The 72,089-nt window shown below is 42.0% G+C and overlaps 2 protein-coding genes across 2 annotated transcripts in view; both read right to left on the minus strand.

Moving 5' to 3' along the window:
* Window positions 1-11,895: 11,895 nt before the first annotated feature.
* CPZ (carboxypeptidase Z) lies at window positions 11,896-55,270 on the minus strand. The gene is made up of 11 exons (XM_005229807.4): window positions 54,985-55,270; window positions 42,910-42,933; window positions 40,206-40,580; window positions 39,200-39,412; window positions 36,878-37,074; window positions 35,752-35,913; window positions 27,893-28,051; window positions 23,780-23,915; window positions 22,570-22,709; window positions 19,779-19,878; window positions 11,896-17,997 (listed from the first exon to the last, which is right to left on the minus strand). Exons 3-11 carry the CDS (start codon window positions 40,525-40,527, stop codon window positions 17,642-17,644), a joined length of 1,785 nt encoding a protein of 594 aa, XP_005229864.2. The 5' UTR covers window positions 40,528-40,580; window positions 42,910-42,933; window positions 54,985-55,270; the 3' UTR covers window positions 11,896-17,641.
* Window positions 55,271-71,388: 16,118 nt separating this feature from the next.
* The window catches only part of GPR78 (G protein-coupled receptor 78), a 7,527-nt gene continuing 6,826 nt past the window's right edge, over window positions 71,389-72,089 (minus strand). The window contains exon 3 of the mRNA XM_005229806.3: window positions 71,389-72,089. This exon is cut by the window's right edge and continues 1,535 nt beyond it. The gene's annotated coding sequence lies outside the window, so the exon portion shown is untranslated.

A 72,089-nucleotide genomic window follows, 5' to 3' on the forward strand; every position in this document is an offset into this window, starting at 1 on the left:
TTGGTGAAATTAATTTTCAAAGGAGGCCACAAATAAACTGGCAGTGGTTCTGCTCAGGGTTGTATTAAGAATAACTGTTCTGACATTCTCTGATGATGAATTTCACATAGCAATCACAGGCAAGCTCTAAAATTGTTGCAAATTTTACCAGTATGAAAGGACATCCCAGTACTCCAAAAATTTGGTACTTACTTATTTAGAAAGCTAGCTGCCTTGCAGTGACCGTCAATTTTATTGTACAAATCAATTTGTCTCCACTGATGGAAAATAATTGCAAAGCAAACAAATTATCCATGCTACATTGAACCCTATTCACTCCGGGGACGCTGAGCTTACAGCTTGAGAAGATTTTCCTCTGCCTGTCTCAGAAATAGAGCTTGCTATAAAAAAATACCCCAACAAAACACACAAAAAAAATCATACTGCTCTTACTCTTACTGCTGCTGGAGAACTGCAGTATATTAATTTTGCATCTGTCTAGGCATTAAGATGCCATTACATGGAACTTTTCTGAGTACATTCAAACCCATGTCTGTGATATGGCTTTATATACTAAATTTTTAGTACAAAGAGCACTGTTGTTGAAAGTGAAGGATTTGGAAGCTGCTGAAGGCTTACAAAGTCACTTAGAATCTTATGTTAAAGCACAGTCCAGCGGATTTTTATATAGGCCAATATCCACAGAGGGATTTAAACTCCAGAATAGACTGTACAGTTGGAGTGCATTTACTTAAATTTCACTCCTCAAAACCACCACCCTCTTTTCATCTTCCACTGGAAACATCTATGTTCTGTCAACACACCTAATGCCCCAGTAGTTCTGCTCTTGCAAACCTCCCAAAACACCTCCACTCAGGGTGCAGTTCTGGCTGCCCTTCTTGGAAGATGGGGAATATCAGCTTGGACTCTGCAAAGTGTTGGTGCAGGTGTCATTTCCCAGCAAACATCTATCAGTAACTCCGGTTCCCCAGTAAAGGTAGACAGCCCCTGCAGCTGGTCCCAGCTGGACAGCCCTTACTTGAGCAATGCCATGCTCCTTCTTTCTCCCTCTGGGTTAACAAATATTTAAGTACTTTGGTGAAAAGTAGAACAAACAACTCCTCCTCAGGAAGACTGTCAGACATAGGTCTCATCCACTCCTTCATGTCTCTATGAAGCCGCTCCAAGGAGAAGGTAACCTCCAAGGTGGTGGGTCCAGCCAGTTCCTGAGAGGTTGAGATGAGGCCAACACCAAATCCCAGTACAACTTTGAAAAAAGAGGGACCTAACTTTATGGAAAGGTCTGCTTGTAATCCCTAAAGAGACAGAAGCACTTAATCCATCTGGGGAAGCTGCAGGAAGAAATACTTCATGCTTTCAGCACTCCCTAAGGAGATAGGAAACTCCATGATTAAAACTTTGTTGCCTTTGGGAATCAAGGTCGTAGTATCTACAGATCACAAATGCCAGCTCACAGTCCTAACTGCAGATGTCCAGCTTCAGACCTTCAGTCTGTACAGGTTTTTTTCTTTAAATTCAGTGAGTAGAGAGCTCAGTGACAGGCCCTGCAGAGCTGTCCAATATCCAGTGGAAACAATTTTTTTACATATATATTTTTTTGTTGTTTTGCTTTTACTTCCATCTGCCTAGATTTCAGATTTTGAAATAATTCCTCATTTTCTGATTCCAGCTCTGTTGGGCTATTTATTTATAAACAACATTCAGTGGTATGGCAGAAAAAAGCCCCTAGGTACTTGCATTGTTTTTTGATATCAGAAGATTTTAAAAGAATAGTATCACTTGCCTATTTTGAAAGAAAAATGAGTGCTATTTAAGCAGGACTGCTACTTTCCAGTCTCTCCCAAAGAGCACCTAGGTGGTAACTTCTTGTCCCAGTAAAAGGAGCTCTGAGGCTACATTTCATTCCAAATGTAACTATTTCATTTCACTGCCTCAGCATTTCAAATGGAGTTGCCACCTGGAAAGAGATGCGGTAGTAAGCCACATTTTTTCCCGAAGATGACATTGAATGCAGTGTTTGATGAAATACATCCCACATAGCTTCTTTTTTTTAAAGGTGGGGTTTCTAAGAAATGAGTTCTGTGGTATCATTCTAAGTGAATATTAAAGCCTACGGGATTGTCTGTTTTTCTTTATCATTTAGCGGAAAATTTTAGCGAAATTTATCAACTTGTATTGATATAAATTTGTCAGGGGTAGATTGGAAGAGATCTCAAATTTTCTAAATTGTGGAAATAGGCACTCATTATTAGAAAAAATATATATGTAAATTTACTTCTACTGAGGAAATAGTTATGGTAAAAGCCCTATTTCTTTTTGACACCATAAAACTTACATGAAAGCAAAGCCTTAGGAAAGTTCTAAATGCACAAAATGAGGCAGGGACTGGGGTAGAGCTTCCTTCTTAGGTGTCAAAGCCAACAAACTTTTAGACAAACAGCAGCAAGAAGCCAGACTTCCTCAGTTCCAATGCTCATCAACCACCTCAAGCTACTTACCAGACATGAAAGAAAAAAGAGAGGCCAAGAAGTCAGCGGAGGGAGTTACAAAATACTTGGTAGCATACAGCCTAAATTCTTTAACGACATTTTTAGTAAATGTTCTTGCTGCCAAATGCAGTTTGCTTCACCATCAGATCTGTCTCCATTAATAATGTGTAATTCCACTTCAAAACTATTCCTGTAAAGCACTTTCTTAATAGCAGACATCAGCTTTGTGCATTGCCACAGAAGTTAGTAGAACTTGCTTTTTGTGAATGTATGGAGTTCTTTATCTGAACATTTGCAATTTAAAACATCGCTAAGAACTATGAGAAGTCCCCACAGAAATCCATCCCAAGAGAGGCTAAAGTCAAATCACTCAGATGCATTTCTGTAGTCCTGACCTGGGAAGGACATTGCCCAATCTAGTCTATGATGCAAAAATACTTGAAACAAGGACAAATTTCTCATTAACCTCCTCTTCCCCCACTAAGCTCACATTCTTCACATCCACTTCATAATTTTTCGTGGAACCAGAAGAAAACCACGTATTTCCCCCATATGTTTCTGCTCAAACTCTAGTTGTGTTTGCAGAGAGGTTAACTTTCCAAATAAGAAGGGGCAAGAGTATAAGGTCCACATTTGTATAAGAAATAAGAAGGGACAAGAGTATAAGAAATCAGATGCTTGCAGGAGTAGAAGGTCTGAAAAAAATGGAAAGATTTTCAAGAATGCACTTTTCACGAGATTTCTAGGAGATCCGTCAACTGCTCCCCCAATAAAGTGAAATATTTTTGCATATCTTAATTATGTGTCATTTTATATCTGTTTTCTGCTAAATTTCTGTGAAGTTTTGGAAATTAATATCTGAGAGGAAAAAAAAAAACTAAAAAAAAGAGTGAGGAAAACAATAGACAAAAGGATTTGTTTCACCCACTCATTAACATCCCAGAAATGGTCTGTGAACCACATTTATTATCACTGTAGACTAATGCTAAATATTAGATATGTTAAATTAGAGTTTAAATATCATAGAATAAAACTTGGCTCCTACTGGGCATTTCAGAAGAATTTCTGTTTAAACATCAGATATTTATCTCTCTCTCTTTTTGCATCTCATTTATCTGCTAAACACTAAAACCATTAATTATGTGGTTATCATAGCATCATTATGTAAAAGGAACAAAGATGAGCACTAAACTCAATCATGTATAAAGTAAACAAACCACAACCAGGCAGATGGCACATTTGGGACCTGACTCTGCCCTGTGAAGTCATTTACTGTTTTAAAACTGAAAGAACAATGTCTGCACGGTCTTTGTCACTGGTTTAGCAAAATAATTTTAAAACTATCTTTTTGCTCAAACTGGTGCAACACTGCTTGCAATGGCCATGCTTCACAGGCTCTGTACATAAATTTATGGAGCATGGCTTTCAGATCTAAACTGATCTAACATTCAGGTAACTACTTTACCTGTAATATGTTTCCTCCCAATTCCCACCTGAAACTCTGAGGGATAAGGAAGCGCATTGCACTCATTTAATATTTCGTTAATTGCATTTTAAGTCAACGGTATAACCACACACTTCTACTGGGAGGACAAAAGGAAACGCTGTATTAAGGCAATACTGATGCATTTAAGCAGCATAAAATGTAGAAAAGGTCAAGGTGGGGCAAAGCTGGTGCAAGCAAATACATCCCTGGCAGTTAACTGCTGTGATTCAGCTACTGACAACTGCAGGAAGGGAATGGGGAAAAGGCCCTCCAATGCTCACTAAAACGTGCCAGTTGTCTGTTCTTTGGAGTCATCAGACTGCCTCGAGTCGTGTTTTGCCCCCTAGGCAATCATCACAATTAATTGGGCATGCAATCTATCATAGACTAATTAAGTGGTTTCTACTGCATTTATCACTGCTTGTAAAGTGAAGGAGCTCATTCTGGCTTTTTATTTGTATCACTGGCAAGGCAGTTTGAAGCACAGGAGTTCATCACTTCTAGATGGGTATTAGGTACCCAGTAACAGAACACCCTTGCACCCAGGAAGGAGTGGCAGCCCACCCCAGTGGTCTGGGGCAGATGTGTTTGCACAGATTACTATTAGGCTGGTTTCCGCAGGAAAAGACCTTGAAACACTGTGGGGTGTGGATCTGTGCATGTGCTCCTGTATTTGTAATTATCTCTACTCTCCACTGACTTTTGGCCAATTGCAAGCAAAACTTGAGAGACGGAGAAAGATGTCAAAACAAAGAAATCCAGCTAAGGCTTCCACTGAAAATGTGACTTTACAGTGAGTTTAGCCCTGCCTGGATATGTGGGATTTTCTTGGGAACTCTGCCTTGAGACACAAATTAATAAGACACCAGACAACCTTGGTTCTTGTGCTCATAGAGTTATGTGTACTTACCACTGCTCCTCTCTGCTGTTATAACATTCTGCTGCCACCAGAATATTTTCTTTGCTCATGCTGATCTAGGAGTCATTTTGCAGTCATTAAAGCAGCTGGCAATTTCAAAGGAAATCTTTGAATCAGACTCCATATTTACAGCTATGTCACTTTTAAAGACAAGACAGATCAGTGGTACCTATATAGCCATGGTGTGGTACGGTTGCTTCTGAAAGGTGTTTTTTCACCAGAAAGCTTTTGAGCAGAAGCTGTGCTGACTTATTCCCACTTACATTGCTAGTTAAGCCAAGAACATTCACATTTGGCTGCCCTTGCTGGTGCAACACATCCTACAACACTGAGCCAGTGTAGACATCCCAGTCTCCCCACCATTGTCTAAGGAAATAAGACCTGAGCCAACTCATTGGCCCACCACTCCAAGGTCAATGTTGATGTAGCCAGTCACACTTGAAAAGCTCCATGGAAGTGTGTATATTTTTTATTATTCCAGGGTTTAGCTTTGTGGAATTGTCCACAGAGGATTGAATTATATAAGGTGTTGAAGGATGGAAGAATTTGGATCTAAATGATAAGAAGAAAAAAATGTTCAGCATTATTTCTGTAATTGGCATAAGAAATCAATTTATTCTCCAGCAAGATAAGGCAGTTTAGCTACTTTATTCGATTATTAGGGCATGTTAGCAAATACTTCTTTGTCCTCATAATGACTGCTCCCTTTTGCCCCAAAGGGTTGTGTGGTCTCTTCTTTTAGTCTGCACACTGCAAGGTTGACTTTACACACAGAAAATCAAGATCACAAAGGCATTCCTCAACAAAGAGACATTTCCCATTTGGTCCTCAGCTCCTCATTGTATTTCCCATCCACTTAACCACAACGCTTATTTTTATAAACCAAACTGCCAGGAGCATGCTGCACCACCCTTTTGCATTTTTAACATGGATTAAATAGAAGGAAACCATCTTGTGTTACGCCAGTTTCAAATCTCTGCATTTACGTCCCTGTTCAAATATATTCTCAGTCATCTTTAAGGGTGGAGGATGCATTTAATGGTATAGCTCTGTTGCACACTATGTTCAGTGGTAATAAGTTACCTAAGTTACATTTAAGCCAAGTGCATGTGGGCACTGGAAATTGTCTAACCATAGCTGCATTGAGCTCTTCAAAGGTTTTTCCTCCCTCACTTTTTGACATGCCGCAAGTATCTTCCTTTTGCAGCAGAACAGGAGCTGAATGGATACTAGCAGCAGCAGGAGGAAAGCAGAAGAGTCCTTGATCTATACTCCACCTCGAGATATGTCCTTAAAGAAATATAAAACTTAAAGGTATCACACAGGCTAGTGTAGCCTGAAAAACTTTCTCACAGTCTAGGGGCCAACATGCAGTATCTGCTCCATGTCCACTCTTTGCCAAAATCCAATAGTCAATTCCTACAAAGAAAGCTTTCAAACTTACATTTGATGAGGGGCCAGTGGCCAGTTCCCACCAGAGGGATTTCTGCCTCACAGTTTCTGAAAGTTGTTCCTAGTCTCGACAGTGGGGCTTAGCTTTACTTAGGCAGTAAACTGCAACATCAGCTTAATAAAGCTAAGAGCATTAAAATGTCTGCAAACTATGGAAATCACTGCCTCAGAGTAGAATTGAAGCAAGGTACTTGGCAAGAGTTTAACATAATGGTTGACATTAAATAGCTCACGAAGTCATCCACGACTATATGATATGTTAAGGGGCTATTTTACAGGAGATACTGGGTTTTATACATCAGAACTTTATGCCTTTATATAAGCTCACAGGTTAAGATTTCCACCACTATCCATTACTGCATTTCTTCCCGTAATGAGGAATTTCTGAGAAATCCCTGAGAAGACAGGTCCGAATGTAGTGTATCATGTTGCTGTTGTTTCCCATCAATGAAGCAGGCAGCGGCTGAATGAGAGGAGGGTGGAGGGAAAAGAAGCAGGGAAAGCACTGTGCAGCAGTGTGAACCTGCCTGGGAACATATATACTGCAGGGGTGGTGCTCCTGGACAGCTAAAGATGTGGCAGCTATAACGCAGACATCGGGCTATCAAAGGCTCTGCCTTCTCTAGCTGGGTTTTAAATGCAAGATGACACAGCCACTGAAGTTTTTTGGATAAACAACATGAGCACTGACTGGACCAAGCCTTTCAGGGGAGGTAGTCAGAGGAAAATCCAATTTGTGAATCCCAGCAGAGACTGAAATAGGAACTGTACCCCTCAGCATGCCAAGACTGATGCTTTTGAGCAAGCTGACAAGTAGACATTTAATATTAATGTTAGAAGTAATCTAATCTGCATACTTTTGGTACACAAATTACAGTAGCTGAGCAAGGACTCTGAGATTCTAAAATTCGGACTTGTCCAATTCCTATGCCTCAAAGGAAATAGCCAGAAATGGGTTTTCATATGTCTTCTAAACAAACAGGACAAATGTTTTCTTAGTGATTTCAAATGACTGCAGTGATTTATTTGCTAGAGACAGACTGGTCTGCATTCAATTTTTTAAGTAAGTTTCTTCTTTCTCCATTCCTTTCTTAACATTAGTGAAAAAATAGAAAGTTTGTAAAAAAAAATAAATTGATTTCCTGGTTACCTATTGGAGGGAAGAAGTATTGCCTTGAGCATTGTGTTAGCCACACAACAATGTTGTTTTACTGCCATGTCTCTTTGTTTTGTTTGCTCCCTGGCAGCCCTAACCGCTAAACCTTTCTGCTGCTTTAACCTGCTCAGATCTCACGTTTGATTTCACTAGTAATTCTGTTACTGAAGGCTTGGATCTTGTGAATTCCCCAAGTTTGGTATTTTATATTAATAAAACCAGCAGAACTATCTAAATCAATTTTACTGTGTTAAATTTTGGCAGAAAGCTCACATATTTGTATTTTGGCCACATCAATACTTCATTCAATTTAGCTAATAAAAAATTAATGACGAAAAATACCTTAGGTTTAGCGACCCAGCTGCTTTTGAAGGCTTTATTATTTGCCTTGAAACAAAGCATATTTATCAAGTCTTCACAAATCAGAACCAATTTAAATAAAGGCAATATTAATTTTTTATTCCTAATGGATCAAAGGTATTTTTGATAGCAATACAAAATAGTAAGTAATATGTTATGTATATATTACACAAAAATACGCCTCCTTATACGTGTGCGTGCACTTGTGTGTGTATATGTACGTGTATGTGTGCATGTGTATAAATTAAGAGACGTTCCAAATGAACGTTCTAATTTTTGGAGTTGTGGTTTGTGACATTTTCAATTTAATAAATATAAAATCCCTTTTCCAGTCTAGCTTTTCATTTAGAGGATTGTCCATGTGGGTAAGGAAAAGAGTAGAACATGTTGTGTGTTAATAGAGGCTTGTGGCATTTCTTAAAGCCCAAGGAGAACTAGCATCATGGGCACAGGGCTGCAGGGACACCTGGGGTGTGCCAGCCCCACCTGGCAGCGCAGCATGAGGCCGTCCCAGAGCTGAGCCCCTGGCAAGAGGGTGTTTTTTTTGTTCAGTTGAGCACAGACACAACCATCTTGCTTTATTTGGTTCTCCCCAAAGTGCTGGTAACGTACCCCCTCAATTTAAGCATATTTGCTTGGGGAGTGTGGCTGAGGCTGTGTTCAGAGGCACTTTGCAGTGTTGGAACTGTGAACCAAATGCAGCCACACCACATAACGTTTGCCTGCATAACTCAGGCCATGCCTAAACTTGCTTATGTCCAGAAAAAAAACCTCCTTTAAAGGCAAAGGCTCCTTGGCCATGGCTTATCCCACCTGTCTGGGAAGGATTAGCCACCAGCCTCAGGGATCACTGCATGGAGGTGACAACTGGTGTGATCCAGACCAGCATTTCCTGCATTCCTCTCTACTGATCTGACTGTCTCAGCAGTGCATATGACTTCCACTTAGTCCAGCAAGAGTTTTCCTATGGATGCAGTCATATCAATCACAGAAAATTATTTTTAGTTCTTCTCTTAGGGAAGCAGCTCTGCTAGCCCTTGGGTTGGTTTCTTCATCCCCCAGGGGTGGTAGCTGTGCCAGCTGAAGTGCTCACCACCCTTCTGCCCTGTTCATACCACCCTGCCACCCAAAAATTCACCATGCCTCTGGTCTACTGATCACCTGCCCTGGCTTCATATGGTCAAAAAGAGGTAGCCTGGTTAACAATTCTGTGCCAACTTGATTCTTGTAAGAAAGGCTGATTAGAAGGGATGATAAACCCAGCCTTACTCATGTCTGATAATACTTACCTTTAGGTGGATTTACTTCATACTAGTTCCTGTGCAGACCAGTTTCTTAATTTCTCCTTGAAGTTTGTAGTATATTTATGATTAGACCAGGTATCACTTTCACTGGACTGTACAGGAGATAAATTCTCCAAGGCTGAATAGCATACATACCATCCAGTCCTCCAATACACAACTGTTGTTTTTAGAAGTCACCTTCTCCCTGGATTATATTCATGTGTAAAAATGTATTGCTTATATTCCTTTCTTTGTACATGTACATGATCTATCTCCCAGAGATTTACACCTTCTATAGGGTAAAGGCAGATTGATTTTTTAGTAGGTTTATGGACTATTTTATAACTACATTTGTGACTGACATTAAGGTTGACTGAGACATCCAAGGTATGACTTAACAATGTTCATTTGAATACTGGTTTATGTGGTTCAAATATATATTTAGCTGAAATATTATTACAGACATAAAATTCTACTTAATGTCAGTGTGAGATAACAGTACATTGCTTTCTACAATATATTGCTGCATATTGTCTGATTTTTATCTATGAAACTTTATTTTCTGATGACAAATGTTATCTTTATTCCTGTTAAAGATGAATAAAGCAGTGAACCCTGAAGCAATTTTTTATTAATCTAACTTAGATGGGTTTCACCAGTCTACTTATTGCTGATCATGTATTATTGCTATCAGCTGCATTGGCTGTTACATGTGTAGCTTTAATAGGAATTCTCATCTTAAAATGGATCACTGCTATTGCACCTAAACTAATACCACTGTGCAGCTGAGTAGAGCAAGCTATAGGATGTACCTGAATGAGGAATAAGCACAGGGCTGTTTCAGCTAGCCTACTAGTTGTTGATAGTCAAGCAAATGTTAATGGAAATACATGGTAGAAGAGCTGCCATTGCTTTCCATGTGGTTGAAGAAGCCAGGAAGCCAAGAGAACCCGGTCCTCATTCTATCATCACCTCCATGCACAGTGTTAAACAATCCCTTAGCTTTTTCAGCCTGTTTGCTGAAAGTACTGCCAGCAACTCCTTAGGAGACACCTCAGGGCTGCTTTTGTAGCTTCACAAGCAAACTTTGTCCTCCTCATTACAACATCTTTTATTTAAGGCCCTGATGTGTAGGGGAATTCAAAACCCATGTTAAATACCTGCTCACAATACAGAGGGCATGTCCCTTAGTGCAAAATTCACGGGGACATGCAGGCACGGTGTAGTGGGTTAACCCTTGCTGGCTGCCAAATGCTCATCATGCTGCTCTCTCACTCTGCCTTCTCAGCAAGGCAGGGAAAGAAAAATAAGATTAAAAAGTTTGTGGGGGAAGAAAAGGGCACCAGTTACTGTCATAGGCAAAATGGACTTGACTTGGGAAGGTTAATTTAATTTGTTGCCAATTAAAACCAGGGTAGGATAGTGGGAAAGAAAATCTAACCTAAAAACACTTTCCCCCACCCTCCTTCCCAGGCTCAGCTTCACTCCTGACTCTTCTACATTTTTCCTCCAAGCAGCGCAGGGGGACAGGGAATAGGGGGTTATGGTCAGTCCATAGCACTTCATCTCTGGTGTTCGTCTCCTCCTGCTATTCCTTTCCTCCAGCTTGGGGTCCCTCCCATGGGATACAGTCATTCAAAAACTGCTCCCCCATGGGGTACAGCTCATTAGGAACAGACTGCTCCAGTGTGGGTCACCCATGGGCCACAGGTCCTGCCAGGAGCCTGCTCCTGCATGGGCTCTCCACTGTGTTACAGCTTCCTTCAGAACATGTCCACCTGCTTTAACGGAGAATGCTCCATGGGTGGCAGGTGGGTCCCTGCTCCCCGTGGGCTCCATGGGCTGAGGGCACAGCCGGCCGCGCCGCGGCCTTCACTGCGGGCTGGGGGGGAACCTCTGCTCTGGCGCCTGGAGCCCCTCCGGCCCTGCCTGCACCCACCGGGTGTCTGCGGGGCTGCTGCTCGCACACCTGCTCACTCCTCTCACTCACAGCTGCTGTGCATTTTTTACCCTTTCTAATATCTTATCACAGACCCACCACCAGCATTGTTTGTTTGCAAGCAATCAGGAATAACATGAAAATTAACAAATATAGCTGCAGATGAGAAGCAGGAGCAGGAGCACTCCCCTGCGGTGCTGAGCAACCCCTCTTCGAAGACAACAGTGTAAAGGAAGCCCCTGGGTGTGGGGCAGCCACTGCCTTGCATGGGTACACAGTGCAGAGCCTGGCTTATCTGCTTGGGCTCAGCATCAGAAGGAAGAAAGAGGCAAAACTTAATTTGGGATGTCCACACAACACAGTGTGAAAGGATCATGATGGTTGCCCTGCTACAGCGCGGGCAGTGCTGTGCGTGCCAAGAGGCAAAGCTCAAACAGCCAAGCCTTCAAAGTTAGGCAGACATTTTGAGCCTTTACTTATTGAATTTCTGGGCCAAAAGTTATAATTATATTCTTAAAGTTTCTTCTAATTTACCCCTTAAAATATTCAAGGTTTACTTTCTAATTATTGCAACGCTGCTGGTATTTTTATACATGTAGCTGTAGGATAAATGGCGGTATTCAGCATATATTGCATAGCATGTATTACATTGAATAGTCTGAGACTGCTCAGTGAATTTTTAACAAGAAATTATCAGGTTTTGCATTATGGCAGGAGAGAAAACTTTCCTTAAAACAGTAAAACAAACCAAATACTGCAATTTAACATTTTAATCTGATTATTCAAAATAACAGTTATTAATTAGGTGGAAAAGAACAAGCCTGTTGTTCAAACACTACATGACAGTTCCTAAAAGGTAAAAAGCAGATATTAGAAAGATTTTCCTCAAAATGTAATGGGGTGCAATCTATAAAATTAAGTTTCTATCCTGCAGGAAACTGATATTTCAGAATTGTGCTTCTGTTTGAATCATGAAAAGCTAAATATCCTGACTTCATAAAAAAAGAATTCTCTACTGCCTTTTTCTTGCCCATGTCATTGAATCACTATTTTTTTAAATTAAAAAAAAAAAAAACACCTAAAAATGCTTAATCAGATCCAGCATAGAACAATGCCAATATTCATTTCATGAAAATAAAGAATATGTACCTTGTGGCAGAAAGAAAACTGCAAGAGATGCATGTGCATTGTATTACTGAGTATACAAAAACGTTTAAATTCCATTTTGAAAGAAGGAAAGTAAAAACAATATCAGCATCCACTATCACTATGCTTTTAACTCTACAGTTAGGAGATGATATAACCCTTTAGAGAAATATTTAAGTTCTAAATCTCTTTTCCCAACATGTAAAATAAACCTTGCTAACAAAGATTAGTTACAGATGATTTTTGTTTTTATTCTTGCCTCTTTTCAAAGTTAGGACCTGTATACTGAAGTTATAGATGCACTTAAAGATATGTATATATAAATTTATAGAAATATTTTAAAATTGCTACATCCCTTTCCGTAATCCAATTCTACACAGACACTGCAGAAGCAATCACCTGCCTAGAATTCCTGTATTTGTAAAAGTATTTATTTGCCTGCTCAGTGGTATGACAGCACCTTGCCAGCTGGCCTTATGTGCTATTAACATCCCCAAACAGGGTGGGAAAGTCATGTTATGCTTCCAAGCTCTGCCCATAAAGGCCATCTGGTTCAGTTCCAGTATTACAATGAGATGCTTCCTGATGGTGTGCTGCAGAGGAATTCAGCTCCTTCCCTTATATCACCATGGGCACAACACCACTAGTGTTTTTGTACCAGCGTGAAACTGGTGGCCCCTGGGAGCCAGGAGGAGCTGCCAAACTGGGGGGAAATCCCCTATTCATCACATACTCATTTAAGCAGCTTGGAGCCAGAAACAACACAGCCACCAAAAAGCCCCTACAAGAGAAGCCCTTCTTCCAGTGTCCCCCTGCCTGTGATGGAAGGCTGGAAGCAGCACACCTCTCCTCGCAGAGGTCTAGGTGTCCATAAGGAAGCTGATGTGAAGCCCTTTGGCAGCACGACTTGAGAGTACAGGATGTCAGAGAAGACAAATGTCAAATGGGATCTCTCCTCCGATATGCTGCAAAGACAAAGACAGCAGGGGAAGTATACTACAGCCGCCCATCCACTCCTTTTACATTGCGGGAGCTTCAAAAGATAGATCTTAAGCTGTGAAGGAAGGCAGTGTGGGAGTACCTCTGACAGGAGCTTTGTAAAAAGGGGTATCAGCTTCAGCTGACATTTCCATCCAAGCCACCTGAATGGCTCCGTTCCCTGTTGTTCCTTGTCTCCTGGAGGCTGAATCTTCAGTGCTTCTCTGCTGCGGGGCAGATGCCCACCCATCACAGAGATCTCCTAGTCTGTCTGCAGGCATCACTGTGGAGACATAGTCTTGTCTCACTTCAACGGCTGCTTTTGTAAGTGCTAAAGACATCTCTGACTTGTTTTTGAATTGTAGTGCAATACTAGAGGGATGGACACAAAGAAATGGCACTGGCTTGACAAACTCTGCTCGGCAGCTGGTTCGCAGAACTTCAAACAAGACTGCAATATTGTTTTGGAGTGCTTCCCTTGAGCTGCTAAACTAGGGCATGAAAGGAAGAACTGTATAAACACTATGAAAAATGATAGCAGGAAGGGCTTCCATTAGTCAGTGATTTTGACACTTAAAGTTTTGTTTTCAGGCAGTTAGCTTAAGACATCTCTCTCTTCTTTTCTATCTTTAGGAAAATAAAGATGCTCGTTCCTATATGTGGGTGGCCCAAGACTGGTACATCATTTTGTTACAGGAGATGAAGATGTCACCAGCTGCGAACTTTTCTGTCTTTGTCTATTACTGTTCTTTTTGCTCTAAAATGTTTTTATGAATGGAACAAGCAGAATCAAATCTTCTTTGATATAATTCATGCACACAGCTTGTGATTTGTCTCCTGATATTTTCTGTATGTGTTCTTGAATTTTTTCTGCCATATGAATGAAAGAATTAGCATGTATGACTTAAGCAGACCTTTCTCTTTGCTCTTTATGCTTGTAATGTTTTTAGTTAGATTTGCGTGCTTGAACTTGTTGGGAAGATTCATTGCTGGCAGAGCAATGAGGTCTGGACAGTTGGCAGATCAGAACGTTTATTGATGTGATTGCTTTGTGCAGAAAAAGTTTGGCTCCATGGTAGAGAAGATCCCCTCTGAAACAAATGTGGAGACTAGGAAATTAATTATTAAGGAGGATGTTACAAAAACATACATCAATACTGTTCAATATGTGGTTGGAAGGTAATTGAAAAAATTATGTAGACTCTGACTTAAAAGGAGAGGGAGTCTCATGAACACACACTATAATTCCTGACAGCACCGTCTGACTGCTGAACCTGTCATGCTCCAAAGTAGCACTGGAAAAAGGCCAAGCCCAGTCTGTAAGGCATGGTTTAAGCATGATGGAGACTGCCAGGGAACTTTGGTTGGTTTTCACTCTTTTCCTGTGTTACTTGTACTTCAGCTTAGGAGGGCATGTCTCACTAAAGCATTTCAATCCCTCTTCCTATTCAAAAAGTATTTAATATACTTCTAACTATATGTTCTGTTGAACTCTGCACATAAGTATCTTCCAGAGAGGTGCATGAGAGAGCTGATTGCTGTGTTCATTTTCATACATTAGTTACAGAGCTGCCTACAGTTGCTTGAACTTCACAACCACTTACAATCCTTCTAACTATATTACAGTTGTAGGATGGGTTGTTTAGTTGGGTTTTTTAAAGCAAAACTATCTATTAAACACACATTTCTTGATTTAAATAAATATTGAAGATTTATGTAACCTAATCCAGGATATAAATTCAAGCCAATACTTTCTCTCCCAGATAAATGGAGAACTGAATCTATATTAATCCCAAATAAAAATGGAAAGATGATGCTAAGTTTGGCTGCATTGTTATTTGGCTGTTTTTGACCAATCCTTCCTTCCTTCCTTTTTCCTTTCATTCCCTCCCTTTCTTCCCTTCCTTCCCTTTTTTCCCTTTCTTCCTTTTCTTTCTTTCTTACCTCAAGGCACCAATAAAGATGTCCTAAATCTAATTTAAACCAAAATGGATTTTTGAGAGCCACCCAGGGAGTTCTGGCAGTCTTTCCCACTTCCAAGGACCTGAAAACAGAAGATTTTATCTTGGGGAGGAAAAAAAAAGTAATTCCAAAAGACTAAGGCATACCTATTCCCAAGACCCTCATAGTTGTTTCAATGCATTTTAATACATCCCATCCATACAGGTGGTTGTGTGTGAATTAGCAGAAGTTTGATCTTAACTTTCTACTGGACACCTCTTTTTGCAGATGTGGTAGAAAGGCACAGGGAGGCTACTCTTGCTCTATCATACCGATTTCACATTAGTGGTATAGTAGTGTAGAATACTAGTTTTTCAAACTCTCTCAAACATAACACAGCTTTACAATTTTCCCTGCAAATCTTTCCCAAGTCTTGAATGCCATCTGCTATTTCAACTTGGGAATCCAGGAAAGAAATGGATTTCCTGTGCAGTCATCCTGTTTTGCATTTCAGTGGCCTTGGTTTTACTGTGATTACTTGCAAAAATTCTAAATAGCCCTGTAAGAATCTAGGAAATACTTACAGAAAACATCTTTCTAAGTGTGCAATACATTATGTGCATAAAAAGAGTAGCCAATAGCCAGCAACTTGGGATATTGTTCTTTTTTTGTTAGTTTTACCACTGTTTTCACAGGATGGTGGCTTTGAAAATAATGACCACAGAAAACAGTAGTAATACCTATTACTGGAAATAAAGACTGGAGGTGTATCTCTTGCTCACTTTAGCATATTTAGGATTCAGAGTTTCTTTAAGTTGGCAAGCCTGGGCAAGGAACACTTGTCCATGTGCATGCAGTACATTCACTCCCATATAATTACTTTTTGTTAATACTGTGAAACTGTTTTCTTTCATTTTTACAGTCTCCAGTCCTGCAGAGACTCAAACTCATGAATAACAGATTCCTAACTTCAATCAGATTACAAATGGGAATAAGGTCCTTAGGCATGTGTAGCATCTGGTTGCAGAATTAAGATCATTCATCTCTTGGGTCTCCTTAGGTGATTATAGCATGAGAGATGTGCACATGGACTATATAGGATTCATGCAATGTCGATTTCTTTACCTAAGATGAGCAAAAAAGTTTTTGAAATCAAAGGGCAATCCTGAAAGCTAATCCAGCAGCTCCTGCAGTAAGTACATCAGCTCCAAACCATCACCATATTCACACACTGTGGCATTTAAATGAGGAAACACTATTGGTTTATAGAGTTCATTATCCAGTTCAAGCTAAAAGGAAGTGTGGGCCTACGTGTTTGATCAAAATTAAGGATATTTTTTTGAGTCACCCTAAAAAATCATTACATCTGATGTCTGAGAAAGGACAGCATCTTGCAAGAACGCTATTCACCTAGCTTTACCCAACTGTCTTGAAAAGAAGTTTGTGATTTCTTTGGTGTCTATGTTTCATTAACAAGTATGTAGACTCAAAACAGTGTATGGCACTAACAATCTTAGTGTAATATGTCGTATTGTAACCTGAACTCTCAAATTATCTCATGTACTTTTCTATATCATAGGATGTGTGTACTTCCAGCGGTAAGAGTACTTTTCAGTATTTTGCTGAATTAGATGAAAAATCTACTTGCTTAACAGATTACAAACTGTTCAAATTATATTAATATTTAAACAACATAAAATTGGATATTCAAAGTCCTTGGAACAGAATTTGCTTTCCAAGAATTTTTCTTCATTTGATGGGCCTACTCACGGTGCAAAAGATTTCAAAGGAGGAAGGCTGTAAAGATTTAACACTTTTAATACATATGTCTTCAAAGGATAACTTCTGAAAATTTACTTAGGAAAATGTGTTATTATTGATACTGACCTGCCTATGAGCAGCCCATTCTACTGAACATGTTACTTATTTAGATGCATATTTATTTTCAGATTCCTAATATTTTTCTTTTTCTGTCCAAAATCAATGCTAAATCACATCATGGATTAAAAAATAATAATAATTGTGAGCTGTATTGCAAGAGTTACTGAACTGAACTTAGTATGCTAAAATAATGCAAAAGGAGGAAAGAAAAGAGTTTTCTAAATGTTTCTGAAAGTTGTTTTTAGTATATAGTCATTAATGTGCTAAGACATGTACAAAAATGCATTAAAGGATCAGGAATATTTTCCTGCAGGTACTTAGAATCTAATAAATAATGAATATGATGATTAACTACATGGGCAGAGCACAGAACATTACCAAGAAAAGAATGCTTAAAACCTGGCCTTTGAATGGATGTGCACCATTGTTTTTAATATATAAAACCACTTGAATATACTCAGTTGTGTATGAAGAGAAAATAAAAGAAGCGCGCTCAAATTAACATTATATTTTCAAACGAAACAGATTTAAATATTGCCAAAAGCAGCGAGGGTGCCTGGAGTTGGGTGGAAGGGCAGCAGAGTGAGGTGAGCAGAGGACCGTAATGCTCTTCAATGATGCTTGAGCAGCCACAGAGGTTTGTGCAGGTCTAGAGAACTGAAGTAAGACCACCACCAGGGCTTCTCCCTGCCTGGCGGTGATGCACCTCGAGCCTCGGGCTGCCCATGTTGGGCGTGAGGGTCAAAAAGTTCCAGTGGGTCGTATGGATCATACAGGTCTTCCATTGAGCGGCGAAGGAGCTTGTTGGGCCAAGCCTCAACGGGTCGCAATACAAAGTCGACTCGCCCAGCCCGTTTCATCTTGGCAGGAAGGGTGACCCTCTTCATCACCCGGCTGTATCCTGCCGCTTGGGCGCTGATTATGTATGTCCCTGGCGGCAGGAGTCGCCAGTAGTCTCCATCAGCAGCTTAGGGAAGGTAAAGGTACAACCAAACAAAGCTTAGTTTTTAGTTTTGCATCCTTTATAGTTACACCCTCACATACACGTGCATGCACAGGTAGAGCAAGCATTTAGGGGGCAGGTTTTGAAAGGATCTCAGATTTTGATTCAGATTTTGAAAAAAGCTCAGATGCAAACTCTTGAATGACAAAAAGGCTCTGGCTGTGGAAATCTGGGCTTTGGGAGCTAAGAGAGTAAAATTTACATGACATACACGAATGTCAATAACTGCTGTGCCTGTATCAGAGGGAAAGGAAGCTTTCCTTCATGCTAGTTTCCCAAGGGTGCAAGGAATAACTCCAAAGAAATCAAATGAATCCAAAACTATGTGAAATTTAAGAAAGTGAAAGCACAATCCAGGCTGCAATATAGCATGTCTAAGGAGCTAAGAAATCCTTCCTTTTATTATATTACATTATATTACATTCAATTACTTTGCAGACATTATAGCACATAAGACTATGGAGTTGGAGCTGCAGCTGGTATAAATTGCTATTAGTGTAAAATGGGTGTAAATTTCCTCCAGCTGAAGGTTACAGCCTGCAGGCAAAAGCAGGGAGTTTTAAAACAATATTAGTCTTCATTTCATATTTCCTTTATTTTGAATGGTAAGTTTCTTAGCTCAGTTAATGTTGCATTAATGCTATTTTCTGCTGGAATTTCTCAGTCTTTTTTAACACTGACATTAAAAAGACTTATTAATCATATGACATTCTTAACCCCACCTAACTCAAAACAAATACTCCTTTTTCCTTCAATGTAAACACATTTTTTATTTAATTCTTAATTCTTTAAATGTCCACTGCCAATGGAAAGCCATTGTCTGGGAAGAAGTTTGGAAAAGACCCTAATTCATGCCAGTCTTCCACCAGCCTCAAGAATCTTCATCATCTGCACCATTGTATCCCCTTTAATATAAGTTTTTTGAAAGCTGGAAAGCATCTATTACATTATAAACCATTCTGGCTTTCTCAGTTGATTCAACAATCATCGTTAGAGCAAAATGTTACCATTCACGTCTTCTTTTTTGCACTCCTATGGCCTACCTTGTTCTCACTGAAATCAATAATAAAATAAAAGCACTGATTTCAGTGGGAGCCTAAAAGCTCAGAACTTTATGACTGTGAAAATTAACAGTTGCAAATGCCTCAGTACGTGTTTACCGGCTGGTGACAGGTATAAAATGGACATAATTAAATGTTCTAGTTTTTTGTGTTTGATATAACTATTGTCCAAAAAAGCATATATTTATGCCTTTCTACATGAACAAAAAAAGTTGCAGGCCCTTTTTCAATCACTGAAGTTATTCCAATTGTTAAAGTTAGTGTGGATCCTATTCTAATGTCTACACTTCATGCTCACAAAACTTCAACTAATTTATTCTACCAGGGCTCTGCACCTCTGCATGCTGAGTTAAAGCCCCTGCACAGGGCTGTTGCTGTATTCCCCCAAACATGAAACATAAAGGTGGATTTCTGAATCTCTATGAAGGCACATTGGTTTTGAGGGACAGCAAACAATTCCAGGTGGAAGTTTTAATGCCAAGGACCATGTTATCTCAGAGACACGACAGACTCAACAGCCAGTTTGACATGTGTTCTTTCATGTTATTCTAGAAACAAACCTACATCTGAGTCTCCAACTCTCCATTAAGGTGCCATTTCTATCAAACACAACAAGACATCTGCAGGTTAAGCTCTTAGTGCTTTCACTCTGCCCCAGGAAACAGCTCAAACTAAAGATATTACCTGTGGTGACATCATGCTGGATGCCCCTGACTGAAATACGAGCATTTTTTATTGGGTTGCCAAACTTATCAGACACAATTCCTTTTATTCCCCGATGAACCTGGCAAAGCAAGCAAAGTTAGATGGAAGTCATTTATTACAGTACCACCTTCTCATCTTCTGCAAGAAAACCCCTGTAGAGAGGAAACAGCTGTCAAGAGGTTCAACCCATTATAGAGGCTCTTGGGTGCTATTGCCTGTTCACATGACATCCTCTATTTTGGGAGCTCCAAGAGGGCTGAGGGAAATGTATTTTGGGCCAGGTATGTGGCTCTGTATTGAGAGACCCTTCTCTGCACAGATCACTAGCACCTCATGATTGGAGCACAGTATTTAAAGACAGTTTCTAAATGTCTGCCCTACACCCAGAAGCACAAAGAAATGAAAAGTTAAGGCTTAAAAAACCCAATCTGATGCCCTACACACAACAAGAAGGCATTGCTTTAGCTACTTTGGACTCATCATCGCTCTGCTGCCTACACTTCACTACATGTCAGAATGTTATGGTAGCGGTGTGTATAATAACCCTTTTCCCTTCTCTACAAGCACAGAACTGAGGTGCTTGAGCTGATGAGAAATGTGCTTGCTGACAAGCTAAAGAGCAATGTGAATTCTGTCATACAAAGAGGTGCACAAACAGCTCACTCTATTTGAAGTTCAATAAAACAGAACAAAAGAGGAAAAAATCTAAGTATTTAAACATTAAACCTCTTCAGGTTCTTTTTATTGCAATCTTCCAAAATGAAAACATTTTCTATTGGAAACTCTATATGACCTTTTTAAATGAAAAGTAATTCCATTTTGATTTTTCTCTTGAACTGCTATGATCAACTTGAGCTGTTCTTTACTTCACTTCCACCCTTCTTTCTTTCTTTTCCTGTCATTTTCCCCTCCCCATTATGCTTTGTCACAAAAGAAGGATAAAAAAAAGAACAAATCATCAAAGCAATGGAAAAAGATATTTGCTTTTCTGTTGGAATATGGAAATGTTTAAAAAAGAAATATTTAACAATAAACAAATAAACATTAAAATATTCAACAGTAATTCTTAATACAAAGCTGGAAAAAAAAATCTAGTCTAGTGACAGCAGTTTTTATTTAAGGTGAGCTTTTTTTGTCACTGCTTTTCTTAAACAGCAGTTCTGTACTGAGGGGAGCTATTCACTGGAAGGTTTAGGAACAACTCAGGATAAGGGCTTGAAGACTGTCCCTTAAAAACTGTTATGATGAAGCACTGCAATTTGTTTTTCAGCATGGACTTGAGGATTTATCATATGGATAGCGGGTAAATCTGGTCAGAAGAGTCATCTCAGACCCAAATTTAATTTACAGTATAGACATACTCAAAGTAGTATGACCTCATCCAACTTCAATAATAATTTTGCAATTATAACATGATGGAATAAAAATGAAAAAATTGAAGTTTCTTTAACAATGTTGATTCGTTTTGATTTAGTAAATATACTATTTTTCATATTGCCTCAAGTCTGTGCCATGTAAGTTTGGGAGAGTGTTTTGGTATCACTTCTGACGAGGAGAAGAGATCAGCATTTATGGAAATGAATTCTACTTCTGCATGTTAAGCCAAGTAGGTTTGTAAACACACCAAACAGCCTGGTATATTTCAGAATAAGAAAAGTTTGAATTGGTTATGGCAGACTTAATCCTTATCAGGAGTAATTCAGTCATCCTTATCTAGAAAGTTGTTTGCTTACTGTCCTGCGTTTACTCAAAAAGCTTTTCCGGCACAGACTTCTACAGTATCTCACACTATAAAAATCTTTACATCTTGAAGACTTCAATTGCAATATATATGGATTTAACCCAGCTCCATTTGGATTCACTAAAACTCATTTTCATCAGACAGCTGTAAAAAGAAATGAGTTTGGTGGTCTGTACTGTAGACTTTATTGAATGATAATACTTACCACAAGGAGCAAGAGGTTGCTTAGAAGGGCCATAAAAACACTCCTAACAATTTTAAATTACTGCGTACTCTATCAAAATAAAGCATGACAGAAAGCTAATCTACTAATGGCTGAGAGAAAGATGAGCAACTTCTGTTTCTGTGTTCACTTACTTATTGTCAGTGAGGTATTTGTTTTTGCTGAGCTTAAACTTATTATTAAAAATGACTTTTAAATGGCATGTTTTAATGCTTACAGAAATTGTTGCTTTAGAAGACCAGGGTTCAGATCTTTTTTAGCTACTTTCACGAAGAAATCAAGCTGAAAAGTGTGGAAATGGCATTTCTAGCAAGATACTTCGAACCTCCCCATTTTAGCTGAACCTAAATCTCCTGTTGCTGAGGAGTAGGGTTTGGGCCAAAGACATGGAATATGGAAAGGGAAAAGTTCCAGGAAGCTCTCTGAAAAGTAGATCTTGTTGATCTATTCTTCAAGAGAAAGACTGGTTCATATTTTTCTGAATATGTGGGTTTTGTCTAGCATTACATTTTGGAGAGCTGATTTGTAATGTTGCACAACCTATTTAAAGACAATTCCCTTTTTCACTGTTTTCAAGGCCTTTAGAGTCCTCAAACTCCATCCTTTCTGTATGCAAACTTATATATGCAAACTATTATTTGTGTTTCCTGCTGGACACACTGAGGCACCAGGGCCCCTGGAGGACTATGATGATCGATTCAGTGCTATCTCGATAACTAACCAGGGAAACAGTAAAGAAATTAATTTTGACAAAGAATGGAGAAGAAAAGCCATAAACACAAAGGTCTGTGAAAGCAGAGCCGTACCATTTCCATGTAATTCAGAAGGGCATCTCTGTTTTCATGCCAGATTGTAAACAGTTCTTCCTCTAAAGGAAACTTCTCACATCCTACCTCCACGGTGACTTCAAAGCAATTTGTGTGAAGGTAATTAAAATCTGCCATACCTATAGGTTTAAAAAGAAAAAAAAGAGATCATGAACAAGCCATGTAACCCTTAACTGGAGCTTTGCTGTCACAGTCAGCTGAATGCAGTTCCTGTGGGTGTGTATTAATGTACCGTAAAGAATGTGCATGGCCAATACATAAGCAGTATTCAACAAATTCAGAATTCTACAGCTCATTTCAACTACAAGTTAATTAATGACAATGACAGTTTTTTCAGGCAAAAAATCATAATTTTAAATTATTATTCACCTGATCAAGAAGTAGCAATAGAAATATAAGGATTGGTTAATCATGGTAATTACATAATCGGCTGTATCAGAGGTGATTGCCAAGGGTCACCTCTAAAGAGATGACATTTTGCCATTATAATGTTCAAAACTGTTTCTGTACAAAAGGCATTGGATATAGTTTCCAGAAGAATGTAGGCCAAAGACATTTAAACCTAATTCTCACTCATGCCTCAAAGCTTTCCAAACGCCTAGTTTCAACATAATTATTTGGGGATCCAGCTGACTCCTATTTGAAAACACAACTGAAGCACCGCTGAAAATTTATGAACACTAATATTTCATCCATGCCAGTATTTCAGGAATCCTGACTAAAACTAAATACTATTATTGGGGAAATCAAATTAGCAACCTAAGCACAAATGAATGGGATGTTTGTCTCTGTAGCAGTTTCCCTGGAAAAGAGTTTATTTAAACAGACTGAAAAAGCAGCGCTTGCGTAGTCTGCAAGATGGATTCAAACTCATGCCACTAAGGAATGAGAGCATAGCACTGGCATTTATTTCTACATTTCAGATTTGAAAACTAGAACGGTATATGCAATAACAAATGTGACCCTTGTATAAATTGTTAACTTTCCTCAGGGAAATACATTCCATGGTATATGGACATAAATGTTACCAACATACATTTTACTACTTAAATCCCTTACAAGTTACGTTTTGCAGGGGTCTGACCTAAAGCAAGCTGGAATGAATAAAACTATTTCTTTCAAACCCTTGTGTCTCATAAAGGTCATATAGAGGTTTTACCTCACTTGATATGATGGTAAAGTGGTTTACCTCCAGTGAAGCTGTACCACTCAGCACCATTTATAATACCTCCGCGTCTTACAAAATTTCCACCGCAACGAAGTTCGGATCGGTCTGAGATGACTGGGTGTGCATCTGCATAGGCTTTAGCCAGCATTTTAAACATCTGTAACAAAAGAGTTTGGAATATATTTGCTTTTACAAATTGCAAACACTGTCATTGCTACTAGCAACTATTGCTGTTGCAAGCCCAGACAATGAGCCACCCTGTGTCCTTGAGGCTGATGGAGGGGGTGAACTTCCATGCAAGGATATTCTGCCAGGAAGTTTTCACTTGTCTTCTTCTCCAAGGTCCTTCTCTGCAATCCAATACATTTAGCCAAGACAACATTAAATACCAGTGGGTTTTGTGATACTTGGCTTCAACCTATCACCTAGGGCAGGAGTCGAGGGCTTGTTTGGTTGTACTTCAAGTCCCAGATTTTAAAGCTGAAATTAGCTCTCCCCGTTATGTTTTAGGTCTTGCTGTTTTTACCCTTTCAAAAATACCTACACCAGCTTCAGCCCAACCACGTTGGATGCTGCTGTTTAAAATAGACAGTATCAATTTGCTTTGTACTTATCACTCACACAGGACAGCCTGCCAGTTTGATCTCAATGACAGTTGCTTCTTTGTGGGGCAGAGATAATTTCTAAAAAAGCAAAGGATAGGATGTGGTGATGGAGGATGTCACCACTGATTTCCTAAGAGTGTTGATACTGATGAAGAGCAGAGGAGTCATCACCCAGAAAGGAAAAGTGACAGGTACATGTAGTGAAGACAGAAGAAACAGCAGTGATCTGCAGAAACCATTTATTTGAATCAGGTTCCTGCCATTTTTCTCCAATGTTTATTCCAACTTTGTACAGAAATCCCCCCCTCCTTTTCATTTTTTGAACCTCATCTACAAAAGCTATAATTGCAGATTTCAACATTGAAATTACAGCAATTATCAGAAGTTACTAGATCCTACTACTCATCATCATGAGTGCCATTGTATATTGCTTGACACTGTGTGCAAGAAGTTGGGTGGGTAAAATCCTATTTTTAGAAGTGATCCTAGAACTTTATCCTTGATGTTGTCATCAAGGATAAAGGTGAAAATAACCAAGCACACAACTTTGATCTAATATTTATAAATGTTTCTAATAATCACAAAACTGAGCCAATTAAGGGATTTCCACTGTAAGTGTAAATTTACCAAAATAATTTTGATGACCACAGTCTAAAAATCCTGACTTAATATAGAATGCTTTTGCATCTCCCTTGAGCTTCTGTGTGTCTAAGTACGGCTCACTCCAGAAAATTAAGGGCTGAGTACGACAAAGTTCTGCTGGAAAGAAATGGATGTTAATTAAATTCATTAAGAACTCTTACTGCCAATAATTTGTGGACAGGCCCAATATCTTGAATTTCTACAGGAATCTGGGTCCCAGTTCTGAGTTTTCTGTGGAAGATCTTTGCTAAAAGTTTAGAAGATGCCTATGTGACTTAGGAGTATATTCCTCAACTTTCCCAGACACCTGCAGATGTTTTATTTCCAGTGAGAAATCTTTCTTCTCTTGTTTCACACCAACTGGCATAAGGCTTTGCCTGGCCACTAATGCAAGTGAACGAAGATGGATGGTAGAGAGGAGGAGAAATCCAAAATCAAGTTAACTTGATGTAAAAAAAAATGTTAAACTTTTTGAAAAAACAAGTTAAAATGGTCTCAAATAGCAATATATTTACTATTACTTAGCAGCTAACGTATGACTAGTCATGGACCTCAGAAAACCAGACATTTAGGTGTAACACAGTGGAACAAAAAGGGAAAAAAAATCACAGAGGCATCCTTGTGACTTCAGAATCGTAATGTTTCATTTGGCAAAATGAGGTCACCGCTGTTACCTTGGCCAGCACCCTCACCCTACCGACTGTCATAGGCTGGATTTTATAGGGGGAAGGAAAGGAGTGTTTCTCTTCACCAAAGGGAGGGAACTTGGTGTGCACCTTTCTGCTCTGGTGAGCACATGCATCAATGCAGCCTTCTGTGTAACACAAAACAAGATCCTGCTAAAAACATACACCTCTACAAAAGCCAAAAAATGGGAAATTTCTGGATTGGGTGGCCTGAACGAGGTGCAAGAATGTGAGTGTAAGGACATGGTCCAGCTTTGAGACACTTTGGTCTCAGTAGGTACCAGCCCAGGCTGTCATGCTGGCTAAAGAGGCTTGAAATCTGCAGTGTCTTGGAGCAGGTGCCAGGAAGATCCTCATGCTACTGCACATACACCATGAGGGGACACAGGGAGGTGGCAGCACCTACATGCGTTTTCAAACAGGGCAACCTGGTTTGAATATACTTTGTAGAATTTGACTTTTTAATTTCTGACCATTACCTGCACCACAGTATTTCACCCTGGGCTGCAGCCTCATTTCCCCTTGCACGGCAAATTCAACAGGTCAGGGATCAGAACAAGGGCTATGGCTAACGTATGGCAGCTAGGTCCTGACATAATGTCAAGGTGCTATATTTCAGGATGCAGGTTCCCCAGCAGCAGCAGTTGCAGATGACATTACTAAAATGCAGGTCACTTCACAGGTACAGGTTTTATAACTTTCGGAAAAAAATTTAAAGTGATAATGTTAGTGGTGTTAAGGTTTCTGTGTTGACTCATTTGAAACACTGGTTTTAATTGAGGATACCTCCAGTCCTGCCCTATATGTTTTAAACTTCGAAGTTTATAGTTAACTTCCCAGGGTTTGCAGCCACTGACTATGCAGCAGTCACTGGTGTGAGGTCCTCTTACACTGTTGCAAACCAGGAATGCCATTTGGGTTTGCCCAACTATGCACTGCATTGGGATGGAGCTCTTTGTCCAAGTGACTGCATTCTTTCACTGAAAACACACATACTGTCCCTGACTGAAGATGATGGAGAGACTCCTGTCCTTCCATCCCGCAGGTGGACTGCTTGACAAGGCACACATGGCCACATTCCTCCACCACCTATGTGTAAATCAGGATACCCCTAGCCTAAGTAATGGAATATAAGTGCACAGGTTTATGATTTCCCCTAGTCTTCACCAAGAGCTTCTGTAGCTTTCATTACCACCCAGCAGGTATTTGTTACATGAGCTTTTTACTGTGCCTGGTTTATTTCACTGCTAAATCATTGTCATACAGACATAGTCAGTAGGTATCATACAGCTCAGAAGAAATGAATTGTTACAGAAAATGTTTAATAGTCATAAATATTTAAATATTTAATATGTGCTGGTGAGAACTGTTACTTTAGAAGAAGTCATCCCAGAGATATGCTCAAACAACAGATGCTTCAAGTCAAAGATCAACTTCTGAGTATTTTCAAATGTTTATTATATAAAGAACTATCTTAACAGGACAGGGACATTTTTATCATATGCTAGAAGGCTGAAAAAATAGCTGTTCTCCTAGTGGGCATGTCGGCAATGAATACTAGATTGAGGAAGCCAAAGGGAAATAGGGAAGATGGCAAAAAATTTCACAGAAGATTTACAGTGAGTCCCAATTGGGGAACTTTCCAGGGATGAGGGGTAAACCATTCCTGTTCATCTGACCTGGAATAAATGTTACAAGGCTGCCACCATATGGCAGTCAGCCTTTTTTTTTTTTTTTTTTTTTTCCTAAAGAAGTCAACAGAAAATAATACTGCTGGTCAGGCTTGTTCCATTTCTTCTGGAAATCAGTAGTAAAAATGTCACAGCCTACAACCATTAAATAGTAAAAGCTTGTCTTTTCCTCACCTGTGCCTTGTGAAATCATGTTTGGCCTCACAAATATATGGGTAAATATTTACAGATCAGGCTGATAGTGTGTAAATGACCCTATATTTTAAGCCATGTTAAATAAGTGTATAAATAATACTATATATATATATATATATATATATATACACAGACACATGCATTTATATATATAAACATGTGATTTATTACATATTTAATACATACATGCATACATATACACACATATATACAATCTAAATAAATCAGCGTTTTTTACTTGTTTAAACAAAATACTTGCATAGTTCCACATGTGGAAACCGTACTGATATGCTCACCCTGCAAAAACTATATTACCTTCTCATCAGGTGTAGGGGAGAACATTTTTTCTTCCATAGGATGCCTTGAATAGTCATAAGGATAGGTCACAACCAGCTCACCCCCATGGAGGCTGGCAGAGAGCACGAACGGGATAGACCTCAACCACTTCATGACTGCTTTTGTCTCAGGAGCCACCTGAAATCCAGGAGAAAATGAAAAGCTGTGAATAGTCATGCAGCTCCGAAGGGATTTGATCCTGGGCAGGATGAAGCTCAGTGGAGAAGAGAGTGTGTCAGAAAAAAGAATGCTGAAGCTCTTTGGCTCTTCCATCCCAAAGGTTAGTGGAGGAAGAGTGTCAGTTTGCTCCAGGGAACAAATGAGACACACTGTTCACTATGGAAAAACTGAAAGAAAAAAAAAACCAACAACTTTGACAGAAGAATAACTTTATTACAGTGACATTTCAGCAGTTCAAAGTGATGATGTTAGTATTTTAGGCTTGAAAAATTGTGGCATTGTACCACTACTCACAAACCAAACTCTTTATCTAATTTCATTTCTGAATCAGCAGAATTGACTTTGGATAGATAAGCTGGAATACGGGGATCAATTTGAAATTCTCAGCACTGGCTGGAAATACACTGTCTCATTTGCTATCCTTTGGTCTAGGTTTATATGCAAATAAATGAAAACTAATATATATAAAACACAATGACTGCAGTTTACCTGCACTGAACGGTTGCAGTAAGTCATAGAATTTGCCTTTCTGACAATCAGCGCTCAGTAACAGTGGCCAAAGGAGTAGGCACCGGACTCCCGAGGATGCTCAGGCACCCATCTCCCCCTGCAATGCAGGAGGCTCCTTCATCCCCTTTGCTAAGGAGTAATTTCACGGACCTGTTCCGGAGTTAGTCAATTCTTAGTGGTAAGAGTGTCATCTGGTGGCCGCTCCCTGCAAGCCCAGACGCACGCCAGTGCCCTTGGAGGAGGTGAAGGTCTTTTGCTTGTAGTTTGTGAAGCTTCCAGAGGAAACGTGGGTGAGGGCAGAGGCTGCTAACCTGCGCTTTGCTTTGCATGGGTGCAGATCTACAGTTTTTTAAAAATGAGCCAGATCTGTTATGATGGACTTAGTCCAGCATCTATATAGGGCTGCTAAATTGCATATCACCCTTTGCTTTAATTCCATCAGCCATTAGCAAATCAGCCAGCCAGGATCCCAGAGTGGCTAAGGACCTAGTAACACTGAATCAAGTCAGCAATGCGCAGGGGAAAAAAAAAAAAACACAAACCCACGAAAAATGTCAAACACAAAACCCCCAATCAAACAAAAAAATGAACAAACAAAAACTCTAGAGACCTATACATTAGAGTTGCAATAATAGTAATTCCTGTTTTCTTTGGATCAGTCCCTGTTCTGCTATTGGTAAATCCTAGCTTTGGGGATGAGTGGGTAACACAAACATAGGTATGGAACAGAGAAAAACACTGTGAAGCAAAGGTGCATCATGGATGTATTACAGCTCTCAGCAATGAGGTAGAAAGCAAAGTGTCTCAGGAAAAAGCCATGTCTAAATACAGTTTTACCTGGAATGATTTAAGAAGGTATCACCCTGCCCATCCCTGACCTAGGCAGAAGGCTAAAGTCCTTCATATGCCATAGTTATTAACTGAGTCCTCCTAGTTTTCAGGTTTCCTTAAATTGCCATTCTATAGCTGTTGAGCCTCCAGCCACTGCCACTGTGCTATTTGAAAAGGCTGTACCTTGTACTTGGGAAGAAATAGAAACCTGAGTTTCCCACTGCTGTAAGGTGAGTCATTAAATCAGTAGTTTGTGGTGAGCATATAGACACAAGTCAGATCGTGCCACTTGTCCTCAGAAGAAACAGGCTAGGTCCATTTTATATGTCAGCCTAGTGGCAGCCTCTGAATCTTTGTGTCACAAACCATTCAACCTTGGTACTATAAAACGGCAACTTAAGTGTAGGATGAGATGTAACAGGTAAAGTCTGACCAGCCCAGGAACACACAGAATGCACTTTGTGCACCAAAAACCTAACCAAGGTTTTTTGTGTAATTTGGAAAATAGTGCAGATTAGACACAAAGTTTCCAAGAAGGGCATGACCTGAAAATAATTTTTAACAAGGCAGATAAAGGGCACTCCAAAGGGAAAGGACAAATGCTCTGCACTCTCACATACCCACTCACCCAACACAGAGGTGGGAGAAGAAAACAGCCCACCAAGCTTCACGACAAAGAATCTGACAGTGTCCAAAGAATGGTACCAGCAGCAGTCAGTATTTGCTTTTCTGTCTTTGTGCAGTGCCCTGGGATGGTCTGATAAATATCTTTATCCCAAGAGAATTTGGGACTGAATCAGCCACTCTCACCCGAACGCTGAGAGTGCTTTGTTCATCCTTCGAGCCCACCTCTTCTGAAAAGAAGACCCCTGGTGGCTTATAAGGGGCTGCAAGTGGCACTGTCTGCCCCATGAATCCCCGTTTGGGGGTTCACGGGATGGCTGAGGACCTGTCACCAAGCCTGCACCTCCCAAGCCCCATAACACCAGCACTCGCCAGGAGGATGCTGTCCCAAAATTTCAGCAGCTCCCTGCCCCACCTGCAGCTGCCCCAGCTTGTACTGCCCAGCCAGAGAGGGCATCCCTGATGCCAGAATCAGCCCTGCTGTCAAACAGCAGTTTTGGCCTTGATAAGATCTTTATGCTGCTTCTGCAATTCAGTGGGCAAGGGTCAAATGCACAGTTTTATTTAGAGAGCTCCTAAATCCAGTCCTCCCCCCTGATTAGGCAGCTTGCTTACTAGATACCTGCAGAAGCCACAAGACACTGCTGTGTCACAGAGCCGATGTCTTATTGAAGCGAATGTTGTGGAAAATCAGGAGTTTCAATGTCACTATTTTTAACCTAATAGCATTTCAGTGACATCATTACAGTGATTAAGGCTTTGAAATGTGTACATCCTGGTTCAGCTCCACTGGATGATAACAGATGCTATCTGTGTCACACTGGTCTTTGACTATTCATAGACTTTTCCTTTAATGTGGGTTTTGATTTATTTATTTTTTTTACCAGGGCTCTTGCTTTTTAGTCAGAGATCAATTTTAAAGTATCCACCTCACAGGAACAATTTGGGGCACAATCAGAAAACAGCTGAAATATTTTTGCGTAAGTACAGGAACGGTCACAACCCTTGTAAACCTGAGTCTCATTTCTGTCAATTACACTGCAATTAGTCACTGTCTCCATGGCTTTCAAAGACTTCTTTTTATCCTTTTAGAAGCAACCAGACTCATTTTCCTAAAGACTATGCCAGCCTCCACTGGCACAGACTTCTAAATTCTGTTTGAATCAAGCCAATTTGACTTCAGTTCAGATGAAACCTGAGGTCTCTCAGCCTGAGCCCTCAGACCACTTATTACAATAATTCAAAACAGTGGGGAAGAAAATGCACTGTACAGCAAGGGTTACAGGGAGACAGGAGCTCTCCTGAGTTTATGAGATTGGCTGGGATCTCACTTTTCCTTTTTTGATCTTTATATAATGCCCTGCAATAGTCAGATGATTACTTTAATAAGGCAGGTCGTACACATCATTAAGTAAATGAAAGCCGAGGGGCTGGTGTTGAAACATCCAATCTAATGTTTTTGCATGCACAAAGCCAACTACTGTAAAAGCCATGGGTTCATCTGCCTGACAAAATTGAAGCTCATTATGGGATAGCTGATTTGGCTGTCCTATGATACCACTGGCAGAGGAGAGGGATGCGAGGCTTGAGACCACATACTGCCAGGTTTCTGAACCATGTGAAACTGCAGTCAGCAAGGAGATTTTGTGGTGTCATCCAGGTCAGAGGCAAATTGGTTCTCTCATTTGTTCTATAAAGCATATGGATTTGGAGATGCTTGGGGTGTTGCTTAGGTCAGGACCCACTTGGGTGTCAGGAGAGCATCCAGAGGTTCCCTGAGGTTTGGTGCTCTGAGGAATGAATCGTTGGGTCACTGCCTTATTTCGTCTTCGAAAACAAGAAAACACTTGAAGGAGAAGAGATTTATTTATAACCCCAGGTCTGCACCCGCTGAGGCAGAGCTCAGACAGAGGGTGGTTGTGTGCCAATACTTCCTGGTCCCTTGTCTGTGGTGACAGACACCCTGGAGTGACCCTGCAGCTGGGGCAGTGGTGGCCACAGCAGTGGGGATAACTGTGGGACAAATGTTAGGCTGACTCCATCCAGCCCTCTACAAACCACTATGATGTTATACACCCAAGAAAGCCGAATACATTGTTGTAAAAATGACATCTGCAAGTGGCTGCCTACCACTGACCACCCCAAAGACCATCAGAAAGACCATGGCAGAAGCAGGGCTGGGGGAGGGAGTGGGGAGGTTAAAGCCAGAAAATCCAGAGGATTGCAGGCACTCTGGGCTGCATGGCTTGCATCAGGCACTGGCACAAAGAGGGGTCGAAGCCATGTTTGTCCTTCCTCAGTGGTGCCTGAGCCTTCAGCCTTCAACCCTGCACCTCTGGATGGAGAGTAAGAGTGAGCACATGGCTGGGAGGAGATCTCCATCCTTTCCTTTATACCCCAAAGCCTGCTGCACAGCCACATACAGTCCGAAAGGTCAAAAGCAGCTTTCCTGGATACCTCCATGGAAAACCAAAGGCATTTTTGATGACTTTTAGGTGTACCAGCAATCCTGTAGCCTGTCTACACATAGCTCAGGGAATGATACAGCCCATGAAAGAGCTCCCAGGAGACTGCCATCCTCACTACTGATTTTGCAAAGGGCCAGGAAAGGAAGGACTCTGCCTGGTAAGTGAGATGTTGCAGACACAATTTGACTCATCAGCTGTATCTTTGTGGACACGCTGGTGGCAGTGCTTGGTGCCTGGGCTATACAGCCTTGGTAAGAACTGAAGTAAGTGTCTGTGAGTTCATGTTCCTAAGACAGGGAACATCTCCCTGTAAGCATTTCCCCAAGGAAAGCACATACATTGATGAGGGTCAAAAAGCCTGACAGGTAACAGACCTGCAGTTGCGTGGAATGACCAGCCTTGACAAAACTGAGAGCAGGACAGCACGTGCTCTTAAATCAGGAACCCAGTGAGAAGCTGTGACCAAGAGAGATGGGCTCTGCAAGAGCATCTGAAATAGCACCTGAGAGGCTACCGGTAAGATAGAAACGTACATGTATGTTTGTAATGACTGTCGCTTTATTATATATTTTTGATTCAGCATGTTCTTCTAAGTAAACATTATGTTACAAAAGCTGGCAGGTTCCTGACTAACTGAATAATCTTGTTTTGCCCTGTGTGAACAGGATGACAGATACTGAACTAAAGTGAGCCATCTTTAGAGAACTGCTGTGAAAGTCCGGGCTTTAGATGATGAGGAAGAGGGTTTCCTAAAATCAGAACAGGGATGGCTCCAAGCCTTAGTCCTACATGGGAAAGCAAACATGCTGGGAGACCAGGTAAGATTGTAGTGCCTCCAGCTGGGAGCTCACACCTGCAGTACTCAGTCCTCTGCACAAACAATGCGGTTTCACGCCAGATAACTGGAAGGCTGGGCCTAATCCCCCTCCCAAGCCTCTTAATATTTGTTCATATACCATTCATTTGTTGAAGAAAAATTTCGGTTTGATATCTATAGATGGTTGTTAGAGGTACTGCTATGAACACTGCTATACACAAGCGGGGTTGTACAGGGTTTGCATGGAAAGGTCTTGGTAGTGGGGGGCTACAAGGATGGCTGCTGTGAGGAGCTGCCAGAAGCTCCCCCCATGCCCGATGGAGCCAACGCCAGCCGGCTCCAGGATGGACCCGCCGCTGGGCAAGGCCGAGCCCATCAGTGACGGTGGTAGCAGCAGGGGGACAAAGTATTTCAGAAGGGGAAAAAGTTGCTGTGCAACAGCAATGTCACCCAGAGAGAGGAGTGAGCAGGTGTGCGAGCAGCAGCCCCGCAGACACCCGGTGGGTGCAGGCAGGGCCGGAGGGGCTCCAGGCGCCGGAGCAGAGGTTCCCCCCCAGCCCGCGGTGAAGGCCGCGGCGCGGCCGGCTGTGCCCTCAGCCCATGGAGCCCGCGGGGAGCCGGGACCCACCGGCCGCCCAGGGAGGGCCCCAGGCCGGGGCAGGGGGTGCCCAAGGAGGCTGCGCCCCCGGGGGGGGGCTGGGCTGGGGCAGGGGCAGCGTGTGGGGACCCTCCCCCTGGGGGGAAGGGGCGGCAGGGGCAGCTGTGAGGGACTGACCCCAGCCCCATTCCCGGCCCCCCTGCGCTGCTCGGGGGGAGCAGGGAGAGACATCGGGAGTGAGGCTGAGCCCGGGAACACGAGAAGGGTGGGGGAAGGTGGTTAAAGATTTGGGTTTTATTTTCTCATTATCCTACTCTGATTTTGATAGGTAATGAATTAAACTAATTTCCCCAAGTCGGGTCGGTTTTGCCCCTGTCGGTACTGGCTGAGTGACCCCCCTGCCCTTATCTCGACCCACGGGCCTTTCGTTACATTTCCTCCCCCCTGCCCAGCTGAGGAGGGCCCTGACACAGCCGCTCTGGTGGGCACCTGGCGCCCAGCCACAGTCAACCCACCACAGGGGTGAATCAAAACTATTATCTCTCTAGGCTTTTCTCCTAAAATCTTTTTTTTTTTTTTTTTTTTCCCTCAGCTGTTTTCATTTAACCTCAGGCTCTGCTCCACACACCCTCAACCCTTCTTTCCCATCTGAGGCTCTGTACTCTACTTGCATTTACCAGCTCACAGTTGTCTGTCGTTATTCAGTCAGAAAATGGAAACTGTTAAGTTTATGACCTTATACTCAGGTAGATATCTAGCAGAATGAGCTGGGATCTGTACGATTATATCCATAAACCAGAAAAAAACTTCTTGAGCTTAGTTATGTCAAAATCCAAGTGTTTAATACAGCCTGCATTACTGAGCTTCCTGCAGCCTTGCATCTTCAGAGGTACATTATCCTGAGGAAGTGAGGGGCTTCTATCCAGATTTCCCTACTTTGAATTTGGGTACCAAAACACTGGGGCAGCATCAGAGATACCTTTGGGATTTAGACCTAGCCTCATAATAGATCACCTGCAGCAGAGTAGAGAACTGAAATATGGTTTCTCAAATCTGCTAATACACCAGCTGCTGAAATGACTGTTGCTAGCAATAAAATTTGAATTAGGATAAAGTGAGTTTAAAAGCAGAGCTCCCAGTATCAGAACTACTGATTTGCTTCCTGTGTTTCTTCTTTCAAGGGGAACTAAGTTCCATCATGAGTTGCTAGTGTCGGGCTTCTGGGCTGCCAGTGACACAGGTAGAACTGAGCTTTGCATTCCTGTACATCACATAACATGCAGCTTAGTGATGATGAGTGTGAGGCCCTGCAGTGCTGCCTCCATCCTGCTGCCCGTGACTGGAAGCAGCAGCAACTCTCCCTTCCAGCACCACTGCAGCTTGACAGGCTGTTTCTATTGCTCCAACTGGTTACAGTCATTTATCAACATCCTTTTTGTGGAAGCTGATGCCACACAACTTCACATGAAGCCTTTGTATGTTTTCCAAGGCAGTGCAATGAGAGCCAAATTCATAAAGTCTTTAACTAATGATGAACCATTACACACTTGTGACCCCCTCCTAACAGTCATTATTCTTTATCTAAAATAGCAAAATCCAAATTATCCACAAATTTTCCCAATGATCTGTGACACCTGCCTCTTTGGCCAGACCTACACCATCATTTTTCATGCCAATTCTGAGCCTGTCCAGTTTAGTCCTACTTGCAAAATCTGATTACCAGAGAATAACTTCAGAACAAGCAATCTCAGCTTCTTAAATTCCTGAATTGCTATGTAGTACATGTGATTATAAAATCTGTAATTCATACCTTACCCCACCAGTAGGATTGTGGAATGGGGATGTGGTCAAGGCGGGCCCCACGAATCCCAGCTCTTCTGTAAGCCTCAGATGTCAAATCAGGGAAATTTCTGTTCAGGTCCAAGTTCTGAGCTGTCTGTCGTCCTATGACCCATCCATTGTAACCAGCTCCCTAATTTGTAACACAGAAGCCAGCCTCAGAATAACTTTCTGTTTCAAAATATCACTTTGTGGAAATGATTTAAAATGCCATTTTAATAAAAGGGAAGTTTTAGAATAAGTAAATTGAAAATGTCTATACTGTTAAAGAGCCACACTTACTAATCATTTTATATTCCCATGAACACTAACACACTAACCAGCATGCAGGAAGCATTTCATTCACCAGTGATGTGACTCATGAGAGGAACGCAGCAGCTTCTTACTCAGCATGGAGCAGGATGCAGAGTGGGTTAGAGGAGGAGAAAAAGAAAATACAGCTGACATTCCCAGACAGGATCAGGCAGATTGCAATAACGCCAGACTCATACAACTCATACAACAGAGAGAACTCACCGCATGAGCAATGCAGAAAAAGAAAGGTCCTATTTTCATGCTAATGGTGCTATCGGTAAAAGTGAGGAAGAAGAATGTCAGGTAAAATATAATAGAAGTTTTGCTTTCACAAATCTCCTTCAGACACCAGCTGATCTCTGAAAACTGCTATAGATTAGGAAAGGGTGACAGTACAGAAAAAACATTTTATTATACCTGCTCTTCTAAAAGGAGAAGCACATCTATTCCACAGTATTAAACCACATTTCCTTATAAAATAATTTAACAGTCATTACAGTGACTCAGTGGGCATTTTGTTCTAGAACTGATAGCAGAGAGTGCTAAATGTGTGAAAAAGTAACACAGTCATTCCCTCGTCATTGCATGCAGGCAGCAAAAATGACAAACGTGGCTCTGATTTCCTCTTGGCTCTGTCCACATCATCTTTGGAAAGCAACCTACCACCAAAACAGCCTGGGATTCTGGCTGCTGATTATTAATACTCCCTCCCATATGTGACATTCCCCTCCCAGTTTGTCCTTTAGCTTGGGGGATTTTAGAAACATGAAGCCCTGAACATTTCCTTATAAAAAGTCTTTTACCTCTTCTGCAGCCAGTTCATACCCATCAGGGTTGAGTGAAGGTAGGAGATGAATTCTGGTATTATTAATCAAGGTCTGGATGCGAGGGTTCCCAAGAAGATACTCCGAACACAGATACTGTGCGAGGTATATTAGCAGCTCTTTCCCCACAACTTCATTTCCATGCATATTGCCAATGTACTTAAATTCTGGCTTAACTGCGAAATGTGAAGTAATGAGATGCTTTAATTTGATTATACTTGGATGGCTTCCAAAAGCAGCATAACCCAAATACCTTACTGATGAGTCAGAAAGTTTTATTTACACTAATTTAATGCATATGTTCCTGTAAATAGCACACCAATTCCAGATTAATTTCCCTCCCTTACAAGTCAGTTCAGCATCAATTTAAATAGTGCAAAATAAAGTATGTCCATACTCTCAGGATCCCACACCATAAGAAGCAATCATTGCTCTGATTTTGGGGGACTTATTAATTGTGAACAAAGACTGCTGTGAACAAAAGTGTCAGGCCACGGCAGGGAAGGAATAAAATACATCCCTGGCAATCTCACTTACTTTGGGTGGCTTCAATGCTTTATGTTGTCACAGATCCTAGAAACGACCTGCAGATGTGCAATATATTGTCTCTCTATTTGGAACAGAAATTAGGTCGTGCATAAAAAATGGCTTTCAGGCTAAATAGCCTTGGAATAAGACTATTAGAAACGTAAAAGTTCACAATTCCCCACAGTTATTCTCCCAGTTTCCACCCTTTCTTAGAGACTAATGGAAAGTAGAAAAAAGTTGCACTTTGGAGACACCCTTTCCTGTCTATCATTTCATCTTCCTCTTCGAACCTGGCCAGCCTCGAGCACTAAATGCTGGAGGAGGGCTGGCACAGACCTATTATGCAGTTTGCTCAAGCAGGCAAAATCTCCACCTCTAGAGCTATTTCCACTTTCTTTTGTGCTGTCCGGAGCAGCACGAAGCAACAGATTTAGAAGGAAATGCTAGGTAATATGTTAAACTACCATCTTTATCATGCCAAATCACAGTTTTAATTTAAAAGCCTGATTCGTAGGCTTTGTGTTTTCCTGGCAAATGGAACTATCAGCTTAAAAAGACACCTGCAAGTTCTTTTCTTTACACAAGAGAGGAAGGATAATAGGACAGGAAATAGTAATGTAGGTCTTTGCTCTGTTCAAGACATCTCCTGTGACCTTGAGCATGTTTAAAGGCACCTCAAAATACCTCTACATCATGCAAGGCAGCGCGGCTGAGAGTTAAGCAAAGCTAACACCAGTCTTCACTGTCTTCTCTGTCTCCCATGCAGCATACCACACAGAAGACACAGTAGCTTGACCTGAGATAATAATCTCATTGAAGTATTAAATCAGATGTAGTTCAGTTCTGCTGCACTGCTGAGGCTGTTCTGATGCTGGAACTAGTCTGATGAGAAGCAGCCTGAGGTTCTGGGTATGCAGCAGTGGCCATAGCAGTCCACCTGAGTTAGTCAGGTACTGTATTTGAGCTGGGAGCTGGTAACTGGAAAATAACACCTAATCCTCCCCAAGGAAATGATCTGGATTTTGAAGAATGTACAACATTTAAAAATCTGGCCCTTGCTGTCTCAGTGATGAATGTACAAAATAGAGATCAGCACTGTTCCCCTTTGCAGAACAGTTGTGAGGATTCATATCCTAAAGGTATTCAGGCATTCTGATATCACAAATTCCTGGTATCATTCACCTGTTATACTGACAGGTATTACACTGGCCTGAAACTCTGTTCAGTATTGTTTTCTGTGCTGCATTGCCTATTTTTGATGTCAATGTCCTTCTGTATCCGAGGCCTTCTCACATGTACATATTGTAGGATGTGAAAGACTATGTTTAGTCTAGGGACAGGCATTACTTGTAGGAAGTGTGTAGCACTTGATAAATAAAGCTTTTTATTAGTAATAAATAAAAGGAGACCGAGGAAGTGGTAGATGATGGAGAGGACAGGTCAGTAACAGAAAACTATCCCAACTTCTCTGTACACTGGACACATATAAATAATAGCCATATCACTGCAACCAAGCACATGGTCATACATCTAGGAACAAGGAATGTCAACCATGGTCATAAGTGGAGGTCATAAAGGTAGAAAATTGCAATTGGACTATAATTGCTACAGTGAACCATCGGCTATTGCTGTAATTCAGGAACACAAAGGAGGAGAAATGGTTTTGAATCAACGCTTTTTACAGTTTAAGTGATATCCCATTAAAAGGACCTGTTTTCACTTGGATAATCTGGACTTCCCTCAAGCAACTTGATCAACACTGATATAACTCACGCAGTTCATGGTGTCCAGGCTTGGTTGAAAACTCAATCACAAAAAGATCCTTTCCTTCAAAACTGCGACCTATGCTGTAAGTTGTTGCAATATGGGAGCACTTAGAAGCAGTCTTCTTTAATGTGCTCACCATTTGGGAATAAGAATGGTGTTTGAACTGAATAAAAGTTGCTGGCAAATCTGAAGGCAAATCTTCCTCCACATCTACTTCCCCTGCAAAGAAAAATTGTAACACAGTGTTTAAAACCATGATGCTCAGAGGATTGTATGAACGCCTGCACTTTTCTGCAAAATAACTTTTTCAGTAGTAGAATTATAGAAAATACAGCTGCAATCAAAATTTAAAACTATGTAGTACATCCTACACTGTTTATTGTGGCATATTTTGTTTGCAAAATCATACTAATGCTTAGGCACAGTGACAAATATTTTTTTGCAGCCTCCAGTTATAATCTGGCCTTTGGAATACTTAGCACATTATAGTCACAAAATGTACAGATCTTTCCCTTTGAATCTGGTGGAGCAAATTCATTTTTTAAGAGGTTCAGTTGTCTTCAGCTATCTGGATCTTCTTCATCCAAACAAAAATCTGTGACAACCATTAATGAGATTATTTTAATGAGGTGTTAAGCTTGTCAAGCAGTCATGAATTTATGATTGCATTACTATTTCAGTTTTTAAATAAAATATTTGAAATATACAGACAGCTATTACACAGAGCAGGGCTTATCTAAACGCACTTTGGCAGTCTAAACATCTAGCTCTGAGCTGCCTGTCTTGATGCTCTTTGTATATGAGAGAGAGAAACAGATGCTTTTTGAGCACAGTTTAATTAAGTGTTTAAAATAGGTGGAACAAGATGAATCACAGCTTACAGGTGTCTAAAAAGATGACAAGCTGAGATGACAAGCAGAGAGGTTTTGTGCCATAGACTTGTCAAGCTGAGTGAGGTGAGACCCTTCCCATCTAGACAAGTAAGCTGCATCAGCAGGGCTTCCTTCCTTACCTCGCAGCTTTGCCAGCGGGTCAAAACATCCCTCTTCTTCCCCAGCAAAAAAGCGGTCACAGTCTAAGAAGTACGGCCAAGCCATGTCTATTGCATCAAAGGCAGGGAGGCAATTTTTTTTCAGATTTTCACAGACATGCCTGCAGGGCTTTATAACTTTGTCCTTTTCGCACTGTGGGGCCAGCACTGAGCAGCCCAAGAGCCTCAGGTCCGGATTGCATTCTCCCTGGAGCAAGTTGTGCAGCACACTGATGAGGATGTACTCGGAGCTGTACTCAATCACTTCTCGAGACTTCTGATCCAGAAAATTAGGATACATCATTTGAGTATAGGCAACATCAGTACAAGAACTTAAAGCAATGTCCACACATTTTGCTATGAAAAGAAGATAAACATATGAAAAATAACTTGCTTCACTGACACTCTGAATAGTTGAAAGACAACATAACAAAGAACACATTAGATGAACTTAGGTTTTTGTTCACAGATAGACTAGAGGCAGTTTGCAATACTCTTAAATGAATTTGATGTCTAAAACCACTTATAGAAAGATAATGGAAAGTATGCTTGGTCTGGAGATTGACTGCAAACAGTTTGATGCAAGTAGATGACATTCAGAATTCAAATGGTATATAACAATTTGATGGAGCATCAGAAGTTACCTGATTAATAAGCATTGTTCCTAAAACAAGATTTATTTTGTTAATTCAATACCTGGACAGCAATGAAAGGACACATCCCTGCTCAGAAAACACTGGAGTATTGGGCCCATATGTGAGTTCATTAACAAATATCTTGGAAACCACCAATATTAATAAAATCTGGTTTCCAAAGGAAAGGCTGTCTCATACTTATAAAATCATAGAATGGTTTGGGTTGGCAGGGACCTTCAATATCATCTAGTTCAAACCTCCCTGCCATGGGCAGGGACACCTTCCACTAGACCAAGTTGCTCTAAGCCGCATCCAGCCTGGCCTTGAACACTTCCAGGGATGGGGCATCCACAGCTTCTCCCAGCCTCAGGGAAGAGTGTCTTCCTTATATTTGATCTAAATCTACCCTCTTTCAGCTTAAAGCCATTCCCCCCGTCCTATCACTACATGCCCTTGTAGTCCTTCTCCAGCTTTCTTATGTGCCTCCTTTAGGTATGGAAAGGCTGCTGTAAGATCTGCCCAGAGTTCTCCAGGCTGAACAACCTTTCACAGCCTGTATTCATAGGAGAGGTGCTCCAGCCCTCTGATCATCTTTGTGGCCTTCCTCTGGGCTCACTCAAACAGATCCGTGTCTTTTTATGTTGGGGGCCCCAAGGCTGAACGCACTACTACAAGTAGGGTCTCATGAGGGTGGGGTAGAGGGGGAGAATTACCTCCTTTGACCTGCTGGCTACACTTCTTTTGCTGCAGCCCAGGATATGGTTGGTTTTCTGGGCTGCAAGTGCATGTTTCTGGGCCATGTTGAGCTTTTCGTCAACCAACACCCCCAAGTACTTCTCCTTGGGGCTGTTCTCAATCCATTCTCCACCCAGCCTGTATTTGTGTTTGGGATTACCCCGACCCATATGTAGGACCTTGCACTTGGCCTTGCTGGACTTCATGAGGTTTGCATGGGCCCACCTCTCAAGCCTGTCAAGGTCCCCCTGGATGGCATGCCTTCCTTCCAGCATGTTGAATGCACCACATGGCTTGGTGTCGTCAGCAGACTCGCTGAGGGTGCACTCAATCCCACTGTCCATGTCACTGACAAAGATGTTGAACAGCACTAGTCCCAGTACAGACCCCTGAGAAATGCCACTCGTCACTGGTCTTCACGTGGACATTGAGCCGTTGTTGACCGTAATTCTTTGAGTGCAACCATCCCGATTGGCAACGAGGCCAATGCCTTATCCACTGAGCTGTCCATCTGTCAAATCCATGTCTCCAGCTTAATCTCCAAATAAATCTTATCTGATTTAAATTAACATTACAGTTTGATCTTATTAAACACCAGAGAATCCATAAGAGAGAAAAAAACCTTGAGGTGTGAATTTGCTGGTGTCTAACATAGGAAAAACTCAGATTCTGAATAAAGTGTGGTTTTGATATCATTATCTTCCCTGTCCTTACCTTTTGTTATGGATTCACTGATGAGGTGAGAGATCATACAGATCTCTATTTTCTGTAATGGGGAAGGCATTAGTAAGGTATCTCTCTTCTTTGCTTGGCCCCATAAAATTTATAAGACTTAATATGTCTGAATGCAGCTCCTCTGTGAAGTTTGGTTGAAATTGCCCAAAGAGATCAAAAGTTATTCTGGGACTTGACTCTCAGGCAAGCAGGCCCATAAATGTCCTTACATGTATATTCTCACAAACCTAATACCTTTTAAGAAATCAGGTTAAGAGGTCTTAGGAAGGATAAATGTTGGTAATACCTTCAACCCACTCGGAGGTGAAGAGTAGTAATAGATTAATAGAGAGATGTCTTTTCATAAAATTACCAGCTATTACAGTAATGGGCCTATGTTTGAGCCTCCTTCTCTTGCTAATATCTCTGGCTGGCAGCAAATAGCATTGTCACAGCAGCAAAATGCTACCTTGTGTGAGAGATCATCTCTCGAGGAATAAGACCTAGTATAGCATCAATACTAGAAAACTTAATAGGAAATAGTAAAGGAATACTTAAGGTTTCAAGACTCTCCAAGGACAGTGAGCAAAGTCACATCATACCTTTCTGTACGGTTTGGCATTGACCTGCAAATAAAGAGGAAAAAAAAAAAAAGCATTATGGCGGTATCTGTGGTACCTTCCTCATGTTAGGAATTGTCCAGTTTGGTAGCCCCACAAAGGCTGCTGCAGCTCTATGTCCTGAGGTCCACAGGGGACACGCATTTATTCCCAACAGTCACATATTACATATATTTACTCAACGAGAAAACACAGTACAGGCAAACCAACCAGCACCAAAAGCATCATCCCATTCCCCTTTCTGGCTAATCAGGATGAAAGACCACTGATGGAACAGAAGTACAGGTGGATTCCTCCAGTAGCTCAGCTTAGACATACTCAAACCCCAATAGCCAGGCTCAGTTTACCCAGCAGGTGGTACCTGGATCCACTGATCTCCCAGTTGTCTCATGCACTGACACATATGCTGGTCTCACTGGTAGCTGGCCCATACCTAGAGCACGGTATGCTTGGTAGCCAAGCCCCAGGCACCATGGTCTTCCCAATAGCTGGCTTGGACCTCCTGGTTCCTCCAGTAGCCATGTCTGAGACCCTCCTGACTCTTCACTCTCCAGCCCAGGATCACAGCTGCTCAAATACCCAGCTCCCAATCTTTTGTCCTGTCCAGTGTGGTGTTTGCTAGCAACTGCACACACTGACATACAGGCACAAGGCACATGTACTCTGGTCCCTCTGGGTTTTGCACCCCAGACACAGAAACCCCTCTAACCCATGGTCTTACACCAGACCATATGGGGCTCTTGTGGAGCCCCATACACCCCCACCCACACACACACAAAAAAAAGAGACCCTCACCCTAGCAAACAGTCAGAAATGGAGTTTAAGAAGAAGACAGGACAGACTTCAAGGATCCTGTGCAGGGCATGGCCAGACAAGCATATTGACCAGCCAGTTTTTGATCCAGTTTAAAAAGGGAGGAGGTCTTGATAATATATCTGAAGTGTGGTTGTGTAAGAAACCAGGCTTATCTTTGAAAAAAACATGGAGCTCCCCAGCCCTGACAACCTGACAATATTTCTAGGCATGCTTAAAAACTGTAAGTTAGGTGCCTAGGAAATTTCACTAATGAAAATGTAGGTCTTTAATAATCTGGTTTAGTCCAAAAGTCCATGTGAGTCCTTCTGAACATAACCAAGATGCCTCATGGATCTTCCCCTAACAAATCTGTGTCCCACATAATGGTGTGCCTACCTTCCTTGTAAAGCAATTAAAATTTTGATGGATGTGAAGGGATGTATTTCTTCCCCATCCTACTTCATTCTATCCCTAGCAACTGCATTTTATAATCCTTTTAATAAAAACTTAAAACTAATTATTTCCCTCCCCAGCTACTCTCATGGGAAAGCTTTTCCAAAAGTTCACTCCTTTAATGGCTAGAAATTGCCTTTTAATTTCCTCCCTAAAAGTATTCGTGGCCAGTTGATATCCGTGCATTGTTGTGCCAGCATTGTCCTTTAGCTTAAATAGCAATCTGCACTTTCTGGTGCATGCCTTCACCGTGTGTTTGCAGAGAGCAATCAGATCCCCTCAGCTTTCTGTTTACTAGGTCAAATAAAGAAGCTCTCTTGGCTTTGAAAGAACATGGTTTGATCACCCAGGAGGGGCCTCTTTTGGTCCTGTAGCCAATGATTCTATATTGCCCTTCTCCGATACTGGCAGGTAAAGAAAAATATTGCTATCAAGGTATCAGAGCTGTTTCACCAGTACCTCATAGCAGCTAAGCCACTATGTGCATGCTTTTTGAACACCAACAGGTCTGCTTTCCTTGTGATGTATTGGGGATCTAGCTATGTTGCTATTTCTTCTAACTCTCGCTGTGGGGACAGGCATCTAGCTTCTTGCTTAGCGAATTGAGTATTTGTCCTCGTAAGAACAAATTCATTATGTTTTCTTTTTCCTACTAAAGAAAGTTTAAAGTTCTATTCCCAGCCTATTTGTTTAAATGAAATCATCTGCACATCTGTTGCTAACGAGTTGATCATTCTTTAGCCAAAATAAAATCATTATAATGAGAAAAAAAAAATAACCCAGGAATTTTATCTTGGAGGGAGACATTTAATTGGAAATTAGTCTGGTTCTGTATTATGGATTGTCATTGATCCACATTACCTGATAAAATAAATGAGGGATCAGAGCTAGCAGAAAGAGTCCATCTCCAACACCAGCAAGTTCTGGTAAGCAGCAAGCTGGAAAAAAGATCATATCCATACAAACTCCTTTCCTGGCTTGGTACATTATGCTGATAGCAATAAACAATACCTGGTTCATCAACAGTGTCTTCTGTTACAGGATTTCAGTGTTTCCCTTCGCTAGGTACAATCCCCTCAGTTAGTTATTAAGGTCAAGGTATTTCTAAAAAAGCTTCATCTCAGCCAGATACTGTGTGAAGTTTTACATCTGGGCATAATCAAGGAATAACGTTTTGTACAATACTAGCTGGGAAAGAGAAAGGAGTGATCTCTTCTTAGTAAGAGCTCTAGTAATTAATCCTGTTAATAAAATTGGATGTCACTACCTCCCTGAATCTGGATAGTCTTATATCATAATGCTATCACACCCACAACAACTTGTGAGGCTATCCATGGACAGAAGTCTATAGAGCGAGCCAATTGTTCCATACAGGGAGGAAAACTTGATGTGGATGGGACTGCCTTGAGTCCAGCCACATCCCAATGAGCAGAGTGACACTATCTCTGGTTATCACCAGGGTCATTAGCAATGAATCCCCTTCAGTACCTTGAAGGGTGGATAAGAAATATTTGACCTTTTTTTTTTTTTCTTCTCAGCAGAAAATGACTGTATTGTAGCTATTATTTTAGACTAGAGGGTTGTGTGTGCTGCGTGCAGTTCTTCATGGGTTCATTTGTGGAGTATGAATGGTCTTTCTACAACTGCTCACATATCCTCAAAGGTAAGAGGCATTTCCCCTCTGCTGACGAGCTACTAACATCCTTTTCGTGTGTCTCTGACATGCACTGCTCAAATAACGAAGCTGAGGCACACACAGTCTCCCCAGACCACTATTACTGTGCAGGAGTGCTAGAGCCATCAGTCAGTTTGATACGTGGCGCAAATTTGTTCTCAACGGTGTCTCAGTATTCTGCTTATTCAGCTGGAGCAAAAAGGTATTCTGGCAACTTGCTGAAACAAGCAGACAAAACCAAAGGGAAAATGTAGCAGGCGTGGTCTGGGCTTGAGGCTGCTGCTTCCCCCTGCTCTGGCTCTCCAAGCAGCAGCAGTTTTGCTGCACTTAGCAGAACCCTCTTTTGGCCCAGCTGGCCAGAAGGAGCCAGGAAGAAATGGATAGCTGATGGAACAGACATGCAAAATTTTGCTAAGTCATATGCTGTAGCTGGGCTCACAAGAGGGCTGGATCATTTTGTGAGCAGGAGTAAATGCTAGCACTGGAGAGGTAAAGGCAGTTCTGGTTTCAGACGGTCTGCTACCTGGCTTTTACATTTTGTTATTTTTACCATACTTACAGGAAGGGGCAATCTATTAATGAGTAATAGTCATGTCCCTTAACAAAGATGCTGACTGAAGAGGATAGATTCATTTTTTAGGTGAGTAACCCAAACCCAGGTAAGCCTTTCCCACGGCAACTGAAGCTGTTCATCTCAGTATGTGATAAGCAGGGATAATTTTTCAACACAGGATAAAGCTTTTCTACTACTTTTGGTGCAGGATGCCCCTCACAAATGCAGTTACCAAGACTCACTCATTGGCTCGCAGCAAAACAAACTCCTTCCTCCTGGGTCCTAAACCTAGTTCTAAGCCTAAACATAGAACTAAGCCTCACATTTTTGCAGCATACTGTACTGTTTTCTCTCTGTCTCTCTCTGCCAAAGACGTCTGTGCAATTTCTTCTGCTGTCAGAGGCCAGCTCTGCCCAAACTGTAACACTTCTCCCCACCACAGCCCCGTGCAAACTGCCATATGATCCATACATCAGCCACAGCTCTTCTTGTGAGCAAGCAAGAGTGAAACAGCTTGAGCTTTCATGTTATCAGGAGTTAATATACGTAAAAGCAAGAGAGAAAAGGTCTGCTTTTCTTGCTTTATAGTGAGTCTTAAATGTGTATGTGTGCAGATGTGGTGTTTGGACTTTTCCTATGTTTTGTAATGCCAATGCCTGCATATGTTTTGAAGGGTGCGGCTCTACGAGGGCCAAAGATAATTCTCCAGTATGTGTACTTACATAAGTAAGTGTGGATGCACGTAGCTGGGCCAGAGCCTGCCTGCCTGGAGAGCAGGCAGCAGGCAACCCTCTGAGGCCAGATCCCAAGCTGCAGCTGCACTCTCCGTTCCTGGAGCCCTGCACTCACGGGTCTGGGTCTCTGCACACAGAAATAACTGGCAAATCCCTGTCCCCACCCATCATAGCCTGCTTTGTCAAAGCTCTGGCAATGCTAGAAGAGTTCAGCCACTCCCTTTCTCTTTTTCAGAAAAGAAATGACAGGGAGTTTCTCAGGTCTCCAAATTAACTTGGCAGGCTTCAGTTGCTGCTTCTTCTGTGCTTGAAAGAGCCCAGACCTCTTCCATTTTTTGAGAAGAGGCTTCCCTGGGCTCAGAGGAAGACAGTGCCACCTCCTCTCACAGTCACATCTGTGGACAGGTTGGTACAGAGAGACCTTTTTCTTCCTGACACAGAACAACCTTTTTTATGTTTATTTTTGTACTCTAGCTATTCCACCAAAGCTACAAAAGTCCTTTCAGTAGCACAGCTTCTATTTAAGATCATGGATAAAATAACTTATTGAAGAGGAGAAAAGCCATTTCAAGCTTTCTGAGCGCTCTCTATAATACACGCTTCTGGTTTTAATTTGCAAAGGCAAGCTTGAAAATCTACAATGCAGCACATACATATTTTACTGCCAAGCTTACATTCCCCCCCCCCCCCGCCCCCCCCCCCCCCCCCCCCCCCCCCCGATGATTCAGCACTGAAAGAGGCAAGCTGCTGTGATTAACCCTAACCTGGACAATAGAGCTCAACAGCTACTTCCAGTGCCACGACTTGGCTGCTTGCCTTTTTGAGAACAAAGCCAATAGGAGACTTATGTGCTTGAGGATATGGAATAAGCCCAAGGGCCAGTCTTACATTCAAAATATCTAAATCATTCAGTAAGGCTTACACAATCCCATTGTTATGACTGACAGATCGAACAAGATTAGATAATTTATCTTGTACAGACCAGCACACCCCCTGCCAGCTTTCAGGGTTTCTTACAACACAATTTTAAATTGGAAGACATATGTATTCATTTTAGACTGTTTATAGTCAAGACCTCCACTTCTCCAAACAAAACATTTCAGTTTCTGATCAAATTAGTGTTACTCTCCTTGCAGTTCTACACAGTTCATCAAGTCAAGTCTTTGCAACTATAACCTGCCTTGTAACACTAAAGAGACAAAACTTAATATCAGCAGTAATACAAAACACTGCTGGGATGCACCATTTTACAAAACATTGCAACAGCACCTGCAAATGGCAAAGCACAGCCTGCCTCCAGAGCAAGCTCTAGCTACAGCATGAGGACAAGAGCAGGACAAGATCTGTTACAGAATACTGTAATGGATCAGAACCTCCAGGAGGAGTGAAGTAAGGGGACTAGTGGCAAAGGAATGAGGCACCCGGGTAGCTTGGCTAGGGGGAAAATGGTCAAGCAGAAAGTCCAGGAGAGAAGACAGCTACATGTCTAAGGCACACATGCAGGAGCAGAATTGGAGAAGATTCCCCAGCCACAGAGAAGGAATTCCAGGAAAACTGGAGGAGAGAGGAGCGATTGCCAAAAGCAACTCACGTGGTTAACTCCTTTTTCTGGGTACATCAAAGCTTTTGTGAGTAGAGGACTGAATTCCTGTTACTAATCTTCCACTCCAGCAACTGCTGTAACTGCCCCAGGGCAGCAATGTGTTTGCAAGGGGGCAGAAGCAGTACGCAGCAGCCTGACGTGCAGGCAGTGAGACAAGACCTGTTTTAGCCCTGCTCCCTCACATGAAGAAGCCTGAAAGCACCTGAAAGAGATTAATGCCTAATCTGCCTTCACTTTGCAAGCAAGATCACAGCAGGAAGACACAAGCCAGTGTTCATTATTAATCACCCTTCTTTCTAACCCACCTGCTGCCTGGCATTCGGTTGAACACCCATTTTTACTGAATTACTGAATGTATTCCCACAGCAATGACACTGCAGTTGGCTCTTTCAGGACTGTTTCTCTCACAGAACTGGTCTGGGGCCTGCAAGAAGGTGCTGAAGCTTTCCCATGGGTGATGGGTGTTCATGCAACCTGTGGATCACAGGTCAAAATCTGTGCGGGTACACACCAGGACCTGTGACTCAGCAACAGCTCAAAGCCAGCCTCAGTGGTTACCAGTAATTCTCCCTTGTTTCTAATTGTCCAGATGAAACCTGAACAAGGCTGCAGTTGTAGGAACCTGAAAGAACTGATGAAGAGCATTTCTGTCTGCCTGTCTGTCCCCACTGCCTGTCTCTGTGCCTCTAGTGACAGGATCCCTGGTGTCACCCCAGCTGTGTCTCTGGCCAACAGGTGCTGATCCAGGGAGTCCTCCCACCTGAAAATCCTGAACAGAAGCATAATTCCCAAAACAAACACTAAATGTCCTTTCTTTACCTCAGCTGAGATCTTTTCCAAGTTGTGAGGGAAAAATTACGATTTGGGAAAACAAAACACAACAAAGACAATGACAACAAAATGGCCCAGGAGTTGCCAAATTGGCTGAAGACTTGCTGGGCTGCATGTGTGCCTGGGCTGATGCCGAACATGTGTTCGCTGTGCACCAAGATGATCTGGAGACATATAGAGACCATCTCTTAGCGTCTGGTCAGTGAAGAGAAATCAGTTCAGATCTGGGGGATGCTGGTGTTAACACAACAGCTGGGGTGAGAAGGTGGAATAGGTCAGGAAATCTCTATAACTATTGTCTAAAGGATCCATTTTTTTATCAGGATGACTGCAGAAGGGTGAAAAAACTTAATAAACTGGTAATCTGGAACTGTGATGCCTCCATAGCTTTATTTTGTGACCTTATACTCTCTACAGCTCAGTTCTCATGGTCTAAGGATGTAGCACTCTCTAACTGCTTTGGCCAACAGCTTACCACAGAGTCAGAAGCTTTAAGTAAGTTCAACTCTGTTGAATGGCATAGGACAGAGGAGCATGTCTGAAAAACTGAGGTTTTTTCTCTTTGGTGTTACAAGACTTTCAAAACTTTTGCCAAAATATGATCCCATCCTTGTTAAACACAGTCTGTGCAGCCCCCTAGCATAACTGTCTTTTCATTAGTATAGATGTATGAGAACTTATGTAATTAATTTCACATCTGGTTCTTCTGTAGGTAGTTGAGATTTAGCCAAATATGGTATTTTTATGTTACAAAAGATTGACAGTTAATTCAATGGCCTTAGCTTAAATCCATGGCTTAATCTCATAACGTCTCTTGGATAAGGGTGTCCTGTTATAACCCTGTAAAAACTGACATAGTGCCAAGTAAATCAATGGAGTTACAACAGGATAAACAAAGGGATTGAATTTTCAGTTTTATTTCTGCAATGGGCAGAAAACCCCCAAGTCCTTAAATTCCATTGATCTGTGACAGCTGCGTCCGACTTGAAGGTGATCTTGTCCAAACCAAGATTCAGCAGCCACAAAAGCCCAGCAAAGAGACCAGGGTGTGGCCCACCAGCCTCAAACACCATGTTCACAACATAATGGGTGACTTCTGCATGGTACCCTCCATGCCCAGCCCCCCCTCAAACAATGGCACCTGTGGCATTCATCCAACATTTGGTCCAGGCTTGAGGAGGGGATGGCTCTCATGTGGCCTGGGCAGCCCCAATGGGACCACGGTAGCTATCAGCCAGCCAGCACCCCCAACCAGCTACTGAGTGTGTGAAGGGAAAAGCAGTATCTAGAAATGTTAGAAGAGGATCAACCATTAGTATTACTAACTCTTGCTAAAAGCCTTGCTGTGCCTTAGGGCAGTGGGGGTTTTGATCAGGTTTTGACTTCTATGTTTTTACACACCCACACCTTAAAAATGTCTGAACAAGTATTCAGAAGAAAACTTTGCCTTCAGATTAAAGTAATACACAACATATTTCAGCAGTAAAAGCATATACCTGTGTATTGTATTTTCAATATAAATTTATTTTCCCCAGATAAGTGGCTGCGTTTGATCCCATTTCCCGTGTTAGAAGTAGCTGAACAAAAGTATTGTTAAAATAGTAATTGTGTAAAAATACTAGAGTCGGTGGAGGGAATCCAGAGGAGCTCTCATGACTCGGTGATGACAACTGAGTTTACGAGAGCTGGAGTTTCTCATCTTGTGGGAGTGCATGGAGCAGACACGAGCTCTGCATTTTTTTGTTTTGACAAGACTTGGGCACATCCATCTTGGGTGCAGCAGGCGAGGTTCCTACAGCCTGGGCTTTCCCACACGAGGCAGCACAGTACTGCGGCTGTGCTCCATGTCCGCGCCTGCCCGTGCCAGCCCCAGTGGGTTGAGGGGCCCAGCTGCAGCACTAGCCCTGGGGGAGAGGAGCAGACCCCAGCCCACCGCCAGCTCACTCAGCGCAGTCACACGCATGAGAGCAGCAGTAACTGCAGAGCTCTGCCTGTGTGTGTGCATGCAGACATGGGTTTCACTGGGAAACAAGCAGAAATGTCCACAGCAGGTGAACCAATATGCTCAGGTCCCACAAAGCTGAGGTCAGCTCGTGGAAGGAAGAGCTCGGCAAAACCCATGGCACACAACAGAGTTGGGGATGGCAGAAAAGGAGAGGGAAAAGGTATGGCGTCTATATGTGAAGCCACTTTTTCTGTCAGTCTGACTTTCCAGAAGACAGTCTTACTCAATGCTATAGCTCAGAGAGGAGCCAGTGCCACCAAACCTGCGCTGGGCTCCGGAAGAAAGACATTACCTGTCTCCTCCCTCCCCAGCTCTCTTTCTTGTACCTCCCCGCTCCCTCCCGTCTCCAGTGGCTAAGCTCGGAGACCCTCAGGATGGGGCAACGCCTGGCTCGGAGCAGAGCGACCCGGGATAACGGGAAACACCCAGGTGCTTGGGAGAGAGGCGGCCCGCAGGTGACGAGTGCCAGCCAGTGCCAAGCCGGGCGCAGCGCGCCAGCTGCTCCCCACCTCCACAGCTCCGGATCAAACCTCGCCCCGCAGCCGTGACACCTGGCAGGCTATGCCGTGAGCCCGAAACACCCTTCGGTGCTTGGGCAGGGAGCCGGGGGTCCTAAAGGCCCTGCCCCCCCTCCTTGCGCCGCAGCCCCGGGCCGGCCGCGCTCGCCGGGAGCCCACACGGTGGCACCACAGACGGCGGCGCCGCTCCCGGCGCATCGCGGCAGCGCCCGGGGCCGGCGCTCCGGTGTTCCCCCCGCCAGCTCACCCTGTCAGCCCCGGGTGTTCGCACACCCACCTGAGCCCTGGCGTACCCCTGCCCCAGAAGTCCCCAAGAAAGCCCTGTCTGAACATGAGTGGTGGGGAAGGGGTTTATCGCTGCTATTTTGCAGCCGCAGTCTGACCCCTGGTAGCACCCCAGTGGTAGACCTGGCCCCAGCTGCAAGGGAAGTCAGCTGCTTTCAGTATTTCAAGGCATGTGACTTCAGCCTGCTTCTACTTTGTTTTTATTTTGGTTGTCAGTGATGGTAAAGTGCTGCCTTTAACTAATTACTGCTGGAATACATCAGTCAGCAGCAAAGACATGCACAACAGATAAAACAGGGACCACCTGTGCTATTAGCTCTGAAGGCTGGCCACCTTTCAGGTGAAAAGTGCTAAGCTGTACTTTTCTCACCCGAACTAGAGGCTGAGGCCAGTAAAACTCACCAGGGTCTGGAAGTGCTGCCTCACAACAGGGCAATGTAGCATCTTATCACTGGGGCTTAGTGTGTGGCTTAGTGGCCCCTGCAGGGATGCAGGACACAGTTGGGGAAAAGGGTTCTGCCCTCTCAGTGCCATGGTTCCCAACTGCTGCTCAGAAAGCTCTTCACACAGTGTGTGATGCCTGTGCCATATTGTGGGGCTGGATGACACTAATCATTTCCTTATTTTTCTAAACAGAAGAGCACAAAGCATTTTTTAAGGATCTTGGTGTTGTAAACCATGTTTCAATTTGGTTTCTTATTAAAAAAACAACAAAATGAGTCACAGTAGAGCAAATATCACCGAGAAGACCAGGCAGCCTGCAAAAAACAGCTCCAGCCTTGCTGGGAGTCAATGGCACTGGACCCTGCTGCCCTTCTCTCCCGGAGGAGCAGCTCCAGGCTGGTCTCCTTCTGCAGGACATGGCAGGTCTGGCCACTGAGACCCGCCAGGATCTGCCCAAGAGACCCCAAAATAGGGGAGAAATTCCTGTTGCTACAGCTGAAGACATAAGCTACTGCCCTGGATGTTGAGAGGAGACCCCTGCAAGGTCTGTTGGTGAACACTTGCAGCACCGCAACCCCATTTCTTTTCATGTGGCTGACATGACTTTTTCTCCCCTTTAGAAAAGAAAGACCCTTGAGAAATCTGGCAGGTGTCTCAGTGGCAAAGCTGCTACTTTATTCCCCCATCCAACATCCCTCCAGTATGAAATGTGCCCCTTCCTCACATTGCACACCATGCAGCGAGGTTTCCCTACCACTAGCCATCCCTCTAGGGCCACAATTGGCAGTCCAGTCCCACCACATGCAAGGTGTATTTCCATCACCTGCCTTTCCCTGAAGCCCTTCCCTAGAGACAGCACAGTTGCCAACACACACAAAACATTCTGCCACAGCAAAGTTACCCCTCCATGATCCATACATTTGTGGTCGTTGGGATTAATACCCCATGGCAAAACTTTGATCAGCTGAAACTGGAGCAGAAACATACCTCATTCAAGAAAAGGCATGCTGCAAACCCCACAGCCTCTTCCTGTAATTGGCTGCAAATAGTCTACAACACTTCTCTTTGTGCAGCTTTATCCAAAAATAAAATCCCTTTTGGCTGTGGTAGACCTCACTTTGATGTTTGTGGGAACAGTACTCTCAAATTATATGCAGTACACAGCACATGGGCTGAATTGTGTAGTCATTCAATGCCAGTGACAGTCTATGGTTTATATTTAAGCACTGAAATATAGCTGAATTTCCTTGGGTAACATTAAGGTCATTTTCAAGTTAACTTATCTCTTTCTGTATTCCCATAAAATAAGTATTTTTCTGAATCATTTTGAGTTTGAACCCTATGAAAATATTTTTCTTGGAATAGAACTTGTCACTACAATGGCATTCATCTCTCCACTGTCCTCACATAAATGAACTTTGAATTAAGGCCACTTGAGAAAAAACACCAGGTATTTTGAAAATATACTCTTAATATTTTTTGTTAATCAACTGGTTATTGAACCAAAAGCTTTAATTTTACAACGTGTTCCTAGCTAAACTTTATCCTAAAGGGTAAATCTGCTTTTCCAGCCAATCAACTCATACAAATTCCATATTGCTTATAGCAAGCTAAAACACACCCTACAGCTGTCAGATCCTAATAAATCTTCTCATATGTTGGACTTGAAATAAGTGACCTAAAGCTAAATGTAGGGAGAGGAGTTTTTTCTTAGCAGAAAAGCATACAGAAGGTTGAAAGTTCATCTTCTTGCAATCTGACTACCACATTCCTAGAAGACAAGGCCAGAGATGGGGCAAATCCTCTGCATTCCCCACAACAGCGAGGGGGATCCTACTGACTGGGAAATCCATAAATTGACAGAAAGACGCATCTACACATGGCCTTAAAAGACAGTGATGGGGAAACATTACATCCCTTACATTACAGGCTTGTTTTTCTGTTGCAGAACTACACCACCTCCTGCCTTCCCATCCACACTTCCCAAGCACAACCCCAGTGTCATCACTGGCAGCCTGCAGATTTCCAAAGAGCTGATCCCCTTGTCTCCAGGGGAGAGTGACAGCTCCTGCCTCCTTCGCCTTGAAGCCGGAGCCCTATACTCTGCTCATCTCCAGGGGAAGGAAGGAGAGAAGGGGACTTTTGGGGTGGTTAGCCTTACCTAGGGTTTCTTGGCCAGTTTCACAGCGGGGGTGTCGGCTCGGTAGCCCTAAGCAGCCCGCCGAGGAGGAGCAGGAGCCTCAGGACCATGCTGGAGCCCCTTGTGCAGGCCGTGCAGTGATGTGGCACTCGCTGCCTGATGGAGCCGAGCCTCAGCGCGGCTCTGGCTCTCCAAGCTGCAGAGGAAATCAGTGCACTGCAAGGGCATGCCCACGTCTCACAGTATGTGCAGTCCAGGCGTCAGATTTCAGCTAGCATTTGAGCTTGGAAAGCAAAAGGCTTTGAGACAGGGAGGAGGAATGAGCTCCCCCTCCCCTCTGCCTCCGGACAGTCTCACTCTTCCAGCCTGGTTTACAATTTCATAAACAGTTTGAGTGAAGGGGGGTCCCTGCAGGGATGCGCCTGCCTCATCCTGCACCATGGGTCCGATGCCTTTGGTCTTCATGCAGCAGATTTCCTAAGGGACACGGGAGCTTTGTTAAGGCGTATCTCACTGAAGCCAAGAGCAACTGCCTGGAGAGAGCAGGGGGAAGAGAGACAGAGAAAAGCAAACAATCGAAAGCCACTTTCCTCCCAGAGAATGGTATTTCATAACCCACTTAACTGCAAGTTTAAAACATAACATGACAGCAAAGGAACTCTAAGCTGTAAGCTGTATCCCCTCCAACACAGTGAGAATGGGAACCCATAAAATAGCCAGCAGTATCCCCCTCCATATTCTCCTTCTGAGCATTTTACTTAAGATCCAGTTTACAGAAGCAAACTTGGAGGGGTACCAGTCTTTTCTGTCTAGTCTTTAAAAAAATAACTTCACAAAAATGTAGATAAGATGCCAGAACTACAATACAGGCTTTAACTGGATAGTAAATCTATATTGAGTTTATCTTAAATTGACTTTTAAGGGTTTTTTTTGTTTGCTTGTTTGTTTTGTTTTGTCTTTTTTTTTCCCCGGAGAAATATGCATTGTATGTTTTTATCCCTCTGTAACAGGTATGGTGGAGAAGCTTGCCTTAGGTAGGATGTGAATACCTAATTTCTTACGTACACATCAAAAAAACATCCTGTATCACAGGAAAAGGAATTTTTCTTCAAAAACCTAGACCAAAACAGACCAATCTTTCCAGGCAGTGCATATTCCTTTGAGGACAGATACCCACTTACACATGAGAGCAGAGAATCTGTCCTTGCAGTCAGAGCACACTGGCTCCTGCTGATCACTATCAGAGAGATCAGTAGGGAGTTATGATGCTATATGATAATGTAATCAAATAAACCCCCTATAGGGAAACACACTAAAGGGGCTGACAGAGCAGGAGAAAACTATATGCATCTCGGAAAGCAATTGATATCATATTTAGAAGAGATTATACTGCTAGATGGATTGGGAAGCTCAGCAATAAAGTACATCCTTGGTTACCAGGCTCTGCAAGGGAGGGCAACTTTTCTTGCCTCCAGGATTTCCTGCTAGATCCGGAGACTGCAGAGTCTGCCCTGGGAGTAAACAATACCAAAACCCATCAGACTTCAAAGAACAAACTTCTAAGGAGAGGCATGCTATTTAGCTGCCTTTTTTCTGCCCTGATCACAGAGCAGCATGTCTGGACCCTTGGGAAAAAAAAAAAAAAAAAAAAAAAAAAGAAGAAGAATCAAAAAAAAGCTAGTACCAACAGAGCTCTGAAAGCGTGGTCTCCAAGGGCAGGAGTACTTCACCTTCCGCCCAGCATCCCGGCAGCCTGAGGTCAGCTCTGAATACCAGTGTGCCACATTGGTACCTGCTGTGCTCAGGTACAGCTGGTGGTGTGTCTGAGCCGCAGGCCTGCTTCGTGCTGGGGGCTGCATTTTGTGTTAAAGGGAAAGAATGTGGCTGCTAACTTCAGTGATATGGCTAAATTCCTCACATCAAAAAAGGCTGCAGAGATTATACTCACCAACAGAATTTGTAATTTTCTGCAGCCCTCAAGAGTACAGAGTGACATCTCACCCACACATCCCAATGCTTTTTGCGGTGAGCTCTGCTGTGGAACTAAGCCTTCAGTAGCTGTAATCCCACCAGTTTTCCCTTTTTCTGTCTTTTTCATGTTGGCATTTTTTTGTTTCTGCCTGTGATTTCTCACTTAATATCCCATGCTTCAGCCTAGGCACTATATCCTTGTGTCTCCTCCCCTCCACTGCACTTCAAGCCACCAGCTCCAGTTTAGATGCCACATACTTTAGGACCACATATTTCAAACCACCAGCAAACATACATCTACTTTACCAGGATCCCACAAAACATTTCGACACCTGCTTTCACCAACACTATTAGTCCTACTGTGATACTCCACATTCATACAGAACTGTATACTTCATCTTAAATACTAACGAGACAAAGTCCCATCACACTGAGAATACTGATTTTGTGTAATTTGGGAATGTCCATTCATTATTTCTGTGAACTAAATGATTGTGGTACACATTATATAATCTCTTGTTCTCAAGATTATTGTATCCATCCAGTATTATTTGTAGCTTGTCTATGCATTGATTTCCACACACCATCTCCAGTTCAACCAGCCTTTGGGCCATTAAACTGTATTCATCAGAATCAAACAGAGACAGCGTTTTCGTTGCCTTCATAAGGCAGTACAACCTAGTGACTAATGTGGATGAGCTCTGGAACAAAAAGAACATTGTGTCTCATCATCATAGCAATATGCTCAGCCTAATTAGCCTTGCCAAGGGTCACTACTCCTTGGCCTCAGTGTAAGCTTTCCAGGACCAGAGCTACCGCCCTTACATATGGTTGCAGCGTGGTACCCTCACTCCTGCAGGTCACCTTGGCTTTCTTTATGACATTGTCTCGAGCTACAGAGTAGCTTGAAGGGACTGCCATCTCAGATGACAGGAACAGAGCTCTACGCATTCTTTGTGTTTTCAAGGTTATATCCTGTCCCACACCAGAATTGTGTGCACTGGGCTGCCTAGGAGAGCCCTTTAAAGCTCTTGTCTTTCCATTTTGATTTTTCTTGACTTTCTTAAAAGATCGAGAGGAAGTATTGGGCAGGAGGAGAGACAGAGGCCTTCAGCATTGCTGTCGGGGATTACCCACACCCAAGGTTTGCACACCCAGGTTTACCTCAAACATGAAAATGGGAGAATTGGCCTGCCTGAGGGTTAGCTCATTCACTGCAGCCCTGGGCTGTGGCATACTCTGTGGCTCCTATACACACCAATATACTGCAGAGCAAGCTCTGCATGGGTATGCACAATAAGGGAGCATTTGGTTCAGTAACTTACCTGGTGCATACACCCAGAGACTATTCAGTATAACAGAATGAACAAGTAACAAGAAAAGTGATAAATTAAATCCATAGACACTCAAGAATTAACAAGCAGGTGATAGAGACATGAACAGGGACCAAAACATATTGGTCACTTACTGATGAGCTGTTAAAGCAATGATTTGGGCACAGCCTTGAAGCAGGTCAGCCTGAACTTCATCACTGATAAGAAACATTACATGTGATTATCATCAATATTATGAGATATTAGAAGTGACTTCAGGGACCGTGCAACTTATTATGGCTTGCTTAGGGGAAGGAGCAAAGGGAAAGACCAGAGTGGATCAGGGAGGCACAACAGTAGGAAAATCAGAAAGGAGGGGGTTAAAGGGAACAGCTGCATGCAGGCTGCTGGGCAGTATGCTCATCTGACTGAGTCCTGTGCCTGGTCCCTGCGATCTAGTCTATCTTCATATTAAATCCTTTAACTTTTTTTACCCCCTGTGTAATTTCCCTCTCTGACCTAGGTGTGAGTGCTGAAAGGTGAGTGTGCCAGCAACTGGAGAGACCAAGGTGCAAGCTTGCAAGGTCTAAGTATCGGCGACTGGAGAGACCTGGATGTATTTGTATTTCCCAAATGAACATAATCTTATGTCTATGTTTGTGTATGTGTAGTTTTCTAGTAAACTTCAGTCTGGATTAGCAGACAAGTAGGAGAAGACTTGCATCTGGAAAGACTCAAGGTCTGAAAAAGTGGCTGGGTCAGGGGCACAGACATGGCCTGAGAGCTTGCACTGATATTTGAGGGATTTGAGAATGTGATCATACACGTAAACCCAGAGAGGGGGAGCATATGTGTTTTCACTAGTGAACCTCAATTCTGAACCAGCCAGAGAGGGGAAACAGGACTGGGCATTTTGTATTTGCATTTGTGAGAGTGCTGTGGTAAAGGCAGGGCTCTTCTGGCACCAAACACATGTAACACGTGGGTGTGTGTACCACTGTGGGAGTCCTCACTGCTGGCTGAACCTGCAATTGCGAACAGCAGTAGCTGCACCCGCAGGTCTGGGACAGAGAGATTCCTGGGCATTGGAGCACACTCACGAAGAGGGAATCCCCAGGTCCTGATTACCTGTACCTGGCACCCATAAACATCACATCCCTAACAGGCTCCAATACACCAACTAAACAAACCCCTCAATAGCTGGCATCCAGAAAGCTCCAAATTTCTTTGCTTCTCAGCTTCCACAAACCTTTTACATTCAAGGAGGATGTCTATTTGGTACCAAGAAAAAAATTACAACATAAGTAGGGGAGATGGGGACCTAAGATTATCAGTAAGATAGTTAGCAATAAAGGTAAATTTATCAGTTTGTCACCACCACCTAGCAATATTCCCATGCTTGCATGCCATAAGGCATGAAGAACAGAAAGTCTGGAAGGGTTATTTCATTACTCTTACCTTAAACTGGCTGTTCTTTTCCTCCTTTCGAAGGGGTTTGACCCCAGGCTTTGCAGTGTGTCTTTCTGCGAAGCTTTGTCTGTTCCCCTGCGCATGGTTGCTGCCTCTGGGCTCCCCTGTAGATCTGCACCTTTCTGAGGGGGACAGAAGTTCAGCTACTGCTCCTCTCACCCATGCAATATTGGCAGCCATCCAGCATTTCTACCTTGTTTGGCTGTTTTTCAGCCCATTATTAGTACTTTGTATATATCACTTGTTCTCTCGTATGTTTGTTGTGTGTTGTACCAAATGGGACTAACAAGCAGGTATTGCACAGGTGCATGGCTAAAACCTAAAAGCATTAAAAGCAGCTAGGGAAGGGATGGTCAGGAACAAATGGATTTACCCACCTCTGTCTTTTCATTTCTGGGTTTTAGTAAATCTTGTAGGCTTTCCCGGGAGTTGACATCATATTTAATCCTAAACCAGAACTTTATATATTTACCCCAATTCTAAAAGAATCTTAAAAATGGACAAACAAATCCCAGAGTGATGAGCAGATGTAGCAGCATCAGCTGGGTGTAATCATTTGCATTTGAATCACAACAATAAAGTTAAATAATTTTACTAGCTCTTATTGCTGACTACCTCTTTCTTGATCAGAACTTTCTGTTAGCCTACAGTCCACAGTCCCCTAGCAATCCAGAAATCCTCAGACAGGATAAATACCTAAACTGGTTTATGTCTTTGGCAAGTATTCAAAGTAGGATTAAATACAGTACATTTAACTTGCTTGCATTCTCATGATTCTTACTATTGTCAGGGAAATTTAACAGAGGGACGTATCAGACTCAGACTGGTTTTCATTACCTGGTTCTTTTTGACTTTGCTGATAGGAGGTTGAACAATAAACAGAAGCAGTGCTGCCTAGATAACTTTTCTGAAGGACAAACAGACAGAGAGCAGATCAAAATGCTACTTCATGACTTGTTATTCTTTCCCTCACTAGGTGCTAGGGAAGCTGGCAGAACAGTGTAATGCAGCACATACCATTTGCTCCAGTACAGAGTCAGCAGGCGTAGTTTTAGGACTTTTCGGTAGTTCAATCCAGAAGATACTTTCATTTGCACAGCAGAAAGCAATACCCATCCTGCTTCCCCCCCGCCATTCAGTTTCTGCAGAACAGGGCAGAGAAGAGGAGCTGCTCTCAGAACAGATGGGGAGTGGATTAGTAACTTCCTGCAAAGCAAGAGCGACTTTTAAAAAAACCCAAACACCTCTACCTTTGCAAGACTTTGCCCCCTGTGCCCTGATTGTGCTCCATGCAACAGCAGAGATCTGAGAAAGGTCCCACGAGGGCTTTTCTTTCAGCTTCTAGGTGCTAAATTGAGAAAAACACATTTATTCTCTAAACAAATATTTCTAATTCAAATTAACATGCATGTGGATAAGAGAAATAGCTATTTTACTGTAAAGATACACAGACTGTTCTGAGCTCGGCACTTGTTAAAAGGAACAGATATTTTGGGATGTATTTCTGTGCCTTCTGGGACCAGTTACATAGCTTTTAACTTTCTCACTGAGAATTTTTTCAGCAGTTCCTTTTATCTCAACTTTCAATTTGTTCCCCTTATGACCCACAAGATTAAATGAAACAAGCACAAATACTGAGTGCCACAAATTTGACGGACAGGCTGAGAGTAGAGAAAAAGATCACACAAGTAAGAGTTTTCTTGTTTTCCTACACGGTACCCTGAGAGTTTAACCTAGAACGGATCATGGGCTGCAACTTTCTACATGTCTCAGATACTTCAGAAATTCCCTGTAACTTCTGGCAGGTTTTTTTTTTGATCATTATTGACCAAATACCTATTTGTACCGGCTCACTAAGGGAGGGGGAGTAATGTGCTGGTAGATCTCTGCAGAGCAGATCAGTCTAGTCATTACTCAAAAATTAAATTTCTTGCAATGGCTTAAAAATTTGACTTTAATTATTTTCTCTTTATTTTTGATATTTTGGCATGTTTTGCCAATTTCTTTCCTGTTTTCTCTCATACGCCGGAAACAAAAGCAGGCAATGAGTGAGAGGGGGGTGTCCCCCTCCCCATCTGTCCACCTTAATATTAATTGCAGATATTTCTTTCCTCCCTGGTTAAATATAAAAAATGTAAAAAAAAATAATATTGCAGCTCTTGAAAAATATTGAAATAATTTAAATTCAGTACAAGTACTGCCAGTGATAATTAAATTCCGTTTTCATCTTCTGACTTGTCACAGATTAACTAAGTCAATGACCCACAAAATTAGTTCCTTATACCACTTCCAGGTGATCCACTGAACTGATCCTATCATAATGCAGAGGAAAGCAATTAAAGCAGGAGAAGGTCCTAACATCCCAGAAAGATTCAGCTGAATGCATGCCTTTCTTTTAGCATACCCTTCATGTGATTTCTGTGCTTGCTTGGGCTAATCAGTAAGAAATGAAGCCACTCAAAGTTTCTTTTGATGACAGGAGAAAATGATGTCTAGTTAAAATTCAGCCATGATCAAAGGCACAAGTGATACAAAAAACTGGAAGGGAACCTGGTACCAGATGGTAGAATGGGACCATAAAGGAACAACAGTAATAAATATGACTACATACAGGAGAACATGTGTAAAATGACATGCACCAATCACCAAACTCTGCTATAAGCACACAACATTATTTAAACTTAGTCATTAAAAAGATAGAACTGACATGAGGACCTTGTTATCTTCTCAAAGGCTGCCTCTTATTACTCCCCCACGTAATGCAAAGCAGGATTCCTACTCAGGGGTTACTGGTAATGCATTTTGCAGTTTTAGTTCAAGATGAGACCCAAAGGTGAGTCTGCCTGACTCCCACAAAGCAAAGAAAATAATATAAATAAGTTGGTGAATCACAGAGCTGAATATATAACGGCTACAAGGAAAAATAAGTGTGCTCAAAAAAAGATCTGTGCTTAGAACTGAAGGTCTTTCTTTTCTTCTGATCACAGATGGAGTATTAAAAATTAATGTAAGCTCTACCAGAAAAGAACTTGACAGTCCTATTTTGAGACTCATTTCACTTCATCTCTTCTCCCTGTCTTGCGGAACATTAATGCCAAAACATTCAAAAGAAGTCCTCTAGGGCTTGCTTTGCACATTTGCAGAGGTGCTGGGAAACATTTTGAAAAAGTGACTTTGAGTGCTTTAGTTTGTAGATACCCAACTGGGGAAACACTTAGCAGATCCCGATTCTTTGAAGGCAGATCCTAAGCACTTTTCAGAAAAATCAGGCCCTCCAAGGCTGATGCTTTCCAGAACACAGTGTTAGACAGCAAGGACCAGTAGCCATTTGGAATGATCTTGGCATAAGAGCTCCGAGGATTTCAACCTCACTTCCACAAACAAGCTTCTGAGTCAGATCAAGACCCCAGCCTCACTGAAAGCCAGGAAAAACAGGCTGCTAAACTTGTTAAAACTGGATGTTTTCAAAGGTGTTTAGGCACTTTAAAATTATGTATCAGTATACCGAGGGTCTACGTTCAACTAAATGTCTGCGTTGACATCATTTTTAAGTGTCTTAAGATTTGGTTTCAGATCAAGGTTCCAAGCCTTTAGTGTGGCATAGCCCAAATTGCCCCTAAATATGTCTTTTAACAGATAAGGAATTTAAATTCAGTATTTATTTTCTTCTTTCATTCAAGGAATTTACAAGCCACCAGTGGAAGTTACAAAGACCAAACATAAAACAATAGTAAGGTGCATTTCTTTCCAGACAATCTTTGGAAGACATTATCTCTAGCCTGTGGTATTCAGGCAAGCTCCACTTGCCATGCTCACATTGAAGATGTGCTGAATTGCCCACAAAGGACAAAGAGGTGCTGGATAGGGATAGAAAAGGTGGAGAGACAAGTCTGGAGGCCAATCTTAGGATCACACAGGATCCCACACAGCCAGCATATTCAGCAGCGGGATACCCAGCCCCACAAAGACATCACAAACATCCTGTTTGCTCTACAAAGAGCAAGCTGACCTCAAAGCTGTTCTCCCAGCTTTATCAAAGTCTGTATGAGCATAACTCATGCCAGACCTATATGCAGCATCTCAGCTCCCCGAGTCATTTATAAGAAAGTCATTAGTTCCTAGATATAGATATCTATTTCAAATGTAGTTTGCAACAATATCTGCAGGGGGGTCACTGGTATGGAGTTGCCTCATGTGACGTGTTTCAGGGTTCAGCAGGAGAGCTAGAGTCCCACATATGTGGGGACTCTACATAGTCCCTGCTATGAGCCACCTTCTGTCACGGTATTGTGCATCCAATGACATCAAAAGCATGAGGGTTTTCATCTCAGGAAAAGCATTAACAAACTGGAAGAGATTTGAAGAGAAGTAACAAATAGGATGGGGGCTTAAGCATTGACTCATCATGAGAAATAGTTTGAGCTGCTGAATATGTTTTTTTTTCTTGGCCAAGACTGAAAACGTAACTGTGGCCAAGTCACAGTTATGAATGGTCAAGAGAACAAGAACAAGGCAGTCAGGGAGAGTAAAAGAAAGGCTATAGTCTCTTAATTACTAGCCACAGGCTAAACTCTGGGAACAATACCAGTCATGGGCTAAACTCTGGGATCAGCTCCATCAGTTATTGCTACTGATATCAAGATGTTACTCTAGTTAAAGATCTGATCCAGAACTGCAAAGTTTTTTTACAGATATGAGAAATGCCTTATCATCCACATATGACACTAATACCTATGGGAGAGTTTTCTTCAGCTTACAAGGACAAGACCCTTAGCAGCTCAAAATCTGCTGTCTGTCATCCTAGCCACGCTAGTAGCTCCTTGAGCTACTGCAACAAGGGATTTGTATTTTTCCAATTTCCCTCAACCATTGATTTTACTGAGTTATCCTCTGCTATTTTACTATGATTAGGGAACAAGAAAGAACCAGTAGCTCATCAAAAAGATTAATTGTATTTGTCAAAATTTTGATTAGTCAGGGCTATCCTTTAAACCACTGCTAAGCAGGACACGTTTGGAACACAATTATCCAGAGAAATTCCTGCAGAGGCTGATTTTTTCCATTCTCCTACAGATTACTGTGCTAGACACAGCTCTCAGTAGCTCCTTCTTTCTCCTTGAAGTAAACTACGTTGCACTAGGAGACAAATCCAGCCTCCAGCTTTCCTCTGTGAGGAAGTCAGGATGTCAAGAAACCTTGCTAGCTCAGAGCAAGTCATTTACATACTCCACCTCATGTTGGACCTGTTTAGCTTCAAGTTGCCAAGCAACAGCTACCCTCAAGACTCATCAAATCAATGCAGCAGCAGTAGGGGAAATTGCAAGGCAAAAGGTCCTGGGATCCATTTATCTGTTTTTTTGCAGGTTCGTATCATGTACAATTGAAAGGCAAAAGGTGACTGACACTCTAAGGGCTAAACCTGAGATCATCAGCATTGGAAGAAGAGGCTATGAGCTGCCAGCGCAATACCAGATATTTAGTTATTGCAGAACAAGCCCAGAGAAATGCACTATGCATCCACATTGGGTAGGCTGCATTTCCATCCAATCTTCCCTGCATGAAGCTTATTGGGACAGTAGGTGGAAAGTTTTCTTGAAGCTCCAAAAATAAGAATTATATTTTAATGAGGAATTCATGCTGAACACCTTGATTCAGCCATAAATGGATATCTGGTAATTTTATCTGAAATGGAAAATGTGACAGTAGTCATATTACTGCTCTCTGTCTGCCATTGACTGCAGAAATCGGTAAGCTGTAATTCCAAGGGACAAAACAGATTCAGTAAAATTCTTGGTTTGATTCCTTTGGCTGTTTTCTTTGTTGAGCACAAAAAAAGCAAGGAGCATAGCTTTCTTTCTATTTTATTTAATCTGCATTTTACAATCCTGCTCAGCTGCACAAAATTAAAACCTGAAAAGGCTGTCAGTGAAAAATAATTAAAAACTACCACAAAAAACCCAAAACCACAAAAACAAAAAAGCCCACAGAAAAGCAAAACCAGAGGAAAAAAAAGATATGTTCAGGTAGAGGCTTTAAAAGGTGATGCAGGTGGAGGAAGCATCGGGACTGACTGAGCTTTCAGCAGTTGCAAAGGGAGCACAGGCCAGCAGAGATGCAAAGAACAAATGATGCTGCTCCTGTGCCTACTGAGCTCTAAGCACAGAGATGAAAATAACTGAATAGATGGGAATTTACAAATAATAAGAATAAACAGGATTTTTAAGAAGGAAGGAACAAACCCTGGGTTTGAATCACTTTTCGGGGCCACTGTTAGAGTGCTCCTCTGGGTGTGGAAGAAAGGAGTTTATAAGTGTTAAATTCTGTTGGCTGGAGTGGCTGTGGTTGCTCAGCAAGCCACAGATATCCATCAGGGAGAGGACAGCAAGGGTATACACAGAGGGACATGAGAAAGTTTAAGAAAAAACAGGACTCATAAGTGTAAGCAACAAGTGTAAGAAGTGTAAGGACTGGAGTGCATCTTCTTCTACAGCCATACCATCTGCATTTTCAGTCTGCTTAATATCCTTATGTTATCATTTGAAGAAAAACTTAACACCTCTTAGATTACATTTCCATTCAGTGCTGTTAATGTGTTTTGCTAAGGATATACAAGAATCCAAGGAGATATATATATATACGAATTTTAAATGTGACTAATTCAGTGAATAGATGTCTTAACTGAGCTGTTCTTCAGTGGTCTTTTGGAAAGATTTCTGCAAATTCAGACTTGGACTCAACTGATGAAAACTTTCAGGTAAAATCTTGGCTTACTTCCACCTGAAGTCAGTGAAGCCAGGCTCTTACCCCTACCATACGTTCCCCTTCAGTTTTGCCTCTGCCTACTAACAAAACGAGTGGGATGTAACACACAGTTCCGATATAAGCAGCTCTCAGGAGAGGAGCTTCCTCCCCCTTTGTCATGAGTGCCCTCCCTACCCACTAAACTTTGCTGTCATGTACACAGAGTCCACGGTATCTCAAATTCTTGTTTGTACAGAGGGAGAGCAGGACACCTTCCCTACCTAGCTTCCAGCCTGGCCAAGGCAATATTCTCCAAGGAGAAGACAGATCCCAGCCTGAGCTCTCACACCCAGAGAAGACCATTGAAGCTCCATCTAGAAAAGCATAAAAGGGAGCTGTGGCTTCAAAACATGCAGCTGTGTTTTGTGAACAAGGGTTGTCTGCCACTGCTTTTTACATGGTGCTGGTGTGGCAAGCTCCTCAGGATGGAAGGAGGAACACCTTGTTCTTGTTTTCTAAATAGCTTTCTTCCAGAAATTCAGCTCTGCTGTCAACTCTAAGGCATCCCCAGATATCATGAGAAACACATTTTTAAACGCCTCAGAAACTTTAAGCAAAAGATCAACAGATAGATTCAAGATAAAAGTGTTTGCCTCCCATTCCTAGGTATCTCCTAAACCTTGTTTCACGCATTTTGTTCCTTGCTTGGCTGTGTGGTCTTTCATGTGTCTGTACCTCAGGGCTCCTGAGAAAAGCAGTACTGGTACTTCCCTGGCTTCCAGCAAGGTAGTAAGAATAAAAATATAATGAAGTATTCAGGCTACTGTGTGGGGAGCCCGAAACATATTATAAATGCCTCAAGCATGTTTCATCAGCAACGACAACAATAAGAGTCTGATTAGCTGAAAAGCCAGATTTCAAGCTGAAAGCCTGCTTGAGCTATGCCCCTGTAAGAAGTGCTCAGCAGTCATTTGTGAAAAAAAAGGTCACATATCACCAATCGACATTTTGTTTTACTGTGAATAAGGGCAAATATGAAACAGAATACTTAAAACTCATCTCGTGAAGATGCATACACGAACCCAATCTCCAGTTCCATCCATGGAGCGAGGGCACTGAGCAATTTATTGGGTTTCGATAAAACATTCTGAAAACCTGCGTCAGGGTTGACAGCTGCAAGCCAAGAGAACAGAGTGGCTGGATATGTAAAGGCAGGAATTATAAAACTGAAAAGAAGGTGGTAATGAGTCTGCTACTTAATGTCAGGCTTCACTGAAATACAATTAGAGTACTAAACCTTCAGCTGGGAAAAAAAATATTCGAACAGAGAGTGAGTTAAATAAAGGTACTCTAGGGTTAGGCATGAGGAGCAGAGGTTTTCTGGGAAGCATTTCAAGACGTCAATCCATTTGGTTCAGGAAAGGAAACTTGCAAACTTAAACATATGCTGGGTAATTTGCTGGCTACTAACCTGCATATGCCATGTACAAACAGCAGGATGCAGTGAAATGGTGAAATACACACAACAAATATGTCCCAAAGGGGATGGTTTTGATTTTTCTTTGGAGAGTCTTTATCCCCAACTCATCAACTTGCACACTTGTGATAGTGGAATGGACTCTGGTTAAAAAGGTGGTGCAAGTGGACTGGAATGGCCTGTAGTTTTCAACACTCGAAAATAACTTTAACCATACAGACCCTATGACATCTAACATACATGCTTTACAATTAGTTTCTTTTGCATAGAGAATGTGTGAATAGCCTGGCTGGGGGCAACTCATGGCTCATGCACTGCCCACTTACAGAAAAGAGCAGGAGCACCTAGTTTGCATCATGCACTCATGTCCTGGCAAGGAAAACCTGCTGTTAAAGGGAGAAAAAACAGGGACATGCAGAAATGTGACCGTCCATTTGGCCTGTGTCACGTTCGTAAGCCACAGGGGAAAAGTAGCTCCAGCTCAGAGTAGGAGCTGGTTGCATATACTGAGCCAAGTGACATTTTGCTCTCTGAAGCTTCTGGCAACTGAAAGATATTAATATATTTACAACCTTTCTTAAGGTCATCTCTGCTGTGTCTCCAGCTGAGCCATTAAATATTAATTGGACCTGCTTTCCAAAAATAAAAAGCAGAACCTCTAATTTACTTGTGTAATTAACACTTCCCACAAACCAGGTGTCCTCCTGAACCAGACCAAAGAAGCCATTTGTCTGCAGTTCTGAAATATGCTATGTGCTTTGGAGACAGACACACAGTTGCTTGTTTATTGTGGGTGCACAAGTGCACATAATTATTTTTGGAAAAAAACCCACCCTTAAATACAGAAGAAAATATGCCCTCCAGGTGATACAGTCAAACCTTCCCACTTGATACAGTTCTTCCCATGCAGTACAGCTTTCTTTGTGTTTGGATTTTGTTTGTTTATTTGTAGTTTTTTAAAGTACTTTAACTAGATGAGTGTGAACATCTTGTCACAGGTTGTTTTATTCAACAAAGCTCAACGCTGCTAAATTTCTCAGTAGGGCCAAATTTTAACCCACAGCTGTAAAGAGCCTGATCACTCTCTGGTCATATAGGAGCACATGCATTGAAGAACTTTGGTTCCTACATGCTTAACCATGTAATAAGCTTAATATTACTATTAGCACTGAACTTTTAAGTTCAGTATCATCATTACTCATGAAAAAAGACAAGGTAAATATGTATTCAGTAATCACTGAGCTGCACAGATTTTTTGCAAAAGTCTATTAGGTGCTGATTTGCTCAGATGAATAAAATGCTCTTTCTTTAGCGAGGCTAAGGAATTTGCAGAGTGAAAATTCACAGAACCCGAGGTCCTCATTGCTCTGTTGCCATCTCAGCTCAAAACCACGTAAGTTTTTGGTTTTACACAAGCCAAGAAAACTGCTTTTATTTTTGCACTTGGACTGAAGCACATCCACCTTGTCAGGATTTAGCAGGCTGGGATCCAGCTTATATACCTAAAACTTTTGGGAATCTGTAGTCTAAGCACTACTCCACTTCTATTGCCTCAGAAACTCAGTTTGACTGTCGGTCTCAGAGTTTACCTGCAACATAGGTGCTAGGCAAAATTAAAAAAAAAAAGTTTATATTTCCTTTGGAAGTGGCAACTCTCTTTGTGATAAATAAACCCCAGCGCACTCACCTAGGAAATGCCACATGCAGGCTAGCTTCCTTCCTCTGAAACTGCAGATTTAAAACTCCATCCTGGATCTTGCCAGAAAATATTCAAATCATCAGGCTTGGAAATACTTTGATGGAGGTGTGTTAAGAAAAAAAATTGAAGTTGAATGTCTTCTTAATTACATGGACTAATTTAAGGTTTGTTGTGCTGCAGAGTTTGTACTCTGACTGCCATTAGGAGGAGGGATGTCACCCAGGGAAGGTGCAGTTCTCAACTCCAGCCTTTGCAGCCAAAATAAAAGTTTGGAGAAGGAAAGACCATTTTGCTGATTCAGATTGCAACCAGGAGCTGAAAAAGCCACAGCCCAGGACTGCTTCTGGGCGCTTCTGCTACCCCCCTGAGGAAATGATGCTTCTTTCACACACTCTTTTAACAACTCGCCATTGTTTTCCCTAAGCAGCCACAGGTGGGTGACAGCTCCTTCTGCTAGGGAAGTCGTAGTGGCAGGTAGCTCATGCTGAACCCCCGTGGTGTTTCCAACTATACAACACACCTGCCAGGTATTTGCCAGTCTCTTGTCTCCTAGCAAAAAACACTCCAGGCCACTGGGCAGAAAATTCCGATAAGGTTTTCTGGAGTGATACCTTTGAGTTGGCAAGAGTGTGTCAATGGCAAGATGCCATTTTGGATATCACACTTCAGCTTTGTTGGAAATCTGATCCAAACTAAACCCTACTGTCAGGACTGTGCATCTAATGTCTGCCTCATTTAAAATGCCAGTAAGAGGGAATCAACAACCTTGTCACCTCTGGTGGATGCTCCCATTGTGTAAGATAAATGTTCTCACCCCCAGTAGAGCACTAAATCCTTTGATCCTTTTTGCAGCATCTCACAAAAAGGGGGCAAAGTGTGGTTCCCCTCCTGTCTCTTCCTATCCCCAAATAACCCAGAGCATGATGAATGAAGCACCAAGCTAACAAGAGTTTTGCCTACATCAGGAAGCTGGAGGAATGAAACCGAGACCTCTCACTAAATGCTTCCTCCATGGTTAGAAAAGTAGAGCAAACCCTTCTCTGGTGGGAAGTGGGTGGTGAGAAGAAGGGAGAAAGAAAAATTTACCTACAGAACTGGCTGTGCATACCGAGCAGAGGAAGATGCCTTTTGGTAATGCTAAACGAGGCAGTTAAACTTCATTGCAAATCCAGGCTGAGGACTACGGCTCTCCTTGCCCTTTCTTAGTTTCTGGTCTACAGCATACTGTAAACATTAGCTTCCTAATTCTCTATGGAAATTTAAAAGATGTTTTGTAACACCCAGCACAGGCTCAAATAATTTTCTTTGTTTTTGTTTTCTCCCTGCCTGAACCTGAGCACCTCTGGAAATGTTCAATGCTTTGTGAGGTTGAGTGGTATTGTAAAGTGTGTGCATGATGACACCCTCAACTGGTATGAATAAGCTTCATTAATTAACTTAATACCAGATGTAGCAGTATATGTTCTGTTTTATAGCTTTAGAATGTGGCTTATAGTTTAATGGCTTTAGTTATTACTGTAATAGCTTTAAAGTTTATTATTTTTTTTTCTCCTCTACTATTTTCTTGGTACTAAGAAAAAAGTCAAAACACTTCTTTATTTCATTTGTGTGTCTTGGAAGTGACAATTTAATACTTTTAACTGTATGTAACATATTCCTTTCTTAAAGCAGCACTATTTTCTTTAGGAAACCAAAGGCAATTAACAATTGTAGGTATCATTAAACTCATGTTTATTCACAGATAAATGCTGTAGACTATCAAAACTTTTTGGCACAAAACTGACAAAAAAATAACTGAGAATTTAGCATCACTCCCACCCCCTACAGAGCTATCTGGTCCTTACGTTGCAGCTGAAATGAAAGACTGAAGCATCAGGTTTTTGTAGTGGCATAGCAGAGGGGGAAGATATGTGGAGGCAGACAGGAAGATAGTAAAACTGCAAAGATTCCACAGACAGCTTTTTTTCGGAAATACTGTATTTACACAAAATTGGAGAGAGTACAAATACTTTACTAAGAAGACAAAACCATTGTAATACATTCAATTTAATAAACACAGGCAGAACTATTGATGCAAAACACAGAGGCCCAAGGTATTTGCATGGGAAAAAAAAGCATCAGAAAGGCCTCAGAGATTAAAAGAAGGAGATAAGAGAACCTTGCATTTGTTATGCAGCATCGCCTTTCCTTGACTTCAATGGAATTGCAATAAGATAGATGCTCTCCTTCCTCATTGTGGATGGTGGAAAAACCCCTCTCGATGTGCTGACTGCTCAACACTGATTTTACAAAACAGTTATACATATACTTAAATTTCAGCATGGGAATAGAGCTGTTAACTTCAAAGGAAATTATATTTGTGCCTAACCACATGCTTATATGCTTAGTTTGGTCAGGAACAACCTTCTCAATGCTTCGTAGGGTCAAGTTCAGTTTTACATTAAAAATAGGTGTT

The sequence above is a fragment of the Falco peregrinus genome, chromosome 2 (genome assembly GCF_023634155.1).
Source record: "Falco peregrinus isolate bFalPer1 chromosome 2, bFalPer1.pri, whole genome shotgun sequence".
In the NCBI taxonomy this organism is placed as follows: Eukaryota; Metazoa; Chordata; class Aves; order Falconiformes; family Falconidae; genus Falco; species Falco peregrinus.

Coding starts and splice junctions, on each gene's coding strand:
- CPZ (XM_005229807.4), bottom strand. CDS start 40,527: ATGATGTATCCTAATTTTCTGGATCAGAAGTCTCGAGAAGTGATTGAG. Junction 37,075..39,199: donor GCCTGGACACCATGAACTGC/GTGAGTTATATC, acceptor CACATTTCGCAG/TTAAGCCAGAATTTAAGTAC. Junction 19,879..22,569: donor TTCTGAATTACATGGAAATG/GTACGGCTCTGC, acceptor TTGCTTTGCCAG/GTTCATCGGGGAATAAAAGG.